Source organism: Eucyclogobius newberryi, unplaced genomic scaffold (assembly GCF_026437365.1).
Source record: "Eucyclogobius newberryi isolate DKJ021-1_F unplaced genomic scaffold, fEucNew1.0.hap1 SCAF_10, whole genome shotgun sequence".
NCBI lineage: Eukaryota > Metazoa > Chordata > Actinopteri > Gobiiformes > Gobiidae > Eucyclogobius > Eucyclogobius newberryi.
In genome coordinates this window covers 508,534-580,622 of record NW_027315724.1, presented here as the reverse complement: position 1 = coordinate 580,622, position 72,089 = coordinate 508,534, and positions in this window count along the sequence as shown.

Genomic DNA, 72,089 nt, shown 5'->3' with positions numbered 1-72,089 from the left:
GAGACACGTGACATGAAGTCTTCAGCATTTGAGAGACACGTGACACAAAGTCTTCTGCATGTGATAGACACGTGACAAAAAGTCTTCTACATGTGAGAGACACGTGACACAAAGTCTTCTGATTGTGAGAGACACGTGACACAAAGTCTTCTGCATGTGAGAGACACGTGACACAAAGTCTTCTGCATGTGAGAGACACGTGACACAAAGTCTTCTGCATGTGAGAGACACATGACACAAAGTCTTCTGCATGTGAGAGACACGTGACACAAAGTCTTCTGCATGTGAAAGACACGTGACACAAAGTCTTCTGTATGTGAGAGACACGTGACACACAGTCTTCTGCATGTGAGAGACACGTGAGACAAAGTCTTCTACATGTGAGAGACACGTGAGACAAAGTCTTCTGCATGTGAGAGACACGTGACACAAAGTCTTCTGCATGTGAGAGACACGTGACACAAAGTCTTCTGCATGTGAGAGACATGTGAGACAAAGTCTTCTACATGTGAGAGACACGTGACACAAAGTCTTCTACATGTGAGAGACACGTGAGACAAAGTCTTCTGCATGTGAGAGACACGTGACATAAAGTCTTCTGCATTTGAGAGACACGTGACACAAAATCTTCTGCATGTGAGAGACACGTGACACAAAGTCTTCAGCATGTGAGAGACACATGACACAAAGTCTTCTGTATGTGAGAGACACGTGAGACAAAGTCTTCTGCATGTGAGAGACACGTGACATGAAGTCTTAAGCATTTGAGAGACACGTGACACAAAGTCTTCTACATGTGAGAGACACGTGACACAAAGTCTTCTACATGTGAGAGACACGTGACACAAAGTCTTCTGATTGTGAGAGACACGTGACACAAAGTCTTCTGCATGTGAGAGACACGTGACACAAAGTCTTCTGCATGTGAGAGACACGTGACACAAAGTCTTCTGTATGTGAGAGACACGTGAGACAAAGTCTTCTGCATGTGAGAGACACGTGACACAAAGTCTTCTGTATGTGAGAGACACGTGAGACAAAGTCTTCTGCATGTGAGAGAAACATGACACAAAGTCCTCTGCATGTGAGAGACACGTGAGACAAAGTCTTCTGCATTTGAGAGACACGTGACAAAGTCTTCTGCATTTGAGAGACACGTGACACAAAATCTTCGGCATGTGAGAGACACGTGAGACAAAGTCTTCTGCATGTGAGAGACACGTGACACAAAGTCTTCTGCATGTGAGAGACACGTGAGACAAAGTCTTCTTTATGTGAGAGACACGTGACACAAAGTCTTCTGCATGTGAGAGACACTTGAGACAAAGTCTGCTGCATGTGAGAGACACGTGACACAAAGTCTTCTACATGTGAGAGACACGTGAGACAAAGTCTTCTGCATGTGAGAGACACGTGACACAAAGTCTTCTGCATGTGAAAGACACGTGACACAAAGTCTTCTGTATGTGAGAGACACGTGACACACAGTCTTCTGCATGTGAGAGACACGTGAGACAAAGTCTTCTACATGTGAGAGACACGTGAGACAAAGTCTTCTGCATGTGAGAGACACGTGACACAAAGTCTTCTGCATGTGAGAGACACGTGACACAAAGTCTTCTGCATGTGAGAGACATGTGAGACAAAGTCTTCTACATGTGAGAGACACGTGACACAAAGTCTTCTACATGTGAGAGACACGTGAGACAAAGTCTTCTACATGTGAGAGACACGTGACACAAAGTCTTCTGATTGTGAGAGACACGTGACACAAAGTCTTCTGCATGTGAGAGACACGTGACACAAAGTCTTCTGCATGTGAGAGACACGTGACACAAAGTCTTCTGCATGTGAGAGACACATGACACAAAGTCTTCTGCATGTGAGAGACACGTGACACAAAGTCTTCTGCATGTGAAAGACACGTGACACAAAGTCTTCTGTATGTGAGAGACACGTGACACACAGTCTTCTGCATGTGAGAGACACGTGAGACAAAGTCTTCTACATGTGAGAGACACGTGAGACAAAGTCTTCTGCATGTGAGAGACACGTGACACAAAGTCTTCTGCATGTGAGAGACACGTGACACAAAGTCTTCTGCATGTGAGAGACATGTGAGACAAAGTCTTCTACATGTGAGAGACACGTGACACAAAGTCTTCTACATGTGAGAGACACGTGAGACAAAGTCTTCTGCATGTGAGAGACACGTGACATAAAGTCTTCTGCATTTGAGAGACACGTGACACAAAATCTTCTGCATGTGAGAGACACGTGACACAAAGTCTTCAGCATGTGAGAGACACATGACACAAAGTCTTCTGTATGTGAGAGACACGTGAGACAAAGTCTTCTGCATGTGAGAGACACGTGACATGAAGTCTTAAGCATTTGAGAGACACGTGACACAAAGTCTTCTACATGTGAGAGACACGTGACACAAAGTCTTCTACATGTGAGAGACACGTGACACAAAGTCTTCTGATTGTGAGAGACACGTGACACAAAGTCTTCTGCATGTGAGAGACACGTGACACAAAGTCTTCTGCATGTGAGAGAAACGTGACACAAAGTCTTCTGCATGTGAGAGACACGTGACACAAAGTCTTCTGTATGTGAGAGACACGTGAGACAAAGTCTTCTGCATGTGAGAGACACGTGACACAAAGTCTTCTGTATGTGAGAGACACGTGAGACAAAGTCTTCTGCATGTGAGAGAAACATGACACAAAGTCCTCTGCATGTGAGAGACACGTGAGACAAAGTCTTCTGCATTTGAGAGACACGTGACAAAGTCTTCTGCATTTGAGAGACACGTGACACAAAATCTTCGGCATGTGAGAGACACGTGAGACAAAGTCTTCTGCATGTGAGAGACACGTGACACAAAGTCTTCTGCATGTGAGAGACACGTGAGACAAAGTCTTCTTTATGTGAGAGACACGTGACACAAAGTCTTCTGCATGTGAGAGACACTTGAGACAAAGTCTGCTGCATGTGAGAGACACGTGACACAAAGTCTTCTACATGTGAGAGACACGTGACACAAAGTCTTCTGCATGTGAGAGACACGTGACAAAAAGTCTTCAGCATTTGAGAGACACGTGACACAAAGTCTTCTGCAATTGAGAGACACGTGAGACAAAGTCTTCTGCATTTGAGAGACACGTGAGACAAAGTCTTCTACATGTGAGAGACACGTGACAAAGTCTTCTACATGTGAGAGACACGTGACACAAAGTCTTCTGCATGTGAGAGACACGTGAGACAAAGTCTTCTGCATGTGAGAGACACGTGACATGAAGTCTTCAGCATTTGAGAGACACGTGACACAAAGTCTTCTGCATGTGATAGACACGTGACAAAAAGTCTTCTACATGTGAGAGACACGTGACACAAAGTCTTCTGATTGTGAGAGACACGTGACACAAAGTCTTCTGCATGTGAGAGACACGTGACACAAAGTCTTCTGCATGTGAGAGACACGTGACACAAAGTCTTCTACATGTGAAAGACACGTGACACAAAGTCTTCTGTATGTGAGAGACACGTGACACACAGTCTTCTGCATGTGAGAGACACGTGAGACAAAGTCTTCTACATTTGAGAGACACGTGACACACAGTCTTCTGCATGTGAGAGACACGTGACACAAAGTCTTCTGCATGTGAGAGACACGTGAGACAAAGTCTTCTGCATTTGAGAGACACGTGACACAAAGTCTTCTGCATGTGAGAGACACGTGACACAACGTCTTCTACATGTGAGAGACACGTGACACAAAGTCTTCTGCATGTGAGAGACACGTGACACAACGTCTTCTACATGTGAGAGACACGTGACACAACGTCTTCTACATGTGAGAGACACGTGACACAAAGTCTTCTGCATGTGAGAGACACGTGACACAAAGTCTTCTACATGTGAGAGACACGTGACACAACGTCTTCTACATGTGAGAGACACGTGACACAAAGTCTTCTGCATGTGAGAGACACGTGACACAACGTCTTCTACATGTGAGAGACACGTGACACAACGTCTTCTACATGTGAGAGACACGTGACACACAGTCTTCTGCATGTGAGAGACACGTGACACAAAGTCTTCTGCATGTGAGAGACACGTGACACAAAGTCTTCTACATATGAGAGACACATGACACACAGTCTTCTGCATGTGAGAGACACGTGACATAAAGTCTTCTGCATTTGAGAGACACATGACACACAGTCTTCTGCATGTGAGAGACACGTGACACAAAGTCTTCTGCATGTGAGAGACACGTGACACACAGTCTTCTGCATGTGAGAGACGCGTGAGACAAAGTCTTCTGTATGTGAGAGACACGTGACACAAAGTCTTCTGCATGTGAGAGACACGTGACACAAAGTCTTCTGCATGTGAGAGACACGTGACACAACGTCTTCTGTATGTGAGAGACACGTGAGACAAAGTCTTCTGCATTTGAGAGACACGTGACACAAAGTCTTCTGTATGTGAGAGACACGTGAGACAAAGTCTTCTGCATTTGAGAGACACGTGACACAAAGTCTTCTGCATGTGAGAGACACGTGACACAAAGTCTTCTGCATGTGAGAGACACGTGACACAATGTCTTCTGCATGTGAGAGACACGTGACACAAAGTCTTCTACATGTGAGAGACACGTGACATAAAGTCTTCTGCATTTGAGAGACACGTGACACAAAGTCTTCTGCATGTGAGAGACACGTGACACAACGTCTTCTGCATGTGAGAGACACGTGACAAAGTCTTCTACCCTTGAGAGACACGTGACACAAAGTCTTCTGCATGTGAGAGACACGTGACACAAAGTCTTCTGCATGTGAGAGACACGTGACACAAAGTCTTCTGCATGTGAGAGACACGTGACAAAAAGTCTTCAGCATTTGAGAGACACGTGACACAAAGTCTTCTGCAATTGAGAGACACGTGAGACAAAGTCTTCTGCATTTGAGAGACACGTGAGACAAAGTCTTCTACATGTGAGAGACACGTGACAAAGTCTTCTACATGTGAGAGACACGTGACACAAAGTCTTCTGCATGTGAGAGACACGTGAGACAAAGTCTTCTGCATGTGAGAGACACGTGACATGAAGTCTTCAGCATTTGAGAGACACGTGACAAAAAGTCTTCTACATGTGAGAGACACGTGACACAAAGTCTTCTGATTGTGAGAGACACGTGACACAAAGTCTTCTGCATGTGAGAGACACGTGACACAAAGTCTTCTGCATGTGAAAGACACGTGACACAAAGTCTTCTGTATGTGAGAGACACGTGACACACAGTCTTCTGCATGTGAGAGACACGTGAGACAAAGTCTTCTACATTTGAGAGACACGTGACACAAAGTCTTCTGCATGTGAGAGACACGTGAGACAAAGTCTTCTGCATTTGAGAGACACGTGACACAAAGTCTTCTGCATGAGAGAGACAAGTGACACAAAGTCTTCTGCATGTGAGAGACACGTGACACAAAGTCTTCTACATGTGAGAGACACGTGACACAACGTCTTCTACATGTGAGAGACACGTGACACAAAGTCTTCTGCATGTGAGAGACACGTGACACAACGTCTTCTACATGTGAGAGACACGTGACACAACGTCTTCTACATGTGAGAGACACGTGACACACAGTCTTCTGCATGTGAGAGACACGTGACACACAGTCTTCTGCATGTGAGAGACACGTGACACAAAGTCTTCTGCATGTGAGAGACACGTGACACAAAGTCTTCTGCATGTGAGAGACACGTGACACAAAGTCTTCTGCATGTGAGAGACACGTGACACAAAGTCTTCTACATATGAGAGACACATGACACACAGTCTTCTGCATGTGAGAGACACGTGACATAAAGTCTTCTGCATTTGAGAGACACATGACACACAGTCTTCTGCATGTGAGAGACACGTGACACAAAGTCTTCTGCATGTGAGAGACACGTGACACACAGTCTTCTGCATGTGAGAGACGCGTGAGACAAAGTCTTCTGTATGTGAGAGACACGTGACACAAAGTCTTCTGCATGTGAGAGACACGTGACACAACGTCTTCTGCATGTGAGAGACACGTGACACAAAGTCTTCTGTATGTGAGAGACACGTGAGACAAAGTCTTCTGCATGTGAGAGACACGTGACATGAAGTCTTAAGCATTTGAGAGACACGTGACACAAAGTCTTCTACATGTGAGAGACACGTGACACAAAGTCTTCTACATGTGAGAGACACGTGACACAAAGTCTTCTGATTGTGAGAGACACGTGACACAAAGTCTTCTGCATGTGAGAGACACGTGACACAAAGTCTTCTGCATGTGAGAGACACGTGACACAAAGTCTTCTGTATGTGAGAGACACGTGAGACAAAGTCTTCTGCATGTGAGAGACACGTGACACAAAGTCTTCTGTATGTGAGAGACACGTGAGACAAAGTCTTCTGCATGTGAGAGAAACATGACACAAAGTCCTCTGCATGTGAGAGACACGTGAGACAAAGTCTTCTGCATTTGAGAGACACGTGACAAAGTCTTCTGCATTTGAGAGACACGTGACACAAAATCTTCGGCATGTGAGAGACACGTGAGACAAAGTCTTCTGCATGTGAGAGACACGTGACACAAAGTCTTCTGCATGTGAGAGACACGTGAGACAAAGTCTTCTTTATGTGAGAGACACGTGACACAAAGTCTTCTGCATGTGAGAGACACTTGAGACAAAGTCTGCTGCATGTGAGAGACACGTGACACAAAGTCTTCTACATGTGAGAGACACGTGAGACAAAGTCTTCTGCATGTGAGAGACACGTGACACAAAGTCTTCTGCATGTGAAAGACACGTGACACAAAGTCTTCTGTATGTGAGAGACACGTGACACACAGTCTTCTGCATGTGAGAGACACGTGAGACAAAGTCTTCTACATGTGAGAGACACGTGAGACAAAGTCTTCTGCATGTGAGAGACACGTGACACAAAGTCTTCTGCATGTGAGAGACACGTGACACAAAGTCTTCTGCATGTGAGAGACATGTGAGACAAAGTCTTCTACATGTGAGAGACACGTGACACAAAGTCTTCTACATGTGAGAGACACGTGAGACAAAGTCTTCTACATGTGAGAGACACGTGACACAAAGTCTTCTGATTGTGAGAGACACGTGACACAAAGTCTTCTGCATGTGAGAGACACGTGACACAAAGTCTTCTGCATGTGAGAGACACGTGACACAAAGTCTTCTGCATGTGAGAGACACATGACACAAAGTCTTCTGCATGTGAGAGACACGTGACACAAAGTCTTCTGCATGTGAAAGACACGTGACACAAAGTCTTCTGTATGTGAGAGACACGTGACACACAGTCTTCTGCATGTGAGAGACACGTGAGACAAAGTCTTCTACATGTGAGAGACACGTGAGACAAAGTCTTCTGCATGTGAGAGACACGTGACACAAAGTCTTCTGCATGTGAGAGACACGTGACACAAAGTCTTCTGCATGTGAGAGACATGTGAGACAAAGTCTTCTACATGTGAGAGACACGTGACACAAAGTCTTCTACATGTGAGAGACACGTGAGACAAAGTCTTCTGCATGTGAGAGACACGTGACATAAAGTCTTCTGCATTTGAGAGACACGTGACACAAAATCTTCTGCATGTGAGAGACACGTGACACAAAGTCTTCAGCATGTGAGAGACACATGACACAAAGTCTTCTGTATGTGAGAGACACGTGAGACAAAGTCTTCTGCATGTGAGAGACACGTGACATGAAGTCTTAAGCATTTGAGAGACACGTGACACAAAGTCTTCTACATGTGAGAGACACGTGACACAAAGTCTTCTACATGTGAGAGACACGTGACACAAAGTCTTCTGATTGTGAGAGACACGTGACACAAAGTCTTCTGCATGTGAGAGACACGTGACACAAAGTCTTCTGCATGTGAGAGACACGTGACACAAAGTCTTCTGTATGTGAGAGACACGTGAGACAAAGTCTTCTGCATGTGAGAGACACGTGACACAAAGTCTTCTGTATGTGAGAGACACGTGAGACAAAGTCTTCTGCATGTGAGAGAAACATGACACAAAGTCCTCTGCATGTGAGAGACACGTGAGACAAAGTCTTCTGCATTTGAGAGACACGTGACAAAGTCTTCTGCATTTGAGAGACACGTGACACAAAATCTTCGGCATGTGAGAGACACGTGAGACAAAGTCTTCTGCATGTGAGAGACACGTGACACAAAGTCTTCTGCATGTGAGAGACACGTGAGACAAAGTCTTCTTTATGTGAGAGACACGTGACACAAAGTCTTCTGCATGTGAGAGACACTTGAGACAAAGTCTGCTGCATGTGAGAGACACGTGACACAAAGTCTTCTACATGTGAGAGACACGTGACACAAAGTCTTCTGCATGTGAGAGACACGTGACAAAAAGTCTTCAGCATTTGAGAGACACGTGACACAAAGTCTTCTGCAATTGAGAGACACGTGAGACAAAGTCTTCTGCATTTGAGAGACACGTGAGACAAAGTCTTCTACATGTGAGAGACACGTGACAAAGTCTTCTACATGTGAGAGACACGTGACACAAAGTCTTCTGCATGTGAGAGACACGTGAGACAAAGTCTTCTGCATGTGAGAGACACGTGACACAAAGTCTTCTGATTGTGAGAGACACGTGACACAAAGTCTTCTGCATGTGAGAGACACGTGACACAAAGTCTTCTGCATGTGAGAGACACGTGACACAAAGTCTTCTACATGTGAAAGACACGTGACACAAAGTCTTCTGTATGTGAGAGACACGTGACACACAGTCTTCTGCATGTGAGAGACACGTGAGACAAAGTCTTCTACATTTGAGAGACACGTGACACACAGTCTTCTGCATGTGAGAGACACGTGACACAAAGTCTTCTGCATGTGAGAGACACGTGAGACAAAGTCTTCTGCATTTGAGAGACACGTGACACAAAGTCTTCTGCATGTGAGAGACACGTGACACAACGTCTTCTACATGTGAGAGACACGTGACACAAAGTCTTCTGCATGTGAGAGACACGTGACACAACGTCTTCTACATGTGAGAGACACGTGACACAACGTCTTCTACATGTGAGAGACACGTGACACAAAGTCTTCTGCATGTGAGAGACACGTGACACAAAGTCTTCTACATGTGAGAGACACGTGACACAACGTCTTCTACATGTGAGAGACACGTGACACAAAGTCTTCTGCATGTGAGAGACACGTGACACAACGTCTTCTACATGTGAGAGACACGTGACACAACGTCTTCTACATGTGAGAGACACGTGACACACAGTCTTCTGCATGTGAGAGACACGTGACACAAAGTCTTCTGCATGTGAGAGACACGTGACACAAAGTCTTCTACATATGAGAGACACATGACACACAGTCTTCTGCATGTGAGAGACACGTGACATAAAGTCTTCTGCATTTGAGAGACACATGACACACAGTCTTCTGCATGTGAGAGACACGTGACACAAAGTCTTCTGCATGTGAGAGACACGTGACACACAGTCTTCTGCATGTGAGAGACGCGTGAGACAAAGTCTTCTGTATGTGAGAGACACGTGACACAAAGTCTTCTGCATGTGAGAGACACGTGACACAAAGTCTTCTGCATGTGAGAGACACGTGACACAACGTCTTCTGTATGTGAGAGACACGTGAGACAAAGTCTTCTGCATTTGAGAGACACGTGACACAAAGTCTTCTGTATGTGAGAGACACGTGAGACAAAGTCTTCTGCATTTGAGAGACACGTGACACAAAGTCTTCTGCATGTGAGAGACACGTGACACAAAGTCTTCTGCATGTGAGAGACACGTGACACAATGTCTTCTGCATGTGAGAGACACGTGACACAAAGTCTTCTACATGTGAGAGACACGTGACATAAAGTCTTCTGCATTTGAGAGACACGTGACACAAAGTCTTCTGCATGTGAGAGACACGTGACACAACGTCTTCTGCATGTGAGAGACACGTGACAAAGTCTTCTACCCTTGAGAGACACGTGACACAAAGTCTTCTGCATGTGAGAGACACGTGACACAAAGTCTTCTGCATGTGAGAGACACGTGACACAAAGTCTTCTGCATGTGAGAGACACGTGACAAAAAGTCTTCAGCATTTGAGAGACACGTGACACAAAGTCTTCTGCAATTGAGAGACACGTGAGACAAAGTCTTCTGCATTTGAGAGACACGTGAGACAAAGTCTTCTACATGTGAGAGACACGTGACAAAGTCTTCTACATGTGAGAGACACGTGACACAAAGTCTTCTGCATGTGAGAGACACGTGAGACAAAGTCTTCTGCATGTGAGAGACACGTGACATGAAGTCTTCAGCATTTGAGAGACACGTGACAAAAAGTCTTCTACATGTGAGAGACACGTGACACAAAGTCTTCTGATTGTGAGAGACACGTGACACAAAGTCTTCTGCATGTGAGAGACACGTGACACAAAGTCTTCTGCATGTGAAAGACACGTGACACAAAGTCTTCTGTATGTGAGAGACACGTGACACACAGTCTTCTGCATGTGAGAGACACGTGAGACAAAGTCTTCTACATTTGAGAGACACGTGACACAAAGTCTTCTGCATGTGAGAGACACGTGAGACAAAGTCTTCTGCATTTGAGAGACACGTGACACAAAGTCTTCTGCATGAGAGAGACAAGTGACACAAAGTCTTCTGCATGTGAGAGACACGTGACACAAAGTCTTCTACATGTGAGAGACACGTGACACAACGTCTTCTACATGTGAGAGACACGTGACACAAAGTCTTCTGCATGTGAGAGACACGTGACACAACGTCTTCTACATGTGAGAGACACGTGACACAACGTCTTCTACATGTGAGAGACACGTGACACACAGTCTTCTGCATGTGAGAGACACGTGACACACAGTCTTCTGCATGTGAGAGACACGTGACACAAAGTCTTCTGCATGTGAGAGACACGTGACACAAAGTCTTCTGCATGTGAGAGACACGTGACACAAAGTCTTCTGCATGTGAGAGACACGTGACACAAAGTCTTCTACATATGAGAGACACATGACACACAGTCTTCTGCATGTGAGAGACACGTGACATAAAGTCTTCTGCATTTGAGAGACACATGACACACAGTCTTCTGCATGTGAGAGACACGTGACACAAAGTCTTCTGCATGTGAGAGACACGTGACACACAGTCTTCTGCATGTGAGAGACGCGTGAGACAAAGTCTTCTGTATGTGAGAGACACGTGACACAAAGTCTTCTGCATGTGAGAGACACGTGACACAACGTCTTCTGCATGTGAGAGACACGTGACACAAAGTCTTCTGTATGTGAGAGACACGTGAGACAAAGTCTTCTGCATTTGAGAGACACGTGACACAAAGTCTTCTGCATGTGAGAGACACGTGACACAAAGTCTTCTGCATGTGAGAGACACGTGACACAATGTCTTCTGCATGTGAGAGACACGTGACACAAAGTCTTCTACATGTGAGAGACACGTGACATAAAGTCTTCTGCATTTGAGAGACACGTGACACAAAGTCTTCTGCATGTGAGAGACACGTGACACAACGTCTTCTGCATGTGAGAGACACGTGACAAAGTCTTCTACCCTTGAGAGACACGTGACACAAAGTCTTCTGCATGTGAGAGACACGTGACACAAAGTCTTCTGCATGTGAGAGACACGTGACACAAAGTCTTCTGCATATGAGAGACACGTGACACAACGTCTTCTACATGTGAGAGACACGTGACACAAAGTCTTCTGCATTTGAGAGACACGTGACACAAAGTCTTCTGCATGTGAGAGACACGTGACACAAAGTCTTCTACATGTGAGAGACACGTGACACAAAGTCTTCAGCATGTGAGAGACACATGACACAAAGTCTTCTGTATGTGAGAGACACGTGACATGAAGTCTTAAGCATTTGAGAGACATGTGACACAAAGTCTCCTACATATGAGAGACACATGACACACAGTCTTCTGCATGTGAGAGACACGTGACACAAAGTCTTCTGCATGTGAGAGACACGTTACACAAAGTCTTCTGTATGTGAGAGACACGTGACACAAAGTCTTCTACATGTGAGAGACACGTGAGACAAAGTCTTCTGCATTTGAGACACGTGACACAAAGTCTTCTGCATGTGAGAGACACGTGACACAAAGTCTTCTGCATGTGAGAGACACGTGACACAAAGTCTTCTGCATGTGAGAGACACGTGAGACAAAGTCTTCTGCATGTGAGAGACACGTGACATAAAGTCTTCTGCATTTGAGAGACACGTGACACAAAATCTTCTGCATGTGAGAGACACGTGACACAAAGTCTTCTACATGTGAGAGACACGTGACACAAAGTCTTCAGCATGTGAGAGACACATGACACAAAGTCTTCTGTATGTGAGAGACACGTGAGACAAAGTCTTCTGCATGTGAGAGACACGTGACATGAAGTCTTAAGCATTTGAGAGACACGTGACACAAAGTCTTCTGTATGTAAGAGACACGTGACACAAAGTCTTCTGCATGTGAGAGACACGTGACACAAAGTCTTCTACATGTGAGAGACACGTGACACAAAGTCTTCTGATTGTGAGAGACACGTGACACAAAGTCTTCTGCATGTGAGAGAAACGTGACACAAAGTCTTCTGCATGTGAGAGACACGTGACACAAAGTCTTCTGCATGTGAGAGACACGTGACACAAAGTCTTCTGTATGTGAGAGACACGTGAGACAAAGTCTTCTACTTGTGAGAGACACGTGACACAAAGTCTTCTGCATGTGAGAGACACGTGAAACAAAGTCTTCTGCATTTGAGAGACACGTGACAAAGTCTTCTGCATTTGAGAGACACGAGACACAAAGTCTTCTGCATGTGAGAGACACGTGAAACACAGTCTTCTGCATGTGAGAGACACGTGACAAAGTCTTCTGCATTTGAGAGACACGTGACACAAAGTCTTCTGCATGTGAGAGACACGTGACACAAAGTCTTCTGCATGTGAGAGACACGTGACAAAGTCTTCTGCATTTGAGAGACACGTGACACAAAGTCTTCTGCATGTGAGAGACACGTGAAACACAGTCTTCTGCATGTGAGAGACACGTGACAAAGTCTTCTGCATTTGAGAGACACGTGACACAAAGTCTTCTACATGTGAGAGACACGTGAGACAAAGTCTTCTGCATGTGAGAGACACGTGACACAAAGTCTTCTGCATTTGAGAGACACGTGACAAAGTCTTCTGCATTTGAGAGACACGAGACACAAAGTCTTCTGCATGTGAGAGACACGTGACACAAAGTCTTCTGCATGTGAGAGACACATGACACAAAGTCTTCTGCATGTGAGAGACACGTGAGACAAAGTCTTCTTTATGTGAGAGACACGTGACACAAAGTCTTCTGCATGTGAGAGACACGTGACACAAAGTCTTCTGCATGTGAGAGACACGTGAGACAAAGTCTTCTGCATGTGAGAGACACGTGACACAAAGTCTTCTACATGTGAGAGACACGTGACACAAAGTCTTCTGCATTTGAGAGACAAGTGACAAAAAGTCTTCAGCATTTGAGAGACACGTGACACAAAGTCTTCTGCAATTGAGAGACACGTGAGACAAAGTCTTCTGCATTTGAGAGACACGTGAGACAAAGTCTTCTACATGTGAGAGACACGTCACAAAGTCTTCTACATGTGAGAGACAGGTGACACAAAGTCTTCTGCATGTGAGAGACACGTGAGACAAAGTCTTCTGCATGTGAGAGACATGTGACATGAAGTCTTCAGCATTTGAGAGACACGTGACACAAAGTCTTCTGCATGTGAGAGACACGTGACACAAAGTCTTCTGCATGTGAGAGACACGTGAGACAAAGTCTTCTACATGTGAGAGACACGTGACACAAAGTCTTCTGATTGTGAGAGACACGTGACACAAAGTCTTCTGCATGTGAGAGACACGTGACACAAAGTCTTCTGCATGTGAGAGACACGTGAGACAAAGTCTTCTTTATGTGAGAGACACGTGACACAAAGTCTTCTGCATGTGAGAGACACGTGAGACAAAGTCTTCTGCATGTGAGAGACACGTGACACAAAGTCTTCTACATGTGAAAGACACGTGACACAAAGTCTTCTGCATGTGAGAGACACGTGACACAAAGTCTTCTGCATGTGAGAGACACGTGAGACAAAGTCTTCTGCATTTGAGAGACACGTGACACAAAGTCTTCTGCATGAGAGAGACAAGTGACACAAAGTCTTCTGCATGTGAGAGACACGTGACACAAAGTCTTCTACATGTGAGAGACACGTGACACAAAGTCTTCTGCATGTGAGAGACACGTGACACAACGTCTTCTGTATGTGAGAGACACGTGACACAAAGTCTTCTACATGTGAGAGACACGTGACACAACGTCTTCTACATGTGAGAGACACGTGACACACAGTCTTCTGCATGTGAGAGACACGTGACACACAGTCTTCTGCATGTGAGAGACACATGACACAAAGTCTTCTGCATGTGAGAGACAAGTGACACAAAGTCTTCTGCATGTGAGAGACACGTGACACACAGTCTTCTGTATGTGAGAGACACGTGAGACAAAGTCTTCTGCATTTGAGAGACACGTGACACAAAGTCTTCTGCATGTGAGAGACACGTGACACAAAGTCTTCTGCATGTGAGAGACACGTGACACAATGTCTTCTGTATGTGAGAGACACGTGAGACAAAGTCTTCTGCATTTGAGAGACACGTGACACAAAGTCTTCTGCATGTGAGAGACACGTGACACAAAGTCTTCTGCATGTGAGAGACACGTGACACAATGTCTTCTGCATGTGAGAGACACGTGACACAAAGTCTTCTACATGTGAGAGACACGTGACATAAAGTCTTCTGCATTTGAGAGACACGTGACACAAAGTCTTCTGCATGTGAGAGACACGTGACACAACGTCTTCTGCATGTGAGAGACACGTGACAAAGTCTTCTACCCTTGAGAGACACGTGACACAAAGTCTTCTGCATGTGAGAGACACGTGACACAATGTCTTCTGCATGTGAGAGACACGTGACACAAAGTCTTCTACATGTGAGAGACACGTGACATAAAGTCTTCTGCATTTGAGAGACACGCGACACAAAGTCTTCTGCATGTGAGAGACACGTGACACAAAGTCTTCTGCATGTGAGAGACACGTGACACAAAGTCTTCTGCATATGAGAGACACGTGACACAACGTCTTCTACATGTGAGAGACACGTGACACAAAGTCTTCTGCATTTGAGAGACACGTGACACAAAGTCTTCTGCATTTGAGAGACACGTGACAAAGTCTTCTGCATGTGAGAGACACGTGACACAAAGTCTTCTGCATGTGAGAGACATGTGACACAAAGTCTTCTACATGTGAGAGACACGTGACACAAAGTCTTCAGCATGTGAGAGACACATGACACAAAGTCTTCTGTATGTGAGAGACATGTAAGACAAAGTCTTCTGCATGTGAGAGACACGTGACACAAAGTCTCCTACATATGAGAGACACATGACACACAGTCTTCTGCATGTGAGAGACACGTGACACAAAGTCTTCTGCATGTGAGAGACACGTTACACAAAGTCTTCTGTATGTGAGAGACACGTGACACAAAGTCTTCTACATGTGAGAGACACGTGAGACAAAGTCTTCTGCATTTGAGAGACACGTGACACAAAGTCTTCTGCATGTGAGAGACACGTGACACAAAGTCTTCTGCATGTGAGAGACACGTGAGACAAAGTCTTCTACATGTGAGAGACACGTGACAAAAAGTCTTCTACATGTGAGAGACACGTGAGACAAAGTCTTCTGCATGTGAGAGACACGTGACATAAAGTCTTCTGCATTTGAGAGACACGTGACACAAAATTTTCTGCATGTGAGAGACACGTGACACAAAGTCTTCTACATGTGAGAGACACGTGACACAAAGTCTTCAGCATGTGAGAGACACATGACACAAAGTCTTCTGTATGTGAGAGACACGTGAGACAAAGTCTTCTGCATGTGAGAGACACGTGACATGAAGTCTTAAGCATTTGAGAGACACGTGACACAAAGTCTTCTGCATGTGAGAGACACGTGACACAAAGTCTTCTACATGTGAGAGACACGTGACACAAAGTCTTCTGATTGTGAGAGACACGTGACACAAAGTCTTCTGCATGTGAGAGACACGTGACACAAAGTCTTCTGCATGTGAGAGACACGTGACACAAAGTCTTCTGCATGTGAGAGACACGTGACACAAAGTCTTCTGTATGTGAGAGACACGTGAGACAAAGTCTTCTGCATGTGAGAGACACGTGACACAAAGTCTTCTGTATGTGAGAGACACGTGAGACAAAGTCTTCTACTTGTGAGAGACACGTGAAACAAAGTCTTCTGCATGTGAGAGACACGTGACACAAAGTCTTCTGCATTTGAGAGACACGTGACAAAGTCTTCTGCATTTGAGAGACACGAGACACAAAGTCTTCTGCATGTGAGAGACACGTGAAACACAGTCTTCTGCATGTGAGAGACACGTGACAAAGTCTTCTGCATTTGAGAGACACGTGAAACAAAGTCTTCTGCATGTGAGAGACACGTGACACAAAGTCTTCTGCATGTGAGAGACACGTGACACAAAGTCTTCTGCATGTGAGAGACACGTGACAAAGTCTTCTGCATTTGAGAGACACGTGACACAAAATCTTCGGCATGTGAGAGACACGAGACGCATGTGAGAGACACGTGACACAAAGTCTTCTACATGTGAGAGACACGTGAGACAAAGTCTTCTGCATGTGAGAGACACGTGACACAAAGTCTTCTGCATTTGAGAGACACGTGACAAAGTCTTCTGCATTTGAGAGACACGAGACACAAAGTCTTCTGCATGTGAGAGACACGTGACACAAAGTCTTCTGCATGTGAGAGACACGTGACACAAAGTCTTCTGCATGTGAGAGACACGTGAGACAAAGTCTTCTTTATGTGAGAGACACGTGACACAAAGTCTTCTGCATGTGAGAGACACGTGACACAAAGTCTTCTGCATGTGAGAGACACGTGAGACAAAGTCTTCTGCATGTGAGAGACACGTGACACAAAGTCTTCTACATGTGAGAGACACGTGACACAAAGTCTTCTGCATGTGAGAGACAAGTGACAAAAAGTCTTCAGCATTTGAGAGACACGTGACACAAAGTCTTCTGCAATTGAGAGACACGTGAGACAAAGTCTTCTGCATGTGAGAGACACGTGACAAAGTCTTCTACATGTGAGAGACAGGTGACACAAAGTCTTCTGCATGTGAGAGACACGTGAGACAAAGTCTTCTGCATGTGAGAGACACTTGACATGAAGTCTTCAGCATTTGAGAGACACGTGACACAAAGTCTTCTGCATGTGAGAGACACGTGACACAAAGTCTTCTACATGTGAGAGACACGTGACACAAAGTCTTCTGATTGTGAGAGACACGTGACACAAAGTCTTCTGCATGTGAAAGACAAGTGACACAAAGTCTTCTACATGTGAGAGACACGTGACACACAGTCTTCTGCATGTGAGAGATACGTGAGACAAAGTCTTCTACATGTGAAAGACACGTGACACACAGTCTTCTGCATGTGAGAGACACGTGACAAAGTCTTCTGCATTTGAGAGACACGTGACACAAAGTCTTCTGTATGTGAGAGACACGTGAGACAAAGTCTTCTGCATGTGAGAGACACGTGACATGAAGTCTTAAGCATTTGAGAGACACGTGACACAAAGTCTTCTGCATGTGAGAGACACGTGACACAAAGTCTTCTGATTGTGAGAGACACGTGACACAAAGTCTTCTGCATGTGAGAGACACGTGACACAAAGTCTTCTGCATGTGAGAGACACGTGACACAAAGTCTTCTGCATGTGAGAGACACGTGACACAAAGTCTTCTGTATGTGAGAGACACGTGACACAAAGTCTTCTGCATGTGAGAGACACGTGACACAAAGTCTTCTGTATGTGAGAGACACGTGAGACAAAGTCTTCTACTTGTGAGAGACACGTGACACAATGTCTTCTGCATGTGAGAGACACGTGACACAAAGTCTTCTGCATTTGAGAGACACGTGACAAAGTCTTCTGCATTTGAGAGACACGAGACACAAAGTCTTCTGCATGTGAGAGACACGTGAAACACAGTCTTCTGCATGTGAGAGACACGTGACAAAGTCTTCTGCATTTGAGAGACACGTGACACAAAGTCTTCTGCATGTGAGAGACACGTGACACAAAGTCTTCTGCATGTGAGAGACACGTGACACAAAGTCTTCTGCATTTGAGAGACACGTGACAAAGTCTTCTGCATTTGAGAGACACGAGACACAAAGTCTTCTGCATGTGAGAGACACGTGAAACACAGTCTTCTGCATGTGAGAGACACGTGACAAAGTCTTCTGCATTTGAGAGACACGTGACACAAAGTCTTCTGCATGTGAGAGACACGTGACACAAAGTCTTCTGCATGTGAGAGACACGTGACACAAAGTCTTCTGCATGTGAGAGACACGTGACAAAGTCTTCTGCATTTGAGAGACACGTGACACAAAATCTTCGGCATGTGAGAGACACGAGACGCATGTGAGAGACACATGACACAAAGTCTTCTACATGTGAGAGACACGTGAGACAAAGTCTTCTGCATGTGAGAGACACGTGACACAAAGTCTTCTGCATTTGAGAGACACGTGACAAAGTCTTCTGCATTTGAGAGACACGAGACACAAAGTCTTCTGCATGTGAGAGACACGTGACACAAAGTCTTCTGCATGTGAGAGACACGTGACACAAAGTCTTCTGCATGTGAGAGACACGTGAGACAAAGTCTTCTTTATGTGAGAGACACGTGACACAAAGTCTTCTGCATGTGAGAGACACGTGACACAAAGTCTTCTGCATGTGAGAGACACGTGAGACAAAGTCTTCTGCATGTGAGAGACACGTGACACAAAGTCTTCTACATGTGAGAGACACGTGACACAAAGTCTTCTGCATGTGAGAGACAAGTGACAAAAAGTCTTCAGCATTTGAGAGACACGTGACACAAAGTCTTCTGCAATTGAGAGACACGTGAGACAAAGTCTTCTGCATTTGAGAGACACGTGAGACAAAGTCTTCTACATGTGAGAGACACGTGACAAAGTCTTCTACATGTGAGAGACAGGTGACACAAAGTCTTCTGCATGTGAGAGACACGTGACACACAGTCTTCTGCATGTGAGAGATACGTGAGACAAAGTCTTCTACATGTGAGAGACACGTGACACACAGTCTTCTGCATGTGAGAGACACGTGACACAAAGTCTTCTACATGTGAGAGACACGTGACACAAAGTCTTCTGATTGTGAGAGACACGTGACACAAAGTCTTCTGCATGTGAAAGACAAGTGACACAAAGTCTTCTACATGTGAGAGACACGTGACACACAGTCTTCTGCATGTGAGAGATACGTGAGACAAAGTCTTCTACATGTGAGAGACACGTGACACACAGTCTTCTGCATGTGAGAGACACGTGACAAAGTCTTCTGCATTTGAGAGACACGTGACACAAAGTCTTCTGTATGTGAGAGACACGTGAGACAAAGTCTTCTGCATGTGAGAGACACGTGACATGAAGTCTTAAGCATTTGAGAGACACGTGACACAAAGTCTTCTGCATGTGAGAGACACGTGACACAAAGTCTTCTACATGTGAGAGACACGTGACACAAAGTCTTCTGATTGTGAGAGACACGTGACACAAAGTCTTCTGCATGTGAGAGACACGTGACACAAAGTCTTCTGCATGTGAGAGACACGTGACACAAAGTCTTCTGCATGTGAGAGACACGTGACACAAAGTCTTCTGCATGTGAGAGACAAGTGACACAAAGTCTTCTACATGTGAGATACACGAGACACAAAGTCTTCTGCATGTGAGAGACACGTGACACAAAGTCTTCTGTATGTGAGAGACACGTGAGACAAAGTCTTCTGCATGTGAGAGACACGTGACACAAAGTCTTCTGTATGTGAGAGACACGTGAGACAAAGTCTTCTACTTGTGAGAGACACGTGACACAAAGTCTTCTGCATGTGAGAGACACGTGACACAAAGTCTTCTGCATTTGAGAGACACGTGACAAAGTCTTCTGCATTTGAGAGACACGAGACACAAAGTCTTCTGCATGTGAGAGACACGTGAAACACAGTCTTCTGCATGTGAGAGACACGTGACAAAGTCTTCTGCATTTGAGATACACGTGACACAAAGTCTTCTGCATGTGAGAGACACGTGACACAAAGTCTTCTGCATGTGAGAGACACGTGACAAAGTCTTCTGCATTTGAGAGACACGTGACACAAAATCTTCGGCATGTGAGAGACACGAGACGCATGTGAGAGACACGTGACACAAAGTCTTCTACATGTGAGAGACACGTGAGACAAAGTCTTCTGCATGTGAGAGACACGTGACACAAAGTCTTCTGCATTTGAGAGACACGTGACAAAGTCTTCTGCATTTGAGAGACACGAGACACAAAGTCTTCTGCATGTGAGAGACACGTGACACAAAGTCTTCTGCATGTGAGAGACACGTGAGACAAAGTCTTCTTTATGTGAGAGACACGTGAGACAAAGTCTTCTTTATGTGAGAGACACGTGACACAAAGTCTTCTGCATGTGAGAGACACGTGACACAAAGTCTTCTGCATGTGAGAGACACGTGAGACAAAGTCTTCTGCATGTGAGAGACACGTGACACAAAGTCTTCTACATGTGAGAGACACGTGACACAAAGTCTTCTGCATGTGAGAGACAAGTGACAAAAAGTCTTCAGCATTTGAGAGACACGTGACACAAAGTCTTCTGCAATTGAGAGACACGTGAGACAAAGTCTTCTGCATTTGAGAGACACGTGAGACAAAGTCTTCTACATGTGAGAGACACGTGACAAAGTCTTCTACATGTGAGAGACAGGTGACACAAAGTCTTCTGCATGTGAGAGACACGTGAGACAAAGTCTTCTGCATGTGAGAGACACGTGACATGAAGTCTTCAGCATTTGAGAGACACGTGACACAAAGTCTTCTGCATGTGAGAGACAAGTGACACAAAGTCTTCTACGTGTGAGAGACACGTGACACAAAGTCTTCTGATTGTGAGAGACACGTGACACAAAGTCTTCTGCATGTGAGAGACACGTGAGACAAAGTCTTCTGCATGTGAGAGACACGTGACACAAAGTCTTCTACATGTGAGAGACACGTGACACAAAGTCTTCTGCATGTGAGAGACAAGTGACAAAAAGTCTTCAGCATTTGAGAGACACGTGACACAAAGTCTTCTGCAATTGAGAGACACGTGAGACAAAGTCTTCTGCATTTGAGAGACACGTGAGACAAAGTCTTCTACATGTGAGAGACACGTGACAAAGTCTTCTACATGTGAGAGACAGGTGACACAAAGTCTTCTGCATGTGAGAGACACGTGAGACAAAGTCTTCTGCATGTGAGAGACACGTGACATGAAGTCTTCAGCATTTGAGAGACACGTGACACAAAGTCTTCTGCATGTGAGAGACAAGTGACACAAAGTCTTCTACGTGTGAGAGACACGTGACACAAAGTCTTCTGATTGTGAGAGACACGTGACACAAAGTCTTCTGCATGTGAAAGACAAGTGACACAAAGTCTTCTACATGTGAGAGACACGTGACACACAGTCTTCTGCATGTGAGAGATACGTGAGACAAAGTCTTCTACATGTGAGAGACACGTGACACACAGTCTTCTGCATGTGAGAGACACGTGACACAAAGTCTTCTGCATGTGAGAGACACGTGACACAAAGTCTTCTACATGTGAGAGACACGTGACACAAAGTCTTCTGCATGTGAGAGACACGTGACACAAAGTCTTCTGCATGTGAGAGACACGTGACACAAAGTCTTCTGCATGTGAGAGACACGTGACACAAAGTCTTTAGAAAGTGAGAGACACATGACACAAAGTCTTCTGCATTTGAGAGAAACGTGACACAAAGTCTTCTGCATTTGAGAGACACGTGACACAAAGTCTTCTGCATTTGAGAGACACGTGACACAAAGTCTTCTGCATTTGAGAGACACGTGACAAAGTCTTCTGCATTTGAGAGACACGAGACACAAAGTCTTCTGCATTTGAGAGACACGAGACACAAAGTCTTCTGTATGTGAGAGACACGAGACACAAAGTCTTCTGCATGTGAGAGACACGTCAGACAAAGTCTTCTGCATTTGAGAGACACGTGACAAAGTCTTCTGCATTTGAGAGACACGAGACACAAAGTCTTCTGCATGTGAGAGACACGTGACAAAGTCTTCTGCATTTGAGAGACACGTGACACAAAGTCTTCTGCATGTGAGAGACACGTGACACGGAGTCTTCTGCATTTGAGAGACACGTGACACAGAGTCTTCTGCATGTGAGAGACACGTGACACAAAGTCTTCTGCATGTGAGAGACACGTGACACAACGTCTTCTGTATGTGAGAGACACGTGACACAAAGTCTTCTACGTGTGAGAGACACGTGACACAACGTCTTTTACATGTGAGAGACATGTGACACACAGTCTTCTGCATGTTAGAGACACGTGACACACAGTCTTCTGCATGTGAGAGACACGTGACACAAAGTCTTCTGCATGTGAGAGACACGTGACACAAAGTCTTCTGTATTTGAGAGAAACGTGAGACAAAGTCTTCTGTATGTGAGAGACACGTGACACAAAGTCTTCTGCATGTGAGAGACAAGTGACACAAAGTCTTCTACATGTGAGAGACACGTGACACACAGTCTTCTGCATGTGAGAGACACGTGACACACAGTCTTCTGCATGTGAGAGACACGTGACACAAAGTCTTCTGTATGTGAGAGAAACGTGAGACAAAGTCTTCTGTATGTGAGAGACACGTGACACAAAGTCTTCTGCATGTGAGAGACACGTGACACAAAGTCTTCTGCATGTGAGAGACAAGAGACACAAAGTCTTCTACATGTGAGAGACACGTGACACACAGTCTTCTGCATGTGAGAGACACGTGACACAAAGTCTTCTGTATGTGAGAGACACGTGAGACAAAGTCTTCTGCATTTGAGAGACACGTGACACAAAGTCTTCTGCATGTGAGAGAAACGTGAGACAAAGTCTGCTGCATGTGAGAGACACGTGACACAAAGTCTTCTACATGTGAGAGACACGTGACACAAAGTCTTCTGCATGTGAGAGACACGTGACAAAAAGTCTTCAGCATTTGAGAGACACGTGACACAAAGTCTTCTGCAATTGAGAGACACGTGAGACAAAGTCTTCTGCATTTGAGAGACACGTGAGACAAAGTCTTCTACATGTGAGAGACACGTGACAAAGTCTTCTACATGTGAGAGACACGTGACACAAAGTCTTCTGCATGTGAGAGACACGTGAGACAAAGTCTTCTGCATGTGAGAGACACGTGACATGAAGTCTTCAGCATTTGAGAGACACGTGACACAAAGTCTTCTGCATGTGATAGACACGTGACAAAAAGTCTTCTACATGTGAGAGACACGTGACACAAAGTCTTCTGATTGTGAGAGACACGTGACACAAAGTCTTCTGCATGTGAGAGACACGTGACACAAAGTCTTCTGCATGTGAGAGACACGTGACACAAAGTCTTCTACATGTGAAAGACACGTGACACAAAGTCTTCTACATGTGAGAGACACGTGACACACAGTCTTCTGCATGTGAGAGACACGTGACACACAGTCTTCTGCATGTGAGAGACACGTGACACAAAGTCTTCTGCATGTGAGAGACACGTGAGACAAAGTCTTCTGCATTTGAGAGACACGTGACACAAAGTCTTCTGCATGAGAGAGACAAGTGACACAAAGTCTTCTGCATGTGAGAGACACGTGACACAAAGTCTTCTACATGTGAGAGACACGTGACACAACGTCTTCTACATGTGAGAGACACGTGACACAAAGTCTTCTGCATGTGAGAGACACGTGACACAACGTCTTCTGTATGTGAGAGACACGTGACACAAAGTCTTCTACATGTGAGAGACACGTGACACAACGTCTTCTACATGTGAGAGACACGTGACACACAGTCTTCTGCATGTGAGAGACACGTGACATAAAGTCTTCTGCATTTGAGAGACACGTGACACAAAGTCTTCTGCATGTGAGAGACACGTGACACAAAATCTTCTACATGTGAGAGACACGTGACACACAGTCTTCTGCATGTGAGAGACACGTGAGACAAAGTCTTCTGTATGTGAGAGACACGTGACACAAAGTCTTCTGCATGTGAGAGACACGTGACACAAAGTCTTCTGCATGTGAGAGACAAGTGACACAAAGTCTTCTACATGTGAGAGACACGTGACACACAGTCTTCTGCATGTGAGAGACACGTGACACAAAGTCTTCTGTATGTGAGAGACACGTGAGACTAAGTCTTCTGCTTTTGAGAGACACGTGACACAAAATCTTCGGCATGTGAGAGACACGAGACGCATGTGAGAGACACGTGACACAAAGTCTTCTACATGTGAGAGACACGTGAGACAAAGTCTTCTGCATGTGAGAGACACGTGACACAAAGTCTTCTGCATTTGAGAGACACGTGAGACAAAGTCTTCTGCATTTGAGAGACACGAGACACAAAGTCTTCTGCATGTGAGAGACACGTGACACAAAGTCTTCTGCATGTGAGAGACACGTGACACAAAGTCTTCTGCATGTGAGAGACACGTGAGACAAAGTCTTCTTTATGTGAGAGACACGTGACACAAAGTCTTCTGCATGTGAGAGACACGTGACACAAAGTCTTCTGCATGTGAGAGACACGTGAGACAAAGTCTTCTGCATGTGAGAGACACGTGACACAAAGTCTTCTACATGTGAGAGACACGTGACACAAAGTCTTCTGCATGTGAGAGACAAGTGACAAAAAGTCTTCAGCATTTGAGAGACACGTGACACAAAGTCTTCTGCAATTGAGAGACACGTGAGACAAAGTCTTCTGCATTTGAGAGACACGTGAGACAAAGTCTTCTACATGTGAGAGACACGTGACAAAGTCTTCTACATGTGAGAGACAGGTGACACAAAGTCTTCTGCATGTGAGAGACACGTGAGACAAAGTCTTCTGCATGTGAGAGACACGTGACATGAAGTCTTCAGCATTTGAGAGACACGTGACACAAAGTCTTCTGCATGTGAGAGACACGTGACACAAAGTCTTCTACATGTGAGAGACACGTGACACAAAGTCTTCTGATTGTGAGAGACACGTGACACAAAGTCTTCTGCATGTGAAAGACAAGTGACACAAAGTCTTCTACATGTGAGAGACACGTGACACACAGTCTTCTGCATGTGAGAGACACGTGAGACAAAGTCTTCTACATGTGAGAGACACGTGACACACAGTCTTCTGCATGTGAGAGACGCGTGACACTAAGTCTTCTGCATGTGAGGGACACGTGAGACAAAGTCTTCTGCATTTGAGAGACACGTGACACAAAGTCTTCTGCATGAGAGAGACACGTGACACAAAGTCTTCTGCATGTGAGAGGCACGTGACACAAAGTCTTCTACATGTGAGAGACACGTGACACAAAGTCTTCTGCATGTGAGAGACACGTGACACAAAGTCTTCTGCATGTGAGAGACACGTGAGACAAAGTCTTCTGCATGTGAGAGACACGTGACACAAAGTCTTTAGAAAGTGAGAGACACATGACACAAAGTCTTCTGCATTTGAGAGAAACGTGACACAAAGTCTTCTGCATTTGAGAGACACGTGACACAAAGTCTTCTGCATTTGAGAGACACGTGACAAAGTCTTCTGCATTTGAGAGACACGAGACACAAAGTCTTCTGCATTTGAGAGACAGGTGACAAAGTCTTCTGCATTTGAGAGACACGAGACACAAAGTCTTCTGTATGTGAGAGACACGAGACACAAAGTGTTCTGCATGTGAGAGACACGTCAGACAAAGTCTTCTGCATTTGAGAGACACGTGACAAAGTCTTCTGCATTTGAGAGACACGAGACACAAAGTCTTCTGCATGTGAGAGACACGTGACAAAGTCTTCTGCATTTGAGAGACACGTGACACAAAGTCTTCTGCATTTGAGAGACACGTGACACAAAGTCTTCTACATGTGAGAGACACGTGACACAAAGTCTTCTGCATGTGAGAGACACGTGACACAAAGTCTTCTGCATGTGAGAGACACGTGACACAAAGTCTTCTGTATGTGAGAGAAACGTGAGACAAAGTCTTCTGTATGTGAGAGACACGTGACACAAAGTCTTCTGCATGTGAGAGACAAGTGACACAAAGTCTTCTACATGTGAGAGACACGTGACACACAGTCTTCTGCATGTGAGAGACACGTGACACACAGTCTTCTGCATGTGAGAGACATGTGACACAAAGTCTTTTGTATGTGAGAGAAACGTGAGACAAAGTCTTCTCTATGTGAGAGACACGTGACACAAAGTCTTCTGCATGTGAGAGACACGTGACACAAAGTCTTCTGCATGTGAGAGACAAGTGACACAAAGTCTTCTACATGTGAGAGACACGTGACACACAGTCTTCTGCATGTGAGAGACAAGTGACACAAAGTCTTCTACATGTGAGAGACACGTGACACACAGTCTTCTGCATGTGAGAGACACGTGACACAAAGTCTTCTGTATGTGAGAGACACGTGAGACAAAGTCTTCTGCATTTGAGAGACACGTGACACAAAGTCTTCTGCATGTGAGAGACACGTGACACAACGTCTTCTGCATGTGAGAGACACGTGACACAATGTCTTCTGCATGTGAGAGACACGTGACACAAAGTCTTCTACATGTGAGAGACACGTGACATAAAGTCTTCTGCATTTGAGAGACACGTGACACAAAGTCTTCTGCATGTGAGAGACACGTGACACAACGTCTTCTGCATGTGAGAGACACGTGACAAAGTCTTCTACCCTTGAGAGACACGTGACACAAAGTCTTCTGCATTTGAGAGACACGTGACACAAAGTCTTCTGCATGTGAGAGACACGTGACACAAAGTCTTCTGCATGTGAGAGACACGTGACACAAAGTCTTCTGCATGTGAGAGACACGTGACACAAAGTCTTCTACTTGTGAGAGACACGTGACACAAAGTCTTTAGAAAGTGAAAGACACATGACACAAAGTCTTCTACATGTGACAGACACGTGACACAAAGGATTCAGCATTTGAGAGACACGTGACACAAAGTCTTCTGCATGTGAGAGACACGTGACACAAAGTCTTCTGCATGTGAGAGACAAGTGACACAAAGTCTTCTACATGTGAGAGACACGTGACACAAAGTCTTCTGCATTTGAGAGACACGTGACAAAGTCTTCTGCATTTGAGAGACACGAGTTACAAAGTTTTCTGCATGTGAGAGACACGTGACAAAGTCTTCTGCATTTGAGAGACACGTGACACAAAGTCTTCTGCATGTGAGAGACACGTGACACAGAGTCTTCTGCATTTGAGAGACACGTGACACAAAGTCTTCTGCATTTGAGAGACACGTGACACAAAGTCTTCTGCATGTGAGAGACACTTGAGACAAAGTCTTCTGCATGTGAGAGACACATGACACAAAGTCTTCTGCATGTGAGAGACACGTGACACAAAGTCTTCTGCATGTGAGAGACACGTGAGACAAAGTCTTCTGCATGTGAGAGACACGTGACATAAAGTCTTCTGCATTTGAGAGAAACGTGACACAAAGTCTTCTGCATGTGAGAGACACGTGACACAAAGTCTTCTGCATTTGAGAGACACGTGACACAAAGTCTTCTACATGTGAGAGACACGTGACACAACGTCTTCTACATGTGAGAGACACGTGACACAAAGTCTTCTGTATGTGAGAGACACGTGACACAAAGTCTTCTGCATTTGAGAGACACGTGACACAAAGTCTTCTGCATGTGAGAGACACGTGACACAAAGTCTTCTGCATGTGAGAGACACGTGACACAAAGTCTTCTACATGTGAGAGACACGTGAGACAAAGTCTTCTGCATGTGAGAGACACGTGACATAAAGTCTTCTGCATTTGAGAGACACGTGACACAAAATCTTCTGCATGTGAGAGACACGTGACACAAAGTCTTCTACATGTGAGAGACACGTGACACAAAGTCTTCTACATGTGAGAGACACGTGACACAAAGTCTTCTGCATGTGAGAGACACGTGACATAAAGTCTTCTGCATTTGAGAGACACGTGACACAAAGTCTTCTGCATGTGAGAGACACGTGACACAAAGTCTTCTACATGTGAGAGACACGTGACACAAAGTCTTCAGCATTTGAGAGACACGTGACACAAAGTCTTCTGATTGTGAGAGACACGTGACACAAAGTCTTCTGCATTTGAGAGACACGTGACACAAAGTCTTCTGCATGTGAGAGACACGTGACACAAAGTCTTCTGCATGTGAGAGACACGTGACACAAAGTCTTCTGCATGTGAGAGACACGTTACACACAGTCTTCTGCATGTGAGAGACACGTGAGACAAAGTCTTCTGTATGTGAGAGACACGTGACACAAAGTCTTCTGTATGTGAAAGACACGTGAGACGAAGTCTTCTGCATTTGAGAGACACGTGACACAAAGTCTTCTGCATGTGAGAGACACGTGACACAAAGTCTTCTGCATGTGAGAGAAACGTGACATAAAGTCTTCTGCATTTGAGAGACACGTGACACAAAATCTTCTGCATGTGAGAGACACGTGACACAAAGTCTTCTGCATGTGAGAGACACGTGACACAAAGTCTTCTGCATGTGAGAGACACGTGAAACAAAGTCTTCTACTTGTGAGAGACACGTGACACAAAGTCTTCTACATGTGAGAGACACGTGAGACAAAATCTTCTGCATGTGAGAGACACGTGACACAAAGTCTTCTACATGTGAGAGACACGTGACACAAAGTCTTCTGCATGTGAGAGACACGTGAAACAAAGTCTTCTACTTGTGAGAGACACGTGACACAAAGTCTTCTACATGTGAGAGACACGTGAGACAAAGTCTTCTGCATGTGAGAGACACGTGACATAAAGTCTTCTGCATTTGAGAGACACGTGACACAAAATCTTCTGCATGTGAGAGACACGTGACACAAAGTCTTCTACATGTGAGAGACACGTGACACAAAGTCTTCTGCATGTGAGAGACACGTGAAACAAAGTCTTCTACTTGTGAGAGACACGTGACACAAAGTCTTTAGAAAGTGTGAGACACATGACACAAAGTCTTCTACATTTGAGAGACACGTGACACAAAGTCTTCTGCATTTGAGAGACACGTGACAAAGTCTTCTGCATTTGAGAGACACGAGACACAAAGTCTTCAGCATTTGAGAGACACGTGACACAAAGTCTTCTGCATGTGAGAGACACGTGACAAAAAGTCTTCAGCATTTGAGAGAAACGTGACACAAAGTCTTCTGCATGTGAAAGACACGTGACAAAGTCTTCTACATGTGAGAGACACGTGACACAAAGTCTTCAGCATGTGAGAGACACATGACACAAAGTCTTCTGTATGTGAGAGACACGTGAGACAAAGTCTTCTGCTTGTGAGAGACACGTGACATGAAGTCTTCTGCATGTGAGAGACATGTGACACAAAGTCTTCTACATGTGAGAGACACGTGACACAAAGTCTTCTGCATGTGAGAGACATGTGACACAAAGTCTTCTACATGTGAGAGACACGTGACACAAAGTCTTCAGCATGTGAGAGACACATGACACAAAGTCTTCTGCATGTGAGAGACACGTGAGACAAAGTCTCCTACATATGAGAGACACATGACACACAGTCTTCTGCATGTGAGAGACACGTGACACAAAGACTTTTGCATGTGAGAGACACGTTACACAAAGTCTTCTGTATGTGAGAGACACGTGACACAAAGTCTTCTACATGTGAGAGACACGTGAGACAAAGTCTTCTGCATTTGAGAGACACGTGACACAAAGTCTTCTGCATGTGAGAGACACGTGACACAAAGTCTTCTGCATGTAAGAGACACGTGAGACAAAGTCTTCTACATGTGAGAGACACGTGACACAAAGTCTTCTACATGTGAGAGACACGTGAGACAAAGTCTTCTGCATGTGAGAGACACGTGACATAAAGTCTTCTGAATTTGAGAGACACGTGACACAAAATCTTCTGCATGTGAGAGACACGTGACACAAAGTCTTCTACATGTGAGAGACACGTGACACAAAGTCTTCAGCATGTGAGAGACACATGACACAAAGTCTTCTGTATGTGAGAGACACGTGAGACAAAGTCTTCTGCATGTGAGAGACACGTGACATGAAGTCTTAAGCATTTGAGAGACACGTGACACAGTCTTCTACATGTGAGAGACACGTGACACAAAGTCTTCTGATTGTGAGAGACACGTGACACAAAGTCTTCTGCTTGTGAGAGACACGTGACACAAAGTCTTCTGCATGTGAGAGACACGTGACACAAAGTCTTCTGCATGTGAGAGACACGTGACACAAAGTCTTCTGTATGTGAGAGACACGTGAGACAAAGTCTTTTGCATGTGAGAGACACGTGACACAAAGTCTTCTGCATTTGAGAGACACGTGACAAAGTCTTCTGCATTTGAGAGACACGAGACACAAAGTCTTCTGCATGTGAGAGACACGTGAAACACAGTCTTCTGCATGTGAGAGACACGTGACACAAAGTCTTCTGCATGTGAGAGACACGTGACACAAAGTCTTCTGCATGTGAGAGACACGTGACAAAGTCTTCTGCATTTGAGAGACACGTGACACAAAATCTTCGGCATGTGAGAGACACGAGACGCATGTGAGAGACACGTGACACAAAGTCTTCTACATGTGAGAGACACGTGAGACAAAGTCTTCTTCATGTGAGAGACACGTGACACAAAGTCTTCTGCATTTGAGAGACACGTGAGACAAAGTCTTCTGCATTTGAGAGACACGAGACACAAAGTCTTCTGCATGTGAGAGACACGTGACACAAAGTCTTCTGCATGTGAGAGACACGTGACACAAAGTCTTCTGCATGTGAGAGACACGTGAGACAAAGTCTTCTTTATGTGAGAGACACGTGACACAAAGTCTTCTGCATGTGAGAGACACGTGACACAAAGTCTTCTGCATGTGAGAGACACGTGAGACAAAGTCTTCTGCATGTGAGAGACACGTGACACAAAGTCTTCTACATGTGAGAGACACGTGACACAAAGTCTTCTGCATGTGAGAGACAAGTGACAAAAAGTCTTCAGCATTTGAGAGACACGTGACACAAAGTCTTCTGCAATTGAGAGACACGTGAGACAAAGTCTTCTGCATTTGAGAGACACGTGAGACAAAGTCTTCTACATGTGAGAGACACGTGACAAAGTCTTCTACATGTGAGAGACAGGTGACACAAAGTCTTCTGCATGTGAGAGACACGTGAGACAAAGTCTTCTGCATGTGAGAGACACGTGACATGAAGTCTTCAGCATTTGAGAGACACGTGACACAAAGTCTTCTGCATGTGAGAGACACGTGACACAAAGTCTTCTACATGTGAGAGACACGTGACACAAAGTCTTCTGATTGTGAGAGACACGTGACACAAAGTCTTCTGCATGTGAAAGACAAGTGACACAAAGTCTTCTACATGTGAGAGACACGTGACACACAGTCTTCTGCATGTGAGAGACACGTGAGACAAAGTCTTCTACATGTGAGAGACACGTGACACACAGTCTTCTGCATGTGAGAGACGCGTGACACTAAGTCTTCTGCATGTGAGGGACACGTGAGACAAAGTCTTCTGCATTTGAGAGACACGTGACACAAAGTCTTCTGCATGAGAGAGACACGTGACACAAAGTCTTCTACATGTGAGAGACACGTGACACAAAGTCTTCTGCATGTGAGAGACACGTGACACAAAGTCTTCTGCATGTGAGAGACACGTGAGACAAAGTCTTCTGCATGTGAGAGACACGTGACACAAAGTCTTTAGAAAGTGAGAGACACATGACACAAAGTCTTCTGCATTTGAGAGAAACGTGACACAAAGTCTTCTGCATTTGAGAGACACGTGACACAAAGTCTTCTGCATTTGAGAGACACGTGACAAAGTCTTCTGCATTTGAGAGACACGAGACACAAAGTCTTCTGCATTTGAGAGACACGAGACACAAAGTCTTCTGTATGTGAGAGACACGAGACACAAAGTGTTCTGCATGTGAGAGACACGTCAGACAAAGTCTTCTGCATTTGAGAGACACGTGACAAAGTCTTCTGCATTTGAGAGACACGAGACACAAAGTCTTCTGCATGTGAGAGACACGTGACAAAGTCTTCTGCATTTGAGAGACACGTGACACAAAGTCTTCTGCATTTGAGAGACACGTGACACAGAGTCTTCTGCATTTGAGAGACACGTGACACAAAGTCTTCTACATGTGAGAGACACGTGACACAAAGTCTTCTGCATGTGAGAGACACGTGACACAAAGTCTTCTGCATGTGAGAGACAAGTGACACAAAGTCTTCTACATGTGAGAGACACGTGACACACAGTCTTCTGATTGTGAGAGACACGTGACACACAGTCTTCTGCATGTGAGAGACATGTGACACAAAGTCTTCTGTATGTGAGAGAAACGTGAGACAAAGTCTTCTCTATGTGAGAGACACGTGACACAAAGTCTTCTGCATGTGAGAGACACGTGACACAAAGTCTTCTGCATGTGAGAGACAAGTGACACAAAGTCTTCTGCATGTGAGAGACACGTGACACACAGTCTTCTGCATGTGAGAGACACGTGACACAAAGTCTTCTGTATGTGAGAGACACGTGAGACAAAGTCTTCTGCATTTGAGAGACACGTGACACAAAGTCTTCTGCATGTGAGAGACACGTGACACAACGTCTTCTGCATGTGAGAGACACGTGACACAATGTCTTCTGCATGTGAGAGACACGTGACACAAAGTCTTCTACATGTGAGAGACACGTGACATAAAGTCTTCTGCATTTGAGAGACACGTGACACAAAGTCTTCTGCATGTGAGAGACACGTGACACAACGTCTTCTGCATGTGAGAGACACGTGACAAAGTCTTCTACCCTTGAGAGACACGTGACACAAAGTCTTCTGCATTTGAGAGACACGTGACACAAAGTCTTCTGCATGTGAGAGACACGTGACACAAAGTCTTCTGCATGTGAGAGACACGTGACACAAAGTCTTCTGCATGTGAGAGACACGTGACACAAAGTCTTCTACTTGTGAGAGACACGTGACACAAAGTCTTTAGAAAGTGAAAGACACATGACACAAAGTCTTCTACATGTGACAGACACGTGACACAAAGGATTCAGCATTTGAGAGACACGTGACACAAAGTCTTCTGCATGTGAGAGACACGTGACACAAAGTCTTCTGCATGTGAGAGACAAGTGACACAAAGTCTTCTACATGTGAGAGACACGTGACACAAAGTCTTCTGCATTTGAGAGACACGTGACAAAGTCTTCTGCATTTGAGAGACACGAGTTACAAAGTTTTCTGCATGTGAGAGACACGTGACAAAGTCTTCTGCATTTGAGAGACACGTGACACAAAGTCTTCTGCATGTGAGAGACACGTGACACAGAGTCTTCTGCATTTGAGAGACACGTGACACAAAGTCTTCTGCATTTGAGAGACACGTGACACAAAGTCTTCTGCATGTGAGAGACACTTGAGACAAAGTCTTCTGCATGTGAGAGACACATGACACAAAGTCTTCTGCATGTTAGAGACACGTGACACAAAGTCTTCTGCATGTGAGAGACACGTTAGACAAAGTCTTCTGCATGTGAGAGACACGTGACATAAAGTCTTCTGCATTTGAGAGAAACGTGACACAAAGTCTTCTGCATGTGAGAGACACGTGACACAAAGTCTTCTACATGTGAGAGACACGTGACACAACGTCTTCTACATGTGAGAGACACGTGACACAAAGTCTTCTGTATGTGAGAGACACGTGACACAAAGTCTTCTGCATTTGAGAGACACGTGACACAAAGTCTTCTGCATGTGAGAGACACGTGACACAAAGTCTTCTGCATGTGAGAGACACGTGACACAAAGTCTTCTACATGTGAGAGACACGTGAGACAAAGTCTTCTGCATGTGAGAGACACGTGACATAAAGTCTTCTGCATTTGAGAGACACGTGACACAAAATCTTCTGCAAGTGAGAGACACGTGACACAAAGTCTTCTACATGTGAGAGACACGTGACACAAAGTCTTCTACATGTGAGAGACACGTGACACAAAGTCTTCTGCATGTGAGAGACACGTGACATAAAGTCTTCTGCATTTGAGAGACACGTGACACAAAGTCTTCTGCATGTGAGAGACACGTGACACAAAGTCTTCTACATGTGAGAGACACGTGACACAAAGTCTTCAGCATTTGAGAGACACGTGACACAAAGTCTTCTGATTGTGAGAGACACGTGACACAAAGTCTTCTGCATTTGAGAGACACGTGACACAAAGTCTTCTGCATGTGAGAGACACGTGACACAAAGTCTTCTGCATGTGAGAGACACGTGACACAAAGTCTTCTGCATGTGAGAGACACGTTACACACAGTCTTCTGCATGTGAGAGACACGTGACACAAAGTCTTCTGTATGTGAGAGACACGTGACACAAAGTCTTCTGCATGTGAGAGACACGTGACACAAAGTCTTCTGCATGTGAGAGACACGTGAGACAAAGTCTTCTGTATGTGAGAGACACGTGACACAAAGTCTTCTGTATGTGAAAGACACGTGAGACGAAGTCTTCTGCATTTGAGAGACACGTGACACAAAGTCTTCTGCATGTGAGAGACACGTGACACAAAGTCTTCTGCATGTGAGAGAAACGTGACATAAAGTCTTCTGCATTTGAGAGACACGTGACACAAAATCTTCTGCATGTGAGAGACACGTGACACAAAGTCTTCTACATGTGAGAGACACGTGACACAAAGTCTTCTGCATGTGAGAGACACGTGAAACAAAGTCTTCTGCATGTGAGAGACACGTGACACAAAGTCTTCTGCATGTGAGAGACACGTGAAACAAAGTCTTCTACTTGTGAGAGACACGTGACACAAAGTCTTCTACATGTGAGAGACACGTGAGACAAAATCTTCTGCATGTGAGAGACACGTGACACAAAGTCTTCTACATGTGAGAGACACGTGACACAAAGTCTTCTGCATGTGAGAGACACGTGAAACAAAGTCTTCTACTTGTGAGAGACACGTGACACAAAGTCTTCTACATGTGAGAGACACGTGAGACAAAGTCTTCTGCATGTGAGAGACACGTGACATAAAGTCTTCTGCATTTGAGAGACACGTGACACAAAATCTTCTGCATGTGAGAGACACGTGACACAAAGTCTTCTACATGTGAGAGACACGTGACACAAAGTCTTCTGCATGTGAGAGACACGTGAAACAAAGTCTTCTACTTGTGAGAGACACGTGACACAAAGTCTTTAGAAAGTGTGAGACACATGACACAAAGTCTTCTACATTTGAGAGACACGTGACACAAAGTCTTCTGCATTTGAGAGACACGTGACAAAGTCTTCTGCATTTGAGAGACACGAGACACAAAGTCTTCAGCATTTGAGAGACACGTGACACAAAGTCTTCTGCATGTGAGAGACACGTGACAAAAAGTCTTCAGCATTTGAGAGAAACGTGACACAAAGTCTTCTGCATGTGAAAGACACGTGACAAAGTCTTCTACATGTGAGAGACACGTGACACAAAGTCTTCTGTATGTGAGAGACACGTGAGACAAAGTCTTCTGCTTGTGAGAGACACGTGACATGAAGTCTTCTGCATGTGAGAGACATGTGACACAAAGTCTTCTACATGTGAGAGACACGTGACACAAAGTCTTCTGCATGTGAGAGACATGTGACACAAAGTCTTCTACATGTGAGAGACACATGACACAAAGTCTTCTGCATGTGAGAGACACGTGACACAAAGTCTTCTGTATGTGAGAGACACGTGACACAAAGTCTTCTGCATGTGAGAGACACGTGACACAAAGTCTTCTGCATGTGAGAGACACGTGACACAAAGTCTTCTGTATGTGAAAGACACGTGACACAAAGTCTTCTTCATGTGAGAGACAAGTGACACAAAGTCTTCTACATGTGAGAGACACGTGACACAAAGTCTTCTGCATGTGAGAGACAAGTGACACAAAGTCTTCTACATGTGAGAGACACGTGACACAAAGTCTTCTGTATGTGAGAGACACGTGAGACAAAGTCTTCTGCATGTGAGAGACACGTGAGATGAAGTCTTAAGCATTTGAGAGACACGTGACACAAAGTCTTCTGATTGTGAGAGACACGTGACACAAAGTCTTCTGCTTGTGAGAGACACGTGACACAAAGTCTTCTGATTGTGAGAGACACGTGACACAAAGTCTTCTGCTTGTGAGAGACACGTGACACAAAGTCTTCTGCATGTGAGAGACACGTGACACAAAGTCTTCTGCATGTGAGAGACACGTGACACAAAGTCTTCTGTATGTGAGAGACACGTGAGACAAAGTCTTTTGCATGTGAGAGACACGTGACACAAAGTCTTCTGCATTTGAGAGACACGTGACAAAGTCTTCTGCATTTGAGAGACACGAGACACAAAGTCTTCTGCATGTGAGAGACACGTGAAACACAGTCTTCTGCATGTGAGAGACACGTGACACAAAGTCTTCTGCATGTGAGAGACACGTGACACAAAGTCTTCTGCTTGTGAGAGACACGTGACAAAGTCTTCTGCATTTGAGAGACACGTGACACAAAATCTTCGGCATGTGAGAGACACGAGACGCATGTGAGAGACACGTGACACAAAGTCTTCTACATGTGAGAGACACGTGAGACAAAGTCTTCTGCATGTGAGAGACACGTGACACAAAGTCTTCTGCATTTGAGAGACACGTGAGACAAAGTCTTCTGCATTTGAGAGACACGAGACACAAAGTCTTCTGCATGTGAGAGACACGTGACACAAAGTCTTCTGCATGTGAGAGACACGTGACACAAAGTCTTCTGCATGTGAGAGACACGTGAGACAAAGTCTTCTTTATGTGAGAGACACGTGACACAAAGTCTTCTGCATGTGAGAGACACGTGACACAAAGTCTTCTGCATGTGAGAGACACGTGAGACAAAGTCTTCTGCATGTGAGAGACACGTGACACAAAGTCTTCTACATGTGAGAGACACGTGACACAAAGTCTTCTGCATGTGAGAGACAAGTGACAAAAAGTCTTCAGCATTTGAGAGACACGTGACACAAAGTCTTCTGCAATTGAGAGACACGTGAGACAAAGTCTTCTGCATTTGAGAGACACGTGAGACAAAGTCTTCTACATGTGAGAGACACGTGACAAAGTCTTCTACATGTGAGAGACAGGTGACACAAAGTCTTCTGCATGTGAGAGACACGTGAGACAAAGTCTTCTGCATGTGAGAGACACGTGACATGAAGTCTTCAGCATTTGAGAGACACGTGACACAAAGTCTTCTGCATGTGAGAGACACGTGACACAAAGTCTTCTACATGTGAGAGACACGTGACACAAAGTCTTCTGATTGTGAGAGACACGTGACACAAAGTCTTCTGCATGTGAAAGACAAGTGACACAAAGTCTTCTACATGTGAGAGACACGTGACACACAGTCTTCTGCATGTGAGAGACACGTGAGACAAAGTCTTCTACATGTGAGAGACACGTGACACACAGTCTTCTGCATGTGAGAGACGCGTGACACTAAGTCTTCTGCATGTGAGGGACACGTGAGACAAAGTCTTCTGCATTTGAGAGACACGTGACACAAAGTCTTCTGCATGAGAGAGACACGTGACACAAAGTCTTCTACATGTGAGAGACACGTGACACAAAGTCTTCTGCATGTGAGAGACACGTGACACAAAGTCTTCTGCATGTGAGAGACACGTGAGACAAAGTCTTCTGCATGTGAGAGACACGTGACACAAAGTCTTTAGAAAGTGAGAGACACATGACACAAAGTCTTCTGCATTTGAGAGAAACGTGACACAAAGTCTTCTGCATTTGAGAGACACGTGACACAAAGTCTTCTGCATTTGAGAGACACGTGACAAAGTCTTCTGCATTTGAGAGACACGAGACACAAAGTCTTCTGCATTTGAGAGACAGGTGACAAAGTCTTCTGCATTTGAGAGACACGAGACACAAAGTCTTCTGTATGTGAGAGACACGAGACACAAAGTGTTCTGCATGTGAGAGACACGTCAGACAAAGTCTTCTGCATTTGAGAGACACGTGACAAAGTCTTCTGCATTTGAGAGACACGAGACACAAAGTCTTCTGCATGTGAGAGACACGTGACAAAGTCTTCTGCATTTGAGAGACACGTGACACAAAGTCTTCTGCATTTGAGAGACACGTGACACAGAGTCTTCTGCATTTGAGAGACACGTGACACAAAGTCTTCTACATGTGAGAGACACGTGACACAAAGTCTTCTGCATGTGAGAGACACGTGACACAAAGTCTTCTGCATGTGAGAGACAAGTGACACAAAGTCTTCTACATGTGAGAGACACGTGACACACAGTCTTCTGATTGTGAGAGACACGTGACACACAGTCTTCTGCATGTGAGAGACATGTGACACAAAGTCTTCTGTATGTGAGAGAAACGTGAGACAAAGTCTTCTCTATGTGAGAGACACGTGACACAAAGTCTTCTGCATGTGAGAGACACGTGACACAAAGTCTTCTGCATGTGAGAGACAAGTGACACAAAGTCTTCTGCATGTGAGAGACACGTGACACACAGTCTTCTGCATGTGAGAGACACGTGACACAAAGTCTTCTGTATGTGAGAGACACGTGAGACAAAGTCTTCTGCATTTGAGAGACACGTGACACAAAGTCTTCTGCATGTGAGAGACACGTGACACAACGTCTTCTGCATGTGAGAGACACGTGACACAATGTCTTCTGCATGTGAGAGACACGTGACACAAAGTCTTCTACATGTGAGAGACACGTGACATAAAGTCTTCTGCATTTGAGAGACACGTGACACAAAGTCTTCTGCATGTGAGAGACACTTGACACAACGTCTTCTGCATGTGAGAGACACGTGACAAAGTCTTCTACCCTTGAGAGACACGTGACACAAAGTCTTCTGCATTTGAGAGACACGTGACACAAAGTCTTCTGCATGTGAGAGACACGTGACACAAAGTCTTCTGCATGTGAGAGACACGTGACACAAAGTCTTCTGCATGTGAGAGACACGTGACACAAAGTCTTCTACTTGTGAGAGACACGTGACACAAAGTCTTTAGAAAGTGAAAGACACATGACACAAAGTCTTCTACATGTGAGAGACACGTGACACAAAGTCTTCTGCATGTGAGAGACACGTGACACAAAGTCTTCTGCATGTGAGAGACAAGTGACACAAAGTCTTCTACATGTGAGAGACACGTGACACAAAGTCTTCTGCATTTGAGAGACACGTGACAAAGTCTTCTGCATTTGAGAGACACGAGTTACAAAGTTTTCTGCATGTGAGAGACACGTGACAAAGTCTTCTGCATTTGAGAGACACGTGACACAAAGTCTTCTGCATGTGAGAGACACGTGACACAGAGTCTTCTGCATTTGAGAGACACGTGACACAAAGTCTTCTGCATTTGAGAGACACGTGACACAAAGTCTTCTGCATGTGAGAGACACTTGAGACAAAGTCTTCTGCATGTGAGAGACACATGACACAAAGTCTTCTGCATGTTAGAGACACGTGACACAAAGTCTTCTGCATGTGAGAGACACGTTAGACAAAGTCTTCTGCATGTGAGAGACACGTGACATAAAGTCTTCTGCATTTGAGAGAAACGTGACACAAAGTCTTCTGCATGTGAGAGACACGTGACACAAAGTCTTCTACATGTGAGAGACACGTGACACAACGTCTTCTACATGTGAGAGACACGTGACACAAAGTCTTCTGTATGTGAGAGACACGTGACACAAAGTCTTCTGCATTTGAGAGACACGTGACACAAAGTCTTCTGCATGTGAGAGACACGTGACACAAAGTCTTCTGCATGTGAGAGACACGTGACACAAAGTCTTCTACATGTGAGAGACACGTGAGACAAAGTCTTCTGCATGTGAGAGACACGTGACATAAAGTCTTCTGCATTTGAGAGACACGTGACACAAAATCTTCTGCAAGTGAGAGACACGTGACACAAAGTCTTCTACATGTGAGAGACACGTGACACAAAGTCTTCTACATGTGAGAGACACGTGACACAAAGTCTTCTGCATGTGAGAGACACGTGACATAAAGTCTTCTGCATTTGAGAGACACGTGACACAAAGTCTTCTGCATGTGAGAGACACGTGACACAAAGTCTTCTACATGTGAGAGACACGTGACACAAAGTCTTCAGCATTTGAGAGACACGTGACACAAAGTCTTCTGATTGTGAGAGACACGTGACACAAAGTCTTCTGCATTTGAGAGACACGTGACACAAAGTCTTCTGCATGTGAGAGACACGTGACACAAAGTCTTCTGCATGTGAGAGACACGTGACACAAAGTCTTCTGCATGTGAGAGACACGTTACACACAGTCTTCTGCATGTGAGAGACACGTGACACAAAGTCTTCTGTATGTGAGAGACACGTGACACAAAGTCTTCTGCATGTGAGAGACAAGTGACACAAAGTCTTCTACATGTGAGAGACACGTGACACACAGTCTTCTGCATGTGAGAGACACGTGAGACAAAGTCTTCTGTATGTGAGAGACACGTGACACAAAGTCTTCTGTATGTGAAAGACACGTGAGACGAAGTCTTCTGCATTTGAGAGACACGTGACACAAAGTCTTCTGCATGTGAGAGACACGTGACACAAAGTCTTCTGCATGTGAGAGAAACGTGACATAAAGTCTTCTGCATTTGAGAGACACGTGACACAAAATCTTCTGCATGTGAGAGACACGTGACACAAAGTCTTCTACATGTGAGAGACACGTGACACAAAGTCTTCTGCATGTGAGAGACACGTGAAACAAAGTCTTCTGCATGTGAGAGACACGTGACACAAAGTCTTCTGCATGTGAGAGACACGTGAAACAAAGTCTTCTACTTGTGAGAGACACGTGACACAAAGTCTTCTACATGTGAGAGACACGTGAGACAAAATCTTCTGCATGTGAGAGACACGTGACACAAAGTCTTCTACATGTGAGAGACACGTGACACAAAGTCTTCTGCATGTGAGAGACACGTGAAACAAAGTCTTCTACTTGTGAGAGACACGTGACACAAAGTCTTCTACATGTGAGAGACACGTGAGACAAAGTCTTCTGCATGTGAGAGACACGTGACATAAAGTCTTCTGCATTTGAGAGACACGTGACACAAAATCTTCTGCATGTGAGAGACACGTGACACAAAGTCTTCTACATGTGAGAGACACGTGACACAAAGTCTTCTGCATGTGAGAGACACGTGAAACAAAGTCTTCTACTTGTGAGAGACACGTGACACAAAGTCTTTAGAAAGTGTGAGACACATGACACAAAGTCTTCTACATTTGAGAGACACGTGACACAAAGTCTTCTGCATTTGAGAGACACGTGACAAAGTCTTCTGCATTTGAGAGACACGAGACACAAAGTCTTCAGCATTTGAGAGACACGTGACACAAAGTCTTCTGCATGTGAGAGACACGTGACAAAAAGTCTTCAGCATTTGAGAGAAACGTGACACAAAGTCTTCTGCATGTGAAAGACACGTGACAAAGTCTTCTACATGTGAGAGACACGTGACACAAAGTCTTCTGTATGTGAGAGACACGTGAGACAAAGTCTTCTGCTTGTGAGAGACACGTGACATGAAGTCTTCTGCATGTGAGAGACATGTGACACAAAGTCTTCTACATGTGAGAGACACGTGACACAAAGTCTTCTGCATGTGAGAGACATGTGACACAAAGTCTTCTACATGTGAGAGACACATGACACAAAGTCTTCTGCATGTGAGAGACACGTGACACAAAGTCTTCTGTATGTGAGAGACACGTGACACAAAGTCTTCTGCATGTGAGAGACACGTGACACAAAGTCTTCTGCATGTGAGAGACACGTGACACAAAGTCTTCTGTATGTGAAAGACACGTGACACAAAGTCTTCTTCATGTGAGAGACAAGTGACACAAAGTCTTCTACATGTGAGAGACACGTGACACAAAGTCTTCTGCATGTGAGAGACAAGTGACACAAAGTCTTCTACATGTGAGAGACACGTGACACAAAGTCTTCTGTATGTGAGAGACACGTGAGACAAAGTCTCCTGCATTTGAGAGACAAGTGACATAAAGTCTTCTGCATTTGAGAGACATGTGACACAAAATCTTCTGCATGTGAGAGACACGTGACACAAAGTCTTCTACATGTGAGAGACACGTGAGATAAAGTCTTCTGCATGTGAGAGACACGTGACATAAAGTCTTCTGCATTTGAGAGACACGTGACACAAAGTCTTCTACATGTGAGAGACACGTGACACAAAGTCTTCTGCATGTGAAAGACACGTGACACAAAGTCTTCTGCATGTGAGAGACATGTGACACAAAGTCTTCTACTTGTGAGAGACACGTGACACAAAGTCTTTAGAAAGTGAGAGACACGTGACACAAAGTCTTCTGCATTTGAGAGACACGTGACACAAAGTCTTCTGCATTTGAGAGACACGAGACACAAAGTCTTCTGTATGTGAGAGACACGAGACACAAAGTCTTCTGCATGTGAGAGACACGTGACAAAGTCTTCTACATGTGAGAGACACGTGACACAAAGTCTTCTGCATGTGAGAGACACGTGACACAAAGTCTTTAGAAAGTGAGAGACACATGACACAAAGTCTTCTACATTTGAGAGACACGTGACAAAGTCTTTTGCATTTGAGAGACAAGTGACAAAGTCTTCTGCATTTGAGAGACACGTGACACAAAGTCTTCAGCATTTGAGACACACGTGACACAAAGTCTTCTGCATGTGAGAGACACGTGACACAAAGTCTTCTGTATGTGAGAGACACGTGACACAAAGTCTTCTGCATGTGAGAGACACGTGACACAAAGTCTTCTGCATGTGAGAGACACGTGACACAAAGTCTTCTGTATGTGAAAGACACGTGACACAAAGTCTTCTGCATGTGAGAGACAAGTGACACAAAGTCTTCTACATGTGAGAGACACGTGACACACAGTCTTCTGCATGTGAGAGACACGTGAGACAAAGTCTTCTGTATGTGAAAGACACGTGACACAAAGTCTTCTGCATGTGAGAGACAAGTGACACAAAGTCTTCTACATGTGAGAGACACGTGACACACAGTCTTCTGCATGTGAGAGACAAGTGACACAAAGTCTTCTACATGTGAGAGACACGTGACACAAAGTCTTCTGTATGTGAGAGACACGTGAGACAAAGTCTTCTGCATTTGAGAGACAAGTGACATAAAGTCTTCTGCATGTGAGAGACACGTGACACAAAGTCTTCTACATGTGAGAGACACGTGAGATAAAGTCTTCTGCATTTGAGAGACATGTGACACAAAATCTTCTGCATGTGAGAGACACGTGACACAAAGTCTTCTACATGTGAGAGACACGTGAGATAAAGTCTTCTGCATGTGAGAGACACGTGACATAAAGTCTTCTGCATTTGAGAGACACGTGACACAAAGTCTTCTGCATGTGAGAGACACGTGACACAAAGTCTTCTGCATGTGAGAGACACGTGACACAAAGTCTTCTACTTGTGAGAGACACGTGACACAAAGTCTTTAGAAAGTGAGAGACACGTGACACAAAGTCTTCAGCATTTGAGAGACACGTGACACAAAGTCTTCTGCATTTGAGAGACACGAGACACAAAGTCTTCTGTATGTGAGAGACACGAGACACAAAGTCTTCTGCATGTGAGAGACACGTGACAAAGTCTTCTACATGTGAGAGACACGTGACACAAAGTCTTCTACTTGTGAGAGACACGTGACACAAAGTCTTTAGAAAGTGAGAGACACATGACACAAAGTCTTCTACATTTGAGAGACACGTGACAAAGTCTTCTGCATTTGAGAGACAAGTGACAAAGTCTTCTGCATTTGAGAGACACGTGACACAAAGTCTTCTGTATGTGAGAGACACGTGAGACAAAGTCTTCTGCATTTGAGAGACAAGTGACATAAAGTCTTCTGCATGTGAGAGACACGTGACACAAAGTCTTCTACATGTGAGAGACACGTGAGATAAAGTCTTCTGCATTTGAGAGACATGTGACACAAAATCTTCTGCATGTGAGAGACACGTGACACAAAGTCTTCTACATGTGAGAGACACGTGAGATAAAGTCTTCTGCATGTGAGAGACACGTGACATAAAGTCTTCTGCATTTGAGAGACACGTGACACAAAGTCTTCTGCATGTGAGAGACACGTGACAAAAAGTCTTCTGCATGTGAGAGACACGTGACACAAAGTCTTCTACTTGTGAGAGACACGTGACACAAAGTCTTTAGAAAGTGAGAGACACGTGACACAAAGTCTTCAGCATTTGAGAGACACGTGACACAAAGTCTTCTGCATTTGAGAGACACGAGACACAAAGTCTTCTGTATGTGAGAGACACGAGACACAAAGTCTTCTGCATGTGAGAGACACGTGACAAAGTCTTCTACATGTGAGAGACACGTGACACAAAGTCTTCTACTTGTGAGAGACACGTGACACAAAGTCTTTAGAAAGTGAGAGACACATGACACAAAGTCTTCTACATTTGAGAGACACGTGACAAAGTCTTCTGCATTTGAGAGACAAGTGACAAAGTCTTCTGCATTTGAGAGACACGTGACACAAAGTCTTCAGCATTTGAGACACACGTGACACAAAGTCTTCTGCATGTGAGAGACACGTGACACAAAGTCTTCTGTATGTGAGAGACACGTGACACAAAGTCTTCTGCATGTGAGAGACACGTGACACAAAGTCTTCTGCATGTGAGAGACACGTGACACAAAGTCTTCTGTATGTGAAAGACACGTGACACAAAGTCTTCTGCATGTGAGAGACAAGTGACACAAAGTCTTCTACATGTGAGAGACACGTGACACACAGTCTTCTGCATGTGAGAGACACGTGAGACAAAGTCTTCTGTATGTGAAAGACACGTGACACAAAGTCTTCTGCATGTGAGAGACAAGTGACACAAAGTCTTCTACATGTGAGAGACACGTGACACAAAGTCTTCTGCATGTGAGAGACAAGTGACACAAAGTCTTCTACATGTGAGAGACACGTGACACAAAGTCTTCTGCATGTGAGGGACACGTGAGACAAAGTCTTCTGCATTTGAGAGACACGTGACACAAAGTCTTATACATGTGAGAGACACGTGACACAAAGTCTTCTGCATGTGAGAGACATGTGACACAAAGTCTTCTGCATGTGAGAGACACGTGAGACAAAGTCTTCTGCATGTGAGAGGCACGTGACATAAAGTCTTCTGCATTTGAGAGACACGTGACACAAAGTCTTCTGCATGTGAGAGACACGTGACACAAAGTCTTCTGCATGTGAGAGACACGTGACACAAAGTCTTCTACATGTGAGAGACACGTGACACAAAGTCTTCTGCATGTGAGAGACACGTGACACAAAGTCTTCTACATGTGAGAGACACGTGACACAAAGTCTTCTGCATGTGAGAGACACGTGACAAAGTCTTCGGCATTTGAGAGACACGTGACACAAAGTCTTCTGCATTTGAGAGACACGTGACACAAAGTCTTCTGCATTTGAGAGACACGTGAGACAAAGTCTTCTGTATGTGAGAGACACGTGACACAGAGTCTTCTGCATTTGAGAGACACGTGACACAACGTCTTCTACATGTGAGAGACACGTGACACAAAGTCTTCTGCATGTGAGAGACACGTGACACAAAGTCTTCTGCATGTGAAAGACACATGACACAAAGTCTTCTGCATGTGAGAGACACGTGACACAAAGTCTTCTGTATGTGAGAGACACGTGAGACAAAGTCTTCTGCATTTGAGAGACACGTGACACAAAGTCTTCTACATGTGAGAGACACGTGACACAAAGTCTTCTGCATGTGAGAGACACGTGACACAAAGTCTTCTAAATGTGAGAGACACGTGACACAAAGTCTTCTGCATGTGAGAGACACGTGACACAAAGTCTTCTGCATTTGAGAGACACGTGAGACAAAGTCTTCTGCATTTGAGAGACACGTGACACAAAGTCTTCTACATGTGAGAGACACGTGACACAAAGTCTTCTGCATGTGAGAGACATGTGACACAAAGTCTTCTGCATGTGAGAGACACGTGAGACAAAGTCTTCTGCATGTGAGAGGCACGTGACATAAAGTCTTCTGCATTTGAGAGACACGTGACACAAAGTCTTCTGCATGTGAGAGACACGTGACACAAAGTCTTCTGCATGTGAGAGACACGTGACACAAAGTCTTCAACATGTGAGAGACACGTGACACAAAGTCTTCTGCATGTGAGAGACACGTGACATAAAGTCTTTTGCATTTGAGAGACACGTGACACAAAGTCTTCTGCATGTGAGAGACACGTTACACACAGTCTTCTACATGTGAGAGACACGTGACATAAAGTCTTCTGCATTTGAGAGACACGTGACACAAAGTCTTCTGCATGTGAGAGACACGTGACACAAAGTCTTTAGAAAGTGAGAGACACATGACACAAAGTCTTCTACATTTGAGAGACACGTGACACAAAGTCTTCTGCATTTGAGAGACACGTGACAAAGTCTTCTGCATTTGAGAGACACGAGACACAAAGTCTTCAGCATTTGAGAGACACGTGACACAAAGTCTTCTGCATTTGAGAGACACGAGACACAAAGTCTTCTGTATGTGAGAGACACGAGACACAAAGTCTTCTGCATGTGAGAGACACGTGACAAAGTCTTCTACATGTGAGAGACACGTGACACAAAGTCTTCTGCATGTGAGAGACACGTGACACAAAGTCTTCTACTTGTGAGAGACACGTGACACAAAGTCTTTAGAAAGTGAGAGACACATGACACAAAGTCTTCTACATTTGAGAGACACGTGACAAAGTCTTCTGCATTTGAGAGACAAGTGACAAAGTCTTCTGCATTTGAGAGACACGTGACACAAAGTCTTCAGCATTTGAGACACACGTGACACAAAGTCTTCTGCATGTGAGAGACACGTGACACAAAGTCTTCTGTATGTGAGAGACACGTGACACAAAGTCTTCTGCATGTGAGAGACACGTGACACAAAGTCTTCTGCATGTGAGAGACACGTGACACAAAGTCTTCTGTATGTGAAAGACACGTGACACAAAGTCTTCTGCATGTGAGAGACAAGTGACACAAAGTCTTCTACATGTGAGAGACACGTGACACACAGTCTTCTGCATGTGAGAGACACGTGAGACAAAGTCTTCTGTATGTGAAAGACACGTGACACAAAGTCTTCTGCATGTGAGAGACAAGTGACACAAAGTCTTCTACATGTGAGAGACACGTGACACAAAGTCTTCTGCATGTGAGAGACAAGTGACACAAAGTCTTCTACATGTGAGAGACACGTGACACAAAGTCTTCTGTATGTGAGAGACACGTGAGACAAAGTCTTCTGCTTGTGAGAGACACGTGACATGAAGTCTTCTGCATGTGAGAGACATGTGACACAAAGTCTTCTACATGTGAGAGACACGTGACACAAAGTCTTCTGCATGTGAGAGACATGTGACACAAAGTCTTCTACATGTGAGAGAACATGACACAAAGTCTTCTGCATGTGAGAGACACGTGACACAAAGTCTTCTGTATGTGAGAGACACGTGACACAAAGTCTTCTGCATGTGAGAGACACGTGACACAAAGTCTTCTGCATGTGAGAGACACGTGACACAAAGTCTTCTGTATGTGAAAGACACGTGACACAAAGTCTTCTTCATGTGAGAGACAAGTGACACAAAGTCTTCTACATGTGAGAGACACGTGACACAAAGTCTTCTGCATGTGAGAGACAAGTGACACAAAGTCTTCTACATGTGAGAGACACGTGACACAAAGTCTTCTGTATGTGAGAGACACGTGAGACAAAGTCTTCTGCATGTGAGAGACACGTGACATGAAGTCTTAAGCATTTGAGAGACACGTGACACAGTCTTCTACATGTGAGAGACACGTGACACAAAGTCTTCTGATTGTGAGAGACACGTGACACAAAGTCTTCTGCTTGTGAGAGACACGTGACACAAAGTCTTCTGCATGTGAGAGACACGTGACACAAAGTCTTCTGCATGTGAGAGACACGTGACACAAAGTCTTCTGTATGTGAGAGACACGTGAGACAAAGTCTTTTGCATGTGAGAGACACGTGACACAAAGTCTTCTGCATTTGAGAGACACGTGACAAAGTCTTCTGCATTTGAGAGACACGAGACACAAAGTCTTCTGCATGTGAGAGACACGTGAAACACAGTCTTCTGCATGTGAGAGACACGTGACACAAAGTCTTCTGCATGTGAGAGACACGTGACACAAAGTCTTCTGCATGTGAGAGACACGTGACAAAGTCTTCTGCATTTGAGAGACACGTGACACAAAATCTTCGGCATGTGAGAGACACGAGACGCATGTGAGAGACACGTGACACAAAGTCTTCTACATGTGAGAGACACGTGAGACAAAGTCTTCTGCATGTGAGAGACACGTGACACAAAGTCTTCTGCATTTGAGAGACACGTGAGACAAAGTCTTCTGCATTTGAGAGACACGAGACACAAAGTCTTCTGCATGTGAGAGACACGTGACACAAAGTCTTCTGCATGTGAGAGACACGTGACACAAAGTCTTCTGCATGTGAGAGACACGTGAGACAAAGTCTTCTTTATGTGAGAGACACGTGACACAAAGTCTTCTGCATGTGAGAGACACGTGACACAAAGTCTTCTGCATGTGAGAGACACGTGAGACAAAGTCTTCTGCATGTGAGAGACACGTGACACAAAGTCTTCTACATGTGAGAGACACGTGACACAAAGTCTTCTGCATGTGAGAGACAAGTGACAAAAAGTCTTCAGCATTTGAGAGACACGTGACACAAAGTCTTCTGCAATTGAGAGACACGTGAGACAAAGTCTTCTGCATTTGAGAGACACGTGAGACAAAGTCTTCTACATGTGAGAGACACGTGACAAAGTCTTCTACATGTGAGAGACAGGTGACACAAAGTCTTCTGCATGTGAGAGACACGTGAGACAAAGTCTTCTGCATGTGAGAGACACGTGACATGAAGTCTTCAGCATTTGAGAGACACGTGACACAAAGTCTTCTGCATGTGAGAGACACGTGACACAAAGTCTTCTACATGTGAGAGACACGTGACACAAAGTCTTCTGATTGTGAGAGACACGTGACACAAAGTCTTCTGCATGTGAAAGACAAGTGACACAAAGTCTTCTACATGTGAGAGACACGTGACACACAGTCTTCTGCATGTGAGAGACACGTGAGACAAAGTCTTCTACATGTGAGAGACACGTGACACACAGTCTTCTGCATGTGAGAGACGCGTGACACTAAGTCTTCTGCATGTGAGGGACACGTGAGACAAAGTCTTCTGCATTTGAGAGACACGTGACACAAAGTCTTCTGCATGAGAGAGACACGTGACACAAAGTCTTCTACATGTGAGAGACACGTGACACAAAGTCTTCTGCATGTGAGAGACACGTGACACAAAGTCTTCTGCATGTGAGAGACACGTGAGACAAAGTCTTCTGCATGTGAGAGACACGTGACACAAAGTCTTTAGAAAGTGAGAGACACATGACACAAAGTCTTCTGCATTTGAGAGAAACGTGACACAAAGTCTTCTGCATTTGAGAGACACGTGACACAAAGTCTTCTGCATTTGAGAGACACGTGACAAAGTCTTCTGCATTTGAGAGACACGAGACACAAAGTCTTCTGCATTTGAGAGACAGGTGACAAAGTCTTCTGCATTTGAGAGACACGAGACACAAAGTCTTCTGTATGTGAGAGACACGAGACACAAAGTGTTCTGCATGTGAGAGACACGTCAGACAAAGTCTTCTGCATTTGAGAGACACGTGACAAAGTCTTCTGCATTTGAGAGACACGAGACACAAAGTCTTCTGCATGTGAGAGACACGTGACAAAGTCTTCTGCATTTGAGAGACACGTGACACAAAGTCTTCTGCATTTGAGAGACACGTGACACAGAGTCTTCTGCATTTGAGAGACACGTGACACAAAGTCTTCTACATGTGAGAGACACGTGACACAAAGTCTTCTGCATGTGAGAGACACGTGACACAAAGTCTTCTGCATGTGAGAGACAAGTGACACAAAGTCTTCTACATGTGAGAGACACGTGACACACAGTCTTCTGATTGTGAGAGACACGTGACACACAGTCTTCTGCATGTGAGAGACATGTGACACAAAGTCTTCTGTATGTGAGAGAAACGTGAGACAAAGTCTTCTCTATGTGAGAGACACGTGACACAAAGTCTTCTGCATGTGAGAGACACGTGACACAAAGTCTTCTGCATGTGAGAGACAAGTGACACAAAGTCTTCTGCATGTGAGAGACACGTGACACACAGTCTTCTGCATGTGAGAGACACGTGAGACAAAGTCTTCTGTATGTGAGAGACACGTGAGACAAAGTCTTCTGCATTTGAGAGACACGTGACACAAAGTCTTCTGCATGTGAGAGACACGTGACACAACGTCTTCTGCATGTGAGAGACACGTGACACAATGTCTTCTGCATGTGAGAGACACGTGACACAAAGTCTTCTACATGTGAGAGACACGTGACATAAAGTCTTCTGCATTTGAGAGACACGTGACACAAAGTCTTCTGCATGTGAGAGACACGTGACACAACGTCTTCTGCATGTGAGAGACACGTGACAAAGTCTTCTACCCTTGAGAGACACGTGACACAAAGTCTTCTGCATTTGAGAGACACGTGACACAAAGTCTTCTGCATGTGAGAGACACGTGACACAAAGTCTTCTGCATGTGAGAGACACGTGACACAAAGTCTTCTGCATGTGAGAGACACGTGACACAAAGTCTTCTACTTGTGAGAGACACGTGACACAAAGTCTTTAGAAAGTGAAAGACACATGACACAAAGTCTTCTACATGTGACAGACACGTGACACAAAGGATTCAGCATTTGAGAGACACGTGACACAAAGTCTTCTGCATGTGAGAGACACGTGACACAAAGTCTTCTGCATGTGAGAGACAAGTGACACAAAGTCTTCTACATGTGAGAGACACGTGACACAAAGTCTTCTGCATTTGAGAGACACGTGACAAAGTCTTCTGCATTTGAGAGACACGAGTTACAAAGTTTTCTGCATGTGAGAGACACTTGAGACAAAGTCTTCTGCATGTGAGAGACACATGACACAAAGTCTTCTGCATGTTAGAGACACGTGACACAAAGTCTTCTGCATGTGAGAGACACGTGACACAGAGTCTTCTGCATTTGAGAGACACGTGACACAAAGTCTTCTGCATTTGAGAGACACGTGACACAAAGTCTTCTGCATGTGAGAGACACTTGAGACAAAGTCTTCTGCATGTGAGAGACACATGACACAAAGTCTTCTGCATGTTAGAGACACGTGACACAAAGTCTTCTGCATGTGAGAGACACGTTAGACAAAGTCTTCTGCATGTGAGAGACACGTGACATAAAGTCTTCTGCATTTGAGAGAAACGTGACACAAAGTCTTCTGCATGTGAGAGACACGTGACACAAAGTCTTCTACATGTGAGAGACACGTGACACAACGTCTTCTACATGTGAGAGACACGTGACACAAAGTCTTCTGTATTTGAGAGACACGTGACACAAAGTCTTCTGCATTTGAGAGACACGTGACACAAAGTCTTCTGCATGTGAGAGACATGTGACACAAAGTCTTCTGCATGTGAGAGACACGTGACACAAAGTCTTCTACATGTGAGAGACACGTGAGACAAAGTCTTCTGCATGTGAGAGACACGTGACATAAAGTCTTCTGCATTTGAGAGACACGTGACACAAAATCTTCTGCAAGTGAGAGACACGTGACACAAAGTCTTCTACATGTGAGAGACACGTGACACAAAGTCTTCTACATGTGAGAGACACGTGACACAAAGTCTTCTGCATGTGAGAGACACGTGACATAAAGTCTTCTGCATTTGAGAGACACGTGACACAAAGTCTTCTGCATGTGAGAGACACGTGACACAAAGTCTTCTACATGTGAGAGACACGTGACACAAAGTCTTCAGCATTTGAGAGACACGTGACACAAAGTCTTCTGATTGTGAGAGACACGTGACACAAAGTCTTCTGCATTTGAGAGACACGTGACACAAAGTCTTCTGCATGTGAGAGACACGTGACACAAAGTCTTCTGCATGTGAGAGACACGTGACACAAAGTCTTCTGCATGTGAGAGACACGTTACACACAGTCTTCTGCATGTGAGAGACACGTGACACAAAGTCTTCTGTATGTGAGAGACACGTGACACAAAGTCTTCTGCATGTGAGAGACAAGTGACACAAAGTCTTCTACATGTGAGAGACACGTGACACACAGTCTTCTGCATGTGAGAGACACGTGAGACAAAGTCTTCTGTATGTGAGAGACACGTGACACAAAGTCTTCTGTATGTGAAAGACACGTGAGACGAAGTCTTCTGCATTTGAGAGACACGTGACACAAAGTCTTCTGCATGTGAGAGACACGTGACACAAAGTCTTCTGCATGTGAGAGAAACGTGACATAAAGTCTTCTGCATTTGAGAGACACGTGACACAAAATCTTCTGCATGTGAGAGACACGTGACACAAAGTCTTCTACATGTGAGAGACACGTGACACAAAGTCTTCTGCATGTGAGAGACACGTGAAACAAAGTCTTCTGCATGTGAGAGACACGTGACACAAAGTCTTCTGCATGTGAGAGACACGTGAAACAAAGTCTTCTACTTGTGAGAGACACGTGACACAAAGTCTTCTACATGTGAGAGACACGTGAGACAAAATCTTCTGCATGTGAGAGACATGTGACACAAAGTCTTCTACATGTGAGAGACACGTGACACAAAGTCTTCTGCATGTGAGAGACATGTGACACAAAGTCTTCTACATGTGAGAGACACATGACACAAAGTCTTCTGCATGTGAGAGACAAGTGACACAAAGTCTTCTGCATGTGAGAGACACGTGACACACAGTCTTCTGCATGTGAGAGACACGTGACACAAAGTCTTCTGTATGTGAGAGACACGTGAGACAAAGTCTTCTGCATTTGAGAGACACGTGACACAAAGTCTTCTGCATGTGAGAGACACGTGACACAACGTCTTCTGCATGTGAGAGACACGTGACACAATGTCTTCTGCATGTGAGAGACACGTGACACAAAGTCTTCTACATGTGAGAGACACGTGACATAAAGTCTTCTGCATTTGAGAGACACGTGACACAAAGTCTTCTGCATGTGAGAGACACGTGACACAACGTCTTCTGCATGTGAGAGACACGTGACAAAGTCTTCTACCCTTGAGAGACACGTGACACAAAGTCTTCTGCATTTGAGAGACACGTGACACAAAGTCTTCTGCATGTGAGAGACACGTGACACAAAGTCTTCTGCATGTGAGAGACACGTGACACAAAGTCTTCTGCATGTGAGAGACACGTGACACAAAGTCTTCTACTTGTGAGAGACACGTGACACAAAGTCTTTAGAAAGTGAAAGACACATGACACAAAGTCTTCTACATGTGACAGACACGTGACACAAAGGATTCAGCATTTGAGAGACACGTGACACAAAGTCTTCTGCATGTGAGAGACACGTGACACAAAGTCTTCTGCATGTGAGAGACAAGTGACACAAAGTCTTCTACATGTGAGAGACACGTGACACAAAGTCTTCTGCATTTGAGAGACACGTGACAAAGTCTTCTGCATTTGAGAGACACGAGTTACAAAGTTTTCTGCATGTGAGAGACACTTGAGACAAAGTCTTCTGCATGTGAGAGACACATGACACAAAGTCTTCTGCATGTTAGAGACACGTGACACAAAGTCTTCTGCATGTGAGAGACACGTGACACAGAGTCTTCTGCATTTGAGAGACACGTGACACAAAGTCTTCTGCATTTGAGAGACACGTGACACAAAGTCTTCTGCATGTGAGAGACACTTGAGACAAAGTCTTCTGCATGTGAGAGACACATGACACAAAGTCTTCTGCATGTTAGAGACACGTGACACAAAGTCTTCTGCATGTGAGAGACACGTTAGACAAAGTCTTCTGCATGTGAGAGACACGTGACATAAAGTCTTCTGCATTTGAGAGAAACGTGACACAAAGTCTTCTGCATGTGAGAGACACGTGACACAAAGTCTTCTACATGTGAGAGACACGTGACACAACGTCTTCTACATGTGAGAGACACGTGACACAAAGTCTTCTGTATGTGAGAGACACGTGACACAAAGTCTTCTGCATTTGAGAGACACGTGACACAAAGTCTTCTGCATGTGAGAGACACGTGACACAAAGTCTTCTGCATGTGAGAGACACGTGACACAAAGTCTTCTACATGTGAGAGACACGTGAGACAAAGTCTTCTGCATGTGAGAGACACGTGACATAAAGTCTTCTGCATTTGAGAGACACGTGACACAAAATCTTCTGCAAGTGAGAGACACGTGACACAAAGTCTTCTACATGTGAGAGACACGTGACACAAAGTCTTCTACATGTGAGAGACACGTGACACAAAGTCTTCTGCATGTGAGAGACACGTGACATAAAGTCTTCTGCATTTGAGAGACACGTGACACAAAGTCTTCTGCATGTGAGAGACACGTGACACAAAGTCTTCTACATGTGAGAGACACGTGACACAAAGTCTTCAGCATTTGAGAGACACGTGACACAAAGTCTTCTGATTGTGAGAGACACGTGACACAAAGTCTTCTGCATTTGAGAGACACGTGACACAAAGTCTTCTGCATGTGAGAGACACGTGACACAAAGTCTTCTGCATGTGAGAGACACGTGACACAAAGTCTTCTGCATGTGAGAGACACGTTACACACAGTCTTCTGCATGTGAGAGACACGTGACACAAAGTCTTCTGTATGTGAGAGACACGTGACACAAAGTCTTCTGCATGTGAGAGACAAGTGACACAAAGTCTTCTACATGTGAGAGACACGTGACACACAGTCTTCTGCATGTGAGAGACACGTGAGACAAAGTCTTCTGTATGTGAGAGACACGTGACACAAAGTCTTCTGTATGTGAAAGACACGTGAGACGAAGTCTTCTGCATTTGAGAGACACGTGACACAAAGTCTTCTGCATGTGAGAGACACGTGACACAAAGTCTTCTGCATGTGAGAGAAACGTGACATAAAGTCTTCTGCATTTGAGAGACACGTGACACAAAATCTTCTGCATGTGAGAGACACGTGACACAAAGTCTTCTACATGTGAGAGACACGTGACACAAAGTCTTCTGCATGTGAGAGACACGTGAAACAAAGTCTTCTGCATGTGAGAGACACGTGACACAAAGTCTTCTGCATGTGAGAGACACGTGAAACAAAGTCTTCTACTTGTGAGAGACACGTGACACAAAGTCTTCTACATGTGAGAGACACGTGAGACAAAATCTTCTGCATGTGAGAGACACGTGACACAAAGTCTTCTACATGTGAGAGACACGTGACACAAAGTCTTCTGCATGTGAGAGACACGTGAAACAAAGTCTTCTACTTGTGAGAGACACGTGACACAAAGTCTTCTACATGTGAGAGACACGTGAGACAAAGTCTTCTGCATGTGAGAGACACGTGACATAAAGTCTTCTGCATTTGAGAGACACGTGACACAAAATCTTCTGCATGTGAGAGACACGTGACACAAAGTCTTCTACATGTGAGAGACACGTGACACAAAGTCTTCTGCATGTGAGAGACACGTGAAACAAAGTCTTCTACTTGTGAGAGACACGTGACACAAAGTCTTTAGAAAGTGTGAGACACATGACACAAAGTCTTCTACATTTGAGAGACACGTGACACAAAGTCTTCTGCATTTGAGAGACACGTGACAAAGTCTTCTGCATTTGAGAGACACGAGACACAAAGTCTTCAGCATTTGAGAGACACGTGACACAAAGTCTTCTGCATGTGAGAGACACGTGACAAAAAGTCTTCAGCATTTGAGAGAAACGTGACACAAAGTCTTCTGCATGTGAAAGACACGTGACAAAGTCTTCTACATGTGAGAGACACGTGACACAAAGTCTTCTGTATGTGAGAGACACGTGAGACAAAGTCTTCTGCTTGTGAGAGACACGTGACATGAAGTCTTCTGCATGTGAGAGACATGTGACACAAAGTCTTCTACATGTGAGAGACACGTGACACAAAGTCTTCTGCATGTGAGAGACATGTGACACAAAGTCTTCTACATGTGAGAGACACATGACACAAAGTCTTCTGCATGTGAGAGACACGTGACACAAAGTCTTCTGTATGTGAGAGACACGTGACACAAAGTCTTCTGCATGTGAGAGACACGTGACACAAAGTCTTCTGCATGTGAGAGACACGTGACACAAAGTCTTCTGTATGTGAAAGACACCTGACACAAAGTCTTCTTCATGTGAGAGACAAGTGACACAAAGTCTTCTACATGTGAGAGACACGTGACACAAAGTCTTCTGCATGTGAGAGACAAGTGACACAAAGTCTTCTACATGTGAGAGACACGTGACACAAAGTCTTCTGTATGTGAGAGACACGTGAGACAAAGTCTCCTGCATTTGAGAGACAAGTGACATAAAGTCTTCTGCATTTGAGAGACATGTGACACAAAATCTTCTGCATGTGAGAGACACGTGACACAAAGTCTTCTACATGTGAGAGACACGTGAGATAAAGTCTTCTGCATGTGAGAGACACGTGACATAAAGTCTTCTGCATTTGAGAGACACGTGACACAAAGTCTTCTACATGTGAGAGACACGTGACACAAAGTCTTCTGCATGTGAAAGACACGTGACACAAAGTCTTCTGCATGTGAGAGACATGTGACACAAAGTCTTCTACTTGTGAGAGACACGTGACACAAAGTCTTTAGAAAGTGAGAGACACGTGACACAAAGTCTTCTGCATTTGAGAGACACGTGACACAAAGTCTTCTGCATTTGAGAGACACGAGACACAAAGTCTTCTGTATGTGAGAGACACGAGACACAAAGTCTTCTGCATGTGAGAGACACGTGACAAAGTCTTCTACATGTGAGAGACACGTGACACAAAGTCTTCTGCATGTGAGAGACACGTGACACAAAGTCTTTAGAAAGTGAGAGACACATGACACAAAGTCTTCTACATTTGAGAGACACGTGACAAAGTCTTTTGCATTTGAGAGACAAGTGACAAAGTCTTCTGCATTTGAGAGACACGTGACACAAAGTCTTCAGCATTTGAGACACACGTGACACAAAGTCTTCTGCATGTGAGAGACACGTGACACAAAGTCTTCTGTATGTGAGAGACACGTGACACAAAGTCTTCTGCATGTGAGAGACACGTGACACAAAGTCTTCTGCATGTGAGAGACACGTGACACAAAGTCTTCTGTATGTGAAAGACACGTGACACAAAGTCTTCTGCATGTGAGAGACAAGTGACACAAAGTCTTCTACATGTGAGAGACACGTGACACACAGTCTTCTGCATGTGAGAGACACGTGAGACAAAGTCTTCTGTATGTGAAAGACACGTGACACAAAGTCTTCTGCATGTGAGAGACAAGTGACACAAAGTCTTCTACATGTGAGAGACACGTGACACACAGTCTTCTGCATGTGAGAGACAAGTGACACAAAGTCTTCTACATGTGAGAGACACGTGACACAAAGTCTTCTGTATGTGAGAGACACGTGAGACAAAGTCTTCTGCATTTGAGAGACAAGTGACATAAAGTCTTCTGCATGTGAGAGACACGTGACACAAAGTCTTCTACATGTGAGAGACACGTGAGATAAAGTCTTCTGCATTTGAGAGACATGTGACACAAAATCTTCTGCATGTGAGAGACACGTGACACAAAGTCTTCTACATGTGAGAGACACGTGAGATAAAGTCTTCTGCATGTGAGAGACACGTGACATAAAGTCTTCTGCATTTGAGAGACACGTGACACAAAGTCTTCTGCATGTGAGAGACACGTGACACAAAGTCTTCTGCATGTGAGAGACACGTGACACAAAGTCTTCTACTTGTGAGAGACACGTGACACAAAGTCTTTAGAAAGTGAGAGACACGTGACACAAAGTCTTCAGCATTTGAGAGACACGTGACACAAAGTCTTCTGCATTTGAGAGACACGAGACACAAAGTCTTCTGTATGTGAGAGACACGAGACACAAAGTCTTCTGCATGTGAGAGACACGTGACAAAGTCTTCTACATGTGAGAGACACGTGACACAAAGTCTTCTACTTGTGAGAGACACGTGACACAAAGTCTTTAGAAAGTGAGAGACACATGACACAAAGTCTTCTACATTTGAGAGACACGTGACAAAGTCTTCTGCATTTGAGAGACAAGTGACAAAGTCTTCTGCATTTGAGAGACACGTGACACAAAGTCTTCTGTATGTGAGAGACACGTGAGACAAAGTCTTCTGCATTTGAGAGACAAGTGACATAAAGTCTTCTGCATGTGAGAGACACGTGACACAAAGTCTTCTACATGTGAGAGACACGTGAGATAAAGTCTTCTGCATTTGAGAGACATGTGACACAAAATCTTCTGCATGTGAGAGACACGTGACACAAAGTCTTCTACATGTGAGAGACACGTGAGATAAAGTCTTCTGCATGTGAGAGACACGTGACATAAAGTCTTCTGCATTTGAGAGACACGTGACACAAAGTCTTCTGCATGTGAGAGACACGTGACACAAAGTCTTCTGCATGTGAGAGACACGTGACACAAAGTCTTCTACTTGTGAGAGACACGTGACACAAAGTCTTTAGAAAGTGAGAGACACGTGACACAAAGTCTTCAGCATTTGAGAGACACGTGACACAAAGTCTTCTGCATTTGAGAGACACGAGACACAAAGTCTTCTGTATGTGAGAGACACGAGACACAAAGTCTTCTGCATGTGAGAGACACGTGACAAAGTCTTCTACATGTGAGAGACACGTGACACAAAGTCTTCTACTTGTGAGAGACACGTGACACAAAGTCTTTAGAAAGTGAGAGACACATGACACAAAGTCTTCTACATTTGAGAGACACGTGACAAAGTCTTCTGCATTTGAGAGACAAGTGACAAAGTCTTCTGCATTTGAGAGACACGTGACACAAAGTCTTCAGCATTTGAGACACACGTGACACAAAGTCTTCTGCATGTGAGAGACACGTGACACAAAGTCTTCTGTATGTGAGAGACACGTGACACAAAGTCTTCTGCATGTGAGAGACACGTGACACAAAGTCTTCTGCATGTGAGAGACACGTGACACAAAGTCTTCTGTATGTGAAAGACACGTGACACAAAGTCTTCTGCATGTGAGAGACAAGTGACACAAAGTCTTCTACATGTGAGAGACACGTGACACACAGTCTTCTGCATGTGAGAGACACGTGAGACAAAGTCTTCTGTATGTGAAAGACACGTGACACAAAGTCTTCTGCATGTGAGAGACAAGTGACACAAAGTCTTCTACATGTGAGAGACACGTGACACAAAGTCTTCTGCATGTGAGAGACAAGTGACACAAAGTCTTCTACATGTGAGAGACACGTGACACAAAGTCTTCTGCATGTGAGAGACACGTGAGACAAAGTCTTCTGCATTTGAGAGACACGTGACACAAAGTCTTCTACATGTGAGAGACACGTGACACAAAGTCTTCTGCATGTGAGAGACATGTGACACAAAGTCTTCTGCATGTGAGAGACACGTGAGACAAAGTCTTCTGCATGTGAGAGGCACGTGACATAAAGTCTTCTGCATTTGAGAGACACGTGACACAAAGTCTTCTGCATGTGAGAGACACGTGACACAAAGTCTTCTGCATGTGAGAGACACGTGACACAAAGTCTTCTACATGTGAGAGACACGTGACACAAAGTCTTCTGCATGTGAGAGACACGTGACACAAAGTCTTCTACATGTGAGAGACACGTGACACAAAGTCTTCTGCATGTGAGAGACACGTGACAAAGTCTTCGGCATTTGAGAGACACGTGACACAAAGTCTTCTGCATTTGAGAGACACGTGACACAAAGTCTTCTGCATTTGAGAGACACGTGAGACAAAGTCTTCTGTATGTGAGAGACACGTGACACAGAGTCTTCTGCATTTGAGAGACACGTGACACAACGTCTTCTACATGTGAGAGACACGTGACACAAAGTCTTCTGCATGTGAGAGACACGTGACACAAAGTCTTCTGCATGTGAAAGACACATGACACAAAGTCTTCTGCATGTGAGAGACACGTGACACAAAGTCTTCTGTATGTGAGAGACACGTGAGACAAAGTCTTCTGCATTTGAGAGACACGTGACACAAAGTCTTCTACATGTGAGAGACACGTGACACAAAGTCTTCTGCATGTGAGAGACACGTGACACAAAGTCTTCTAAATGTGAGAGACACGTGACACAAAGTCTTCTGCATGTGAGAGACACGTGACACAAAGTCTTCTGCATTTGAGAGACACGTGAGACAAAGTCTTCTGCATTTGAGAGACACGTGACACAAAGTCTTCTACATGTGAGAGACACGTGACACAAAGTCTTCTGCATGTGAGAGACATGTGACACAAAGTCTTCTGCATGTGAGAGACACGTGAGACAAAGTCTTCTGCATGTGAGAGGCACGTGACATAAAGTCTTCTGCATTTGAGAGACACGTGACACAAAGTCTTCTGCATGTGAGAGACACGTGACACAAAGTCTTCTGCATGTGAGAGACACGTGACACAAAGTCTTCAACATGTGAGAGACACGTGACACAAAGTCTTCTGCATGTGAGAGACACGTGACATAAAGTCTTTTGCATTTGAGAGACACGTGACACAAAGTCTTCTGCATGTGAGAGACACGTTACACACAGTCTTCTACATGTGAGAGACACGTGACATAAAGTCTTCTGCATTTGAGAGACACGTGACACAAAGTCTTCTGCATGTGAGAGACACGTGACACAAAGTCTTTAGAAAGTGAGAGACACATGACACAAAGTCTTCTACATTTGAGAGACACGTGACACAAAGTCTTCTGCATTTGAGAGACACGTGACAAAGTCTTCTGCATTTGAGAGACACGAGACACAAAGTCTTCAGCATTTGAGAGACACGTGACACAAAGTCTTCTGCATTTGAGAGACACGAGACACAAAGTCTTCTGTATGTGAGAGACACGAGACACAAAGTCTTCTGCATGTGAGAGACACGTGACAAAGTCTTCTACATGTGAGAGACACGTGACACAAAGTCTTCTGCATGTGAGAGACACGTGACACAAAGTCTTCTACTTGTGAGAGACACGTGACACAAAGTCTTTAGAAAGTGAGAGACACATGACACAAAGTCTTCTACATTTGAGAGACACGTGACAAAGTCTTCTGCATTTGAGAGACAAGTGACAAAGTCTTCTGCATTTGAGAGACACGTGACACAAAGTCTTCAGCATTTGAGACACACGTGACACAAAGTCTTCTGCATGTGAGAGACACGTGACACAAATTCTTCTGTATGTGAGAGACACGTGACACAAAGTCTTCTGCATGTGAGAGACACGTGACACAAAGTCTTCTGCATGTGAGAGACACGTGACACAAAGTCTTCTGTATGTGAAAGACACGTGACACAAAGTCTTCTGCATGTGAGAGACAAGTGACACAAAGTCTTCTACATGTGAGAGACACGTGACACACAGTCTTCTGCATGTGAGAGACACGTGAGACAAAGTCTTCTGTATGTGAAAGACACGTGACACAAAGTCTTCTGCATGTGAGAGACAAGTGACACAAAGTCTTCTACATGTGAGAGACACGTGACACAAAGTCTTCTGCATGTGAGAGACAAGTGACACAAAGTCTTCTACATGTGAGAGACACGTGACACAAAGTCTTCTGTATGTGAGAGACACGTGAGACAAAGTCTTCTGCATTTGAGAGACAAGTGACATAAAGTCTTCTGCATGTGAGAGACACGTGACACAAAGTCTTCTACATGTGAGACACACGTGAGATAAAGTCTTCTGCATGTGAGAGACACGTGACATAAAGTCTTCTGCATTTGAGAGACACGTGAGATAAAGTCTTCTGCATGTGAGAGACACGTGACATAAAGTCTTCTGCATTTGAGAGACACGTGACACAAAGTCTTCTACATGTGAGAGACACGTGACACAAAGTCTTCTGCATGTGAGAGACACGTGACACAAAGTCTTCTACTTGTGAGAGACACGTGACACAAAGTCTTTAGAAAGTGAGAGACACGTGACACAAAGTCTTCAGCATTTGAGAGACACGTGACACAAAGTCTTCTGCATTTGAGAGACACGAGACACAAAGTCTTCTGTATGTGAGAGACACGAGAAACAAAGTCTTCTGCATGTGAGAGACACGTGACAAAGTCTTCTACATGTGAGAGACACGTGACACAAAGTCTTCTGCATGTGAGAGACACGTGACACAAAGTCTTCTACTTGTGAGAGACAAGTGACACAAAGTCTTTAGAAAGTGAGAGACACATGACACAAAGTCTTCTACATTTGAGAGACACGTGACAAAGTCTTCTGCATTTGAGAGACAAGTGACAAAGTCTTCTGCATTTGAGAGACACGTGACACAAAGTCTTCAGCATTTGAGACACACGTGACACAAAGTCTTCTGCATGTGAGAAACACGTGACACAAAGTCTTCTGTATGTGAGAGACACGTGACACAAAGTCTTCTGCATGTGAGAGACACGTGACACAAAGTCTTCTGCATGTGAGAGACACGTGACACAAAGTCTTCTGTATGTGAAAGACACGTGACACAAAGTCTTCTGCATGTGAGAGACAAGTGACACAAAGTCTTCTACATGTGAGAGACACGTGACACACAGTCTTCTGCATGTGAGAGACACTTGAGACAAAGTCTTCTGTATGTGAAAGACACGTGACACAAAGTCTTCTGCATGTGAGAGACAAGTGACACAAAGTCTTCTACATGTGAGAGACACGTGACACAAAGTCTTCTGCATGTGAGAGACAAGTGACACAAAGTCTTCTACATGTGAGAGACACGTGACACAAAGTCTTCTGTATGTGAGAGACACGTGAGACAAAGTCTTCTGCATTTGAGAGACACGTGAGATAAAGTCTTCTGCATGTGAGAGACACGTGACATAAAGTCTTCTGCATTTGAGAGACATGTGACACAAAATATTCTGCATGTGAGAGACACGTGACACAAAGTCTTCTACATGTGAGAGACACGTGACACAAAGTCTTCTGCATGTGAGAGACACGTGACACAAAGTCTTCTACTTGTGAGAGACACGTGACAGAAAGTCTTTAGAAAGTGAGAGACACGTGACACAAAGTCTTCAGCATTTGAGAGACACGTGACACAAAGTCTTCTGCATGTGAGAGACACGTGACACAAAGTCTTCTACTTGTGAGAGACACGTGACACAAAGTCTTTAGAAAGTGAGAGACACATGACACAAAGTCTTCTACATTTGAGAGACACGTGACAAAGTCTTCTATATGTGAGAGACACGTGACAAAGTCTTCTGCATTTGAGAGACACGTGACACAAAGTCTTCAGCATTTGAGACACACGTGACACAAAGTCTTCTGCATGTGAGAGACACGTGACACAAAGTTTTCTACATGTGAGAGACACGTGACACAAAGTCTTCTGCATGTGAGAGACACGTGACACAAAGTCTTCTGTATGTGAGAGACACGTGAGACAAAGTCTTCTGCATGTGAGAGACCCGTGACACAAAGTCTTCTGTATGTGAGAGACACGTGAGACAAAGTCTTCTGCATGTGACAGACACGTGACACAAAGTCTTCTGTATGTGAGAGACACGTGAGACAAAGTCTTCTACTTGTGAGAGACACGTGACACAAAGTATTTTGCATGTGAGAGACACGTGACACAAAGTCTTCTGCATGTGAGAGACACGTGAGACAAAGTCTTCTGCATTTGAGAGACACGTGACAAAGTCTTCTGCATTTGAGAGACACGAGACACAAAGTCTTCTGCATGTGAGAGACACGTGACACAAAGTCTTCTGCATGTGAGAGACACGTGACAAAGTCTTCTGCATTTGAGAGACACGTGACACAAAATCTTCGGCATGTGAGAGACACGAGACGCATGTGAGAGACACGTGACACAAAGTCTTCTACATGTGAGAGACACGTGACACAAAGTCTTCTGCATTTGAGAGACACGTGACAAAGTCTTCTGCATTTGAGAGACACGAGACACAAAGTCTTCTGCATGTGAGAGACACGTGACACAAAGTCTTCTGCATGTGAGAGACACGTGACACAAAGTCTTCTGCATGTGAGAGACACGTGAGACAAAGTCTTCTTTATGTGAGAGACACGTGACACAAAGTCTTCTGCATGTGAGAGACACGTGACACAAAGTCTTCTACATGTGAGAGACACGTGACACAAAGTCTTCTGATTGTGAGAGACACGTGACACAAAGTCTTCTGCATGTGAGAGACACGTGACACAAAGTCTTCTGATTGTGAGAGACACGTGACAAAGTCTTCTGCATTTGAGAGACACGAGACACAAAGTCTTCTGTATGTGAGAGACACGAGACACAAAGTCTTCTGCATGTGAGAGACACGTGACAAAGTCTTCTACATGTGAGAGACACGTGACACAAAGTCTTCTGCATGTGAGAGACACGTGACAAAGTCTTCTGCATTTGAGAGACACGTGACACAAAGTCTTCTGCATTTGAGAGACACGTGACACAAAGTCTTCTGCATTTGAGAGACACGTGAGACAAAGTCTTCTGTATGTGAGAGACACGTGACACAGAGTCTTCTGCATTTGAGAGACACGTGACACAAAGTCTTCTGCATTTGAGAGACACGTGACACAAAGTCTTCTGCATTTGAGAGACACGTGAGACAAAGTCTTCTGTATGTGAGAGACACGTGACACAACGTCTTCTACATGTGAGAGACACGTGACACAAAGTCTTCTGCATGTGAAAGACACATGACACAAAGTCTTCTGCATGTGAGAGACACGTGACACAAAGTCTTCTGTATGTGAGAGACACGTGAGACAAAGTCTTCTGCATTTGAGAGACACGTGACACAAAGTCTTCTACATGTGAGAGACACGTGACACAAAGTCTTCTGCATGTGAAAGACACGTGACACAAAGTCTTCTAAATGTGAGAGACACGTGACACAAAGTCTTCTGCATGTGAGAGACACGTGACACAAAGTCTTCTGCATGTGAGAGACACGTGAGACAAAGTCTTCTGCATTTGAGAGACACGTGACACAAAGTCTTCTACATGTGAGAGACACGTGACACAAAGTCTTCTGCATGTGAGAGACATGTGACACAAAGTCTTCTGCATGTGAGAGACACGTGAGACAAAGTCTTCTGCATGTGAGAGGCACGTGACATAAAGTCTTCTGCATTTGAGAGACACGTGACACAAAGTCTTCTGCATGTGAGAGACACGTGACACAAAGTCTTCTGCATGTGAGAGACACGTGACACAAAGTCTTCTACATGTGAGGGACACGTGACACAAAGTCTTCTGCATGTGAGAGACACGTGACATAAAGTCTTCTGCATTTGAGAGACACGTGACACAAAGTCTTCTGCATGTGAGAGACACGTTACACACAGTCTTCTACATGTGAGAGACACATGAGACAAAGTCTTCTGCATTTGAGAGACACGTGACACAAAGTCTTCTGCATGTGAGAGACACGTGACAAAGTCTTCTGCATTTGAGAGACACGTGACACAAAGTCTTCTGCATTTGAGAGACACGTGACACAAATTCTTCTGCATTTGAGAGACACGTGAGACAAAGTCTTCTGTATGTGAGAGACACGTGACACAGAGTCTTCTGCATTTGAGAGACACGTGACACAACGTCTTCTACATGTGAGAGACACGTGACACAAAGTCTTCTGCATGTGAAAGACACATGACACAAAGTCTTCTGCATGTGAGAGACACGTGACACAAAGTCTTCTGTATGTGAGAGACACGTGAGACAAAGTCTTCTGCATTTGAGAGACACGTGACACAAAGTCTTCTACATGTGAGAGACACGTGACACAAAGTCTTCTGCATGTGAGAGACACGTGACACAAAGTCTTCTAAATGTGAGAGACATGTGACACAAAGTCTTCTGCATGTGAGAGACACGTGACACAAAGTCTTCTGCATGTGAGAGACACGTGAGACAAAGTCTTCTGCATTTGAGAGACACGTGACACAAAGTCTTCTACATGTGAGAGACACGTGACACAAAGTCTTCTGCATGTGAGAGACATGTGACACAAAGTCTTCTGCATGTGAGAGACACGTGAGACAAAGTCTTCTGCATGTGAGAGGCACGTGACATAAAGTCTTCTGCATTTGAGAGACACGTGACACAAAGTCTTCTGCATGTGAGAGACACGTGACACAAAGTCTTCTGCATGTGAGAGACACGTGACACAAAGTCTTCAACATGTGAGAGACACGTGACACAAAGTCTTCTGCATGTGAGAGACACGTGACATAAAGTCTTTTGCATTTGAGAGACACGTGACACAAAGTCTTCTGCATGTGAGAGACACGTGACATAAAGTCTTTTGCATTTGAGAGACACGTGACACAAAGTCTTCTACATGTGAGAGACACGTGACATAAAGTCTTCTGCATTTGAGAGACACGTGACACAAAGTCTTCTGCATGTGAGAGACACGTGACACAAAGTCTTTAGAAAGTGAGAGACACATGACACAAAGTCTTCTACATTTGAGAGACACGTGACACAAAGTCTTCTGCATTTGAGAGACACGTGACAAAGTCTTCTGCATTTGAGAGACACGAGACACAAAGTCTTCAGCGTTTGAGAGACACGTGACACAAAGTCTTCACCATTTGAGAGACACGTGACACAAAGTCTTCTGCATTTGAGAGACACGTGACATAAAGTCTTCTGCATGTGAAAGACACGTGACAAAGTCTTCTACATGTGAGAGACACGTGACACAAAGTCTTCAGCATGTGAGAGACACGTGACATGAAGTCTTCAGCATTTGAGAGACACGTGACACAAAGTCTTCTGTATGTAAGAGACACGTGACACAAACTCTTCTGCATGTGAGAGACATGTGACACAAAGTCTTCTACATGTGAGAGACACGTGACACAAAGTCTTCTGATTGTGAGAGACACGTGACACAAAGTCTTTAGAAAGTGAGAGACACATGACACAAAGTCTTCTACATGTGAGAGACACGTTACACACAGTCTTCTGCATGTGAGAGACACGTGAGACAAAGTCTTCTACATGTGAGAGACACGTGACACAAAGTCTTCTGCATGTGAGAGACACGTGACACAAAGTCTTCTACTTGTGAGAGACACGTGACACAAAGTCTTTAGAAAGTGAGAGACACATGACACAAAGTCTTCTACATGTGACAGACACATGACACACAGTCTTCAGCATTTGAGACACACGTGACACAAAGTCTTCTGCATGTGAGAGACACGTGACACAAAGTCTTCTGTATGTGAGAGACACGTGACACAAAGTCTTCTGCATGTGAGAGACACGTGACACAAAGTCTTCTGCATGTGAGAGACACGTGACACAAAGTCTTCTGTATGTGAAAGACACGTGACACAAAGTCTTCTGCATGTGAGAGACAAGTGACACAAAGTCTTCTACATGTGAGAGACACGTGACACACAGTCTTCTGCATGTGAGAGACACGTGAGACAAAGTCTTCTGTATGTGAAAGACACGTGACACAAAGTCTTCTGCATGTGAGAGACAAGTGACACAAAGTCTTCTACATGTGAGAGACACGTGACACAAAGTCTTCTGCATGTGAGAGACAAGTGACACAAAGTCTTCTACATGTGAGAGACACGTGACACAAAGTCTTCTGTATGTGAGAGACACGTGAGACAAAGTCTTCTGCATTTGAGAGACAAGTGACATAAAGTCTTCTGCATGTGAGAGACACGTGACACAAAGTCTTCTACATGTGAGAGACACGTGACATAAAGTCTTCTGCATTTGGGAGACATGTGACACAAAATATTCTGCATGTGAGAGACACGTGACACAAAGTCTTCTACATGTGAGAGACACGTGACACAAAGTCTTCTGCATGTGAGAGACACGTGACACAAAGTCTTCTACTTGTGAGAGACACGTGACAGAAAGTCTTTAGAAAGTGAGAGACACGTGACACAAAGTCTTCAGCATTTGAGAGACACGTGACACAAAGTCTTCTGCATGTGAGAGACACGTGACACAAAGTCTTCTACTTGTGAGAGACACGTGACACAAAGTCTTTAGAAAGTGAGAGACACATGACACAAAGTCTTCTACATTTGAGAGACACGTGACAAAGTCTTCTGCATTTGAGAGACAAGTGACAAAGTCTTCTGCATTTGAGAGACACGAGACACAAAGTCTTCTACATGTGAGAGACACGTGACAAAGTCTTCTGCATTTGAGAGACACGTGACACAAAGTCTTCAGCATTTGAGACACACGTGACACAAAGTCTTCTGCATGTGAGAGACACGTGACACAAAGTCTTCTGTATGTGAGAGACACGTGACAAAGTCTTCTGCATTTGAGAGACACGTGACACAAAATCTTCTGCATGTGAGAGACACGTGACACAAAGTTTTCTACATGTGAGAGACACGTGACACAAAGTCTTCTGCATGTGAGAGACACGTGACACAAAGTCTTCTGTATGTGAGAGACACGTGAGACAAAGTCTTCTGCATGTGAGAGACCCGTGACACAAAGTCTTCTGTATGTGAGAGACACGTGAGACAAAGTCTTCTGCATGTGACAGACATGTGACACAAAGTCTTGTGTATGTGAGAGACACGTGAGACAAAGTCTTCTACTTGTGAGAGACACGTGACACAAAGTATTTTGCATGTGAGAGACACGTGACACAAAGTCTTCTGCATGTGAGAGACACGTGAGACAAAGTCTTCTGCATTTGAGAGACACGTGAGACAAAGTCTTCTACTTGTCAGAGACACGTGACACAAAGTATTTTGCATGTGAGAGACACGTGACAAAGTCTTCTGCATTTGAGAGACACGAGACACAAAGTCTTCTGCATGTGAGAGACACGTGACACAAAGTCTTCTGCATGTGAGAGACACGTGACACAAAGTCTTCTGCATGTGAGAGACACGTGACACAAAGTCTTCTAAATGTGAGAGACACGTGACACAAAGTCTTCTGCATGTGAGAGACACGTGAGACAAAGTCTTCTGCATGTGAGAGACACGTGAGACAAAGTCTTCTGCATTTGAGAGACACGTGACACAAAGCCTTCTACATGTGAGAGACACGTGACACAAAGTCTTCTGCATGTGAGAGACATGTGACACAAAGTCTTCTGCATGTGAGAGACACGTGAGACAAAGTCTTCTGCATGTGAGAGGCACGTGACATAAAGTCTTCTGCATTTGAGAGACACGTGACACAAAGTCTTCTGCATGTGAGAGGCACGTGACATAAAGTCTTCTGCATTTGAGAGACACGTGACACAAAGTCTTCTGTATGTGAGAGACACGTGAGACAAAGTCTTCTGCATGTGACAGACATGTGACACAAAGTCTTCTGTATGTGAGAGACACGTGAGACAAAGTCTTCTACTTGTGAGAGACACGTGACACAAAGTATTTTGCATGTGAGAGACACGTGACACAAAGTCTTCTGCATGTGAGAGACACGTGAGACAAAGTCTTCTGCATTTGAGAGACACGTGAGACAAAGTCTTCTACTTGTGAGAGACACGTGACACAAAGTATTTTGCATGTGAGAGACACGTGACAAAGTCTTCTGCATTTGAGAGACACGAGACACAAAGTCTTCTGCATGTGAGAGACACGTGACACAAAGTCTTCACCATTTGAGAGACACGTGACACAAAGTCTTCTGCATTTGAGAGACACGTGACATAAAGTCTTCTGCATGTGAAAGACACGTGAGAAAGTCTTCTACATGTGAGAGACACGTGACACAAAGTCTTCAGCATGTGAGAGACACGTGACATGAAGTCTTCAGCATTTGAGAGACACGTGACACAAAGTCTTCTGTATGTAAGAGACACGTGACACAAAGTCTTCTGCATGTGAGAGACATGTGACACAAAGTCTTCTACATGTGAGAGACACGTGACACAAAGTCTTCTGATTGTGAGAGACACGTGACACAAAGTCTTTAGAAAGTGAGAGACACATGACACAAAGTCTTCTACATGTGAGAGACACGTTACACACAGTCTTCTGCATGTGAGAGACACGTGAGACAAAGTCTTCTACATGTGAGAGACACGTGACACAAAGTCTTCTGCATGTGAGAGACACGTGACACAAAGTCTTCTACTTGTGAGAGACACGTGACACAAAGTCTTTAGAAAGTGAGAGACACATGACACAAAGTCTTCTACATGTGACAGACACATGACACACAGTCTTCAGCATTTGAGACACACGTGACACAAAGTCTTCTGCATGTGAGAGACACGTGACACAAAGTCTTCTGTATGTGAGAGACACGTGACACAAAGTCTTCTGCATGTGAGAGACACGTGACACAAAGTCTTCTGCATGTGAGAGACACGTGACACAAAGTCTTCTGCATGTGAGAGACACGTGACACAAAGTCTTCTGTATGTGAAAGACACGTGACACAAAGTCTTCTGCATGTGAGAGACAAGTGACACAAAGTCTTCTACATGTGAGAGACACGTGACACACAGTCTTCTGCATGTGAGAGACACGTGAGACAAAGTCTTCTGTATGTGAAAGACACGTGACACAAAGTCTTCTACATGTGAGAGACACGTGACACAAAGTCTTCTGCATGTGAGAGACAAGTGACACAAAGTCTTCTACATGTGAGAGACACGTGACACAAAGTCTTCTGTATGTGAGAGACACGTGAGACAAAGTCTTCTGCATTTGAGAGACAAGTGACATAAAGTCTTCTGCATGTGAGAGACACGTGACACAAAGTCTTCTACATGTGAGAGACACGTGAGATAAAGTCTTCTGCATGTGAGAGACACGTGACATAAAGTCTTCTGCATTTGAGAGACATGTGACACAAAATATTCTGCATGTGAGAGACACGTGACACAAAGTCTTCTGCATGTGAGAGACACGTGACACAAAGTC